The 70,701-nt window shown below is 49.0% G+C and overlaps 2 protein-coding genes and 1 long non-coding RNA gene across 7 annotated transcripts in view; 1 reads left to right on the plus strand and 2 right to left on the minus strand.

Moving 5' to 3' along the window:
- The window catches only part of LOC120383899 (butyrophilin subfamily 1 member A1-like), a 17,280-nt gene extending 5,781 nt beyond the window's left edge, over positions 1-11,499 (minus strand). Inside the window, exons 1-6 of the mRNA XM_039502219.1 lie at positions 11,446-11,499; positions 10,405-10,521; positions 8,398-8,745; positions 5,057-5,338; positions 3,441-3,545; positions 2,772-2,792 (exon numbers count right to left, since the gene is read on the minus strand). Of these exons, the coding sequence (XP_039358153.1) occupies positions 2,772-2,792; positions 3,441-3,545; positions 5,057-5,338; positions 8,398-8,745; positions 10,405-10,521; positions 11,446-11,467 (895 nt within the window). The 5' untranslated portion in view covers positions 11,468-11,499. The remainder of the gene's footprint in view (positions 1-2,771; positions 2,793-3,440; positions 3,546-5,056; positions 5,339-8,397; positions 8,746-10,404; positions 10,522-11,445) is intronic.
- Positions 11,500-26,249: 14,750 nt separating this feature from the next.
- On the plus strand, positions 26,250-54,055 carry LOC120383986 (butyrophilin subfamily 1 member A1-like). Its single transcript, XM_039502321.1, has 10 exons — positions 26,250-26,372; positions 26,638-26,892; positions 28,707-28,725; positions 28,943-29,040; positions 31,333-31,680; positions 36,713-36,994; positions 44,221-44,337; positions 50,551-50,571; positions 50,675-50,701; positions 53,108-54,055. The coding sequence occupies exons 3-10, from the start codon at positions 28,718-28,720 to the stop codon at positions 53,665-53,667; spliced, it is 1,461 nt and encodes a 486-aa protein (XP_039358255.1). The 5' UTR covers positions 26,250-26,372; positions 26,638-26,892; positions 28,707-28,717; the 3' UTR covers positions 53,668-54,055.
- On the minus strand, positions 43,522-54,932 carry LOC120383994. 5 transcript variants are annotated; one of them, XR_005588578.1, is made up of 6 exons: positions 50,034-50,397; positions 49,766-49,930; positions 45,868-46,059; positions 45,487-45,584; positions 44,120-44,314; positions 43,522-43,761 (listed from the first exon to the last, which is right to left on the minus strand). It is a non-coding gene; the product is annotated as an uncharacterized LOC120383994 (long non-coding RNA). The 5 variants fall into 5 exon arrangements; XR_005588579.1 differs by lacking the exons at positions 45,487-45,584; positions 50,034-50,397 and adding an exon at positions 54,853-54,932; XR_005588580.1 differs by lacking the exons at positions 45,487-45,584; positions 50,034-50,397 and adding an exon at positions 53,050-53,094.
- Between the last annotated feature and the right edge of the window lie 15,769 nt (positions 54,933-70,701).

Here is a 70,701-nt window from a genome sequence, read left to right on the forward strand (position 1 = left end):
GTGATTGTTTCTATTCAATTTCTTCTTTTCTATTGCTCCCCACCCCAGCATCATTTTGGTGTGACATTTGTCTAATTTAGACTTATCCCAGATTTTATAAAACTAGATGAACACACCCTATCCTCGGGCACAGCCCCATCCCAGTTAGGAAAAGACAAAAACTCCTCTGGGCTCAACTGGCATTAAACAGCTATCCTGCAGGGTCTGCTCCCTCTGCCACACACAAGGGCCTTCAGACCAGGTACAAGCTGGCTGCAGCAGGGAGTGGTTGAAAATAAACCCTGTTCTTGGGTCTAGAATCATAGAATATCAGGATTGGAAGGGACCTCAGGAGGTCATCTAGTCCAACCCCCTGCTCAAAGCAGGAACATCACCAACTAAATCATCCCAGCCAGGGCTTTGTCAAGCCTGACCTTAAAAACCTCTAAGGAAGGAGATTCCACCACCTCCTAGTGAAATAGTGTTTCCTAATATCCAACCTAGACCTCCCCCACTACAACTTGAGACCAGTGCTCCTTGTTCTGTCATTTCCCACCACTGAGAACAGCCGAGCTCCATCCTCTCTGGAACCCCCCTTCAGGTAGTTGAAGGCTGCTATCAAATCCCCCCCTAACTCTTCCCTTCTGCAGACTAAACAAGCCCAGTTTTCTCAGCCTCTCCTCATAAGTCATGTGCTTTGGTCCCCTAATCATTTTTGTTGCTCTCCACTGGACTCTTTCCAATTTGTCCACATCCTTTCTGTAGTAGGGGGCCCAAAACTGGACACAATACTCCAGATGTGGGCTCACCAGTGCCGAATGGAGGGAAATAATCATTTCCTTTGATCTGCTGGCCATGCTCCTACTAATACAGTCCAATATGCTGTTAGTCTTCTTGGCAACAAGGGCACACTACTGACTCATATCCAGATTCTCATCCACTGTAATCCCCAAATCCATTTCTGCAGAACTGCTGCTTAGCCAAGTATCAGAGGGGTAGCCGTGTTAGTCTGGATCTGTAAAAGCAGCAAAGAATCCTGTGGCACCTTATAGACTAACAGACGTTTTGCAGCATGAGCTTTCGTGGGTGAATACCCACTTCTTCAGATGCAAGGGGGTTGCATCTGAAGAAGTGGGTATTCACCCACGAAAGCTCATGCTGCAAAACGTCTGTTAGTCTATAAGGTGCCACAGGATTCTTTGCTGCTGCTTAGACAGTCAGTCCCCAGCTTGTAGCAGTGCCTGGGATTCTTCCTTCCTAAGTGCAGGACTCTGCACTTGTCCTTGTTGAACCTCAGATTTATTTTGGCTCAATCCTCCAATTTGTCTTTAGTCACTTTGGACCCTATTCCTACCCTCCAGCATATCTACCTCTCCCCCCAGCTTAGTGTCATATGTGAACTTGCTGAGGGTGCAGTTCATCCCATCATCCAGATCATTAATAAAGATGTTAAACAAAAATGGGCCCAGGACTGACCCGTGGGGCACTCCGCTTGATACTGGCTGCCAACTAGACATCGAGCCATTGATCACTACCTGTTGAGCCTGACAATCTAGCCAGCTTTCTATCCACCTTATAGTCCATTCATCCAATCCATACTTTTTTAACTTGCTGGCAAGAATACTGTGGGAGACTGTATCAAAAGCTAAAGTCAAGATATATCACATCTACTGCTTTCCCCATATCCACAGAGCCAGTTATTTCATCATAGAAGGCAATCAGGTTGGTCAGGCATGACTTGCCCTTGGTGAATCCATGCTGACTGTTCCTGATCACCTTCCTCTCCTCCAAGTGCTTCAAAATGGTTTCCTTGAGGATCTGCTCCGTGATTTTTCCAGGGACTGAGGTGAGGCTGACTGGTCTGTAGTTCACTGGGTTCTCCTTCTTCCCTTTTTTAAAGATGGGAACTATATTTGCCTTTTTCCAATCATCCCAGACCTCCCCCAGTCACCATGAGTTTTCAAAGATAATGGCTATTCTTTAACTTCTGTCATGGATTCACTTGATCAGTGCTACACTCCCAGATTTGCAACAGTCTCTAGAGACTCTTCAGTCTGCCAGACTCCCTCGGTCTCTCTCTCTCTTCCTCCTGGATAAGCCACATGGCTTCACCACCTCCTTAGACTAGATCTCTCGGCCTTCAGTGCTCCTGCTTTGCACTCTGAGCTCTGTTTGAGTCCAACTGAGATACTGCTGGTAGAGACTTGCACACTCTTCGGGGATAAATGCACCTCACCAAACATTTGCATTGGCATTCAAAGAGCATTTTCAAAACAGTCGGGTGTATTAGTCAACTGGACACAGCATAGGAAGGACGTAGGTTATCATAGAGAAATGGAGGTGAAAGCACAGACCATTCCGGTCAGCCCAGATTCTGTAGTGAACTCCACTGTTCAAGCTCTGGTCAGAATCCTTGGTCAGAAACTGAGGCACACATAGGATTAATAAACATATAACAGAAAATTCCCACTGCACCACACCTTCCTTAACAAGCCAGACCTTTAGAGATTCTTTTGAAAGAATCAGACTGAGGGCTCATCTGCGCTGAAAACTTACACTCCCAAGACACATAGCTATGCTGACCTAACCCCCTAATTCAAAGGACTTTTAAGGGGAAAGAGTCTCTGGAAACATCCAAAAAGACCCTAAAATGGTCCAGCCTATCACACACACCAGCTTCCAACTATCAAACACACGGTAATAAAATAAATCATAGAAACCAAGAAGCCAATACACAGTTGTGTAACTTGGTCAAAATTTGTATTTGTGGAAAAAAAGAATTTGAAACTTACCAACTTCTTTAGTAAGTTTTCCTGAAAAGTACAGAAATAAATATAAATGATTAGCATCTCCTTGCTTCATTAAACAGTGTTAGAAAACTACATCCTACAGGTGCAAAATTGACTAGGAAGGATGAATAGACGTGTCTGATTTATTTGGAAATTGGGCAGATATTCTTTATGGATGAAGTTCACCTGGGCATGGACAGCTGTGTCTGAGTTATGTGACAGTTGATATGATTTTTTTATTTCCTAACTGAGGAACAAATGTGTTTATTAACTGATTCGCCACAGGTGCACTACACTTGATTAGCAAAAAAGAGATCTGAAGTTTGAATCTGAGAGACTAGGCTTTGCTGAACCTTGTCTCAAGTGGAACCAGAGGGGGAGGGGGAGTAGCAGGAGGGGGAGAATTGAGCAGAACACAGACGTGTCTGCTGTGATCAGATTCTCTGGTTCAGTTCTATTGCCCTAGACTCTCCTCCCTCCTATTCTACCCCTCCCCCCCTTCCCACCTCTGCCTCCACCCTTTATCAATAAATTCACATGCATTCTTCTTCTTTATATAGGACAAGGTCAGCAGATCACACGGTCTTTTAATATTTAAATTCCAAAATTGCTCTTATTTATTTATTAGAATAAACACTTTATGTACAATATATTTCTCCTTCTGATATTTACCTTTCATTTTAAAGAGATTAACAGTGAGGCCAATAAAACCAATCAAAACCACCAGGATCACACTCAGCGCCACCATCCAAGGATTCACCCGTGGGAAAAATGGATCTGAAAAACAAAAACACCCAGAAATTGCCTTTGTTTGGAAGCAGTGACTAAAATCAGATGTTTTTATTCCATACAAATACATAAATAGTATCCAGCAGAATTTCTGGGTGATAAAGAGTGAAAGAATGGCCACGTCTACACTACACAAAATACCAGAAACTGATTTTAAAAATGGCTCCAATCAACACTGATTTAATCCTGGACAAAACAGGCCTGATTTGATGCATTGCTATTCAGAGGCCAGAGAGTCCAGGGGCAAATTCTCTGCTCATAAAACCACACTGACTTCAATAGAGTTACACCAGCAAATAATTTAATCCTTAGTGTTCAGCAACATTCAGAAACTGTCAGATTAATTAGAATATTTTTGAAAAAAATCCACTATTGCCCCCTCAATATTTGAAGGAATCATAATCCTAATTTCTCCAAACAATTCTGTAGCAAACTAATTAATCTTCATTTACTGTTCTTGTGTTCACAGTGATTCAGACATCCACCCAGGATGGAATTTTGGAAATGTACCTAAAGCTTTCTCTGCTCAGGGTTTGTGCTCTGATACAGTGAAACTGGGGTAACTCTCTTATATGACCATTCTTAAATTGGTTCAAGAGTTGACAACATATGAGGGTTGCACCAACATGAATAAATTGATCCACAAAACCTTAGGGCACAATTAAGCTGATTTATGATTTATCTCCATTTAGCTGAAGTTGGTAAGGAATTGACTGGAGCTAAATCTATATAGCTCACTCTGAAACTTATACAAGAGTGTTCACATGAGCAGGTGGCATCGATTAATTAAATAGTCAATCAGTGCAACTTTTGTGTGTAGACAAGTGTAAAATAAGTCCCTTTGTGGATTCGGATCAAAGTGTCTTAAGGAGCACAAGTCCCACTGAATGTCAGTAAAAACAACATCACAAGACTTAGGTGACATTTCACACAAGTAATGAAGACAGAGTTGGTGAAACAAACAGATCACTAGAGCCCTGCACGGATACAAAATATGTATCCGCATCCAATTTGCGATCTCCTAAAATGATCTGCAGATATCCGTATCTGTGGGATGAGGATATCTACAGATATAAAGTGGATATCTGCAGATTTGCAGGGCTCTACAGATCACAGCCAACCCAGAGTACAAAATTTACCACATTAAAAAAAATCATTAAAGTGAATTTAAAGTTACAGGAACATACTGTGTCAGTGGATTGAGTGAATTTTTTTCTAAAAAATGTTGCAAGTTTTTGTGTGCATATGTGTGTGTGTGTGTGTGTGTGTGTGTGTGTGTGTGTGTGTGTGTGTGTGTGCACACGCTAGAATATCAGGAAAGTCAGACTTAATATTAAATTTACATGAAATCCAAAAAACTTGGATAGTCTGAATACTCCCATCTTCTTTGTTTGTGAATTATGAAATATCCACCACAGATGTTTCAGTTCTTTTCTTCCTATGTTTTGTTTTGTTTCTGGTGGTGGTGAGTTCAGTGTGGGATTTGGATGGTAACTGACCTGCTATATAAACTGCTGATTCCTTTTCTTGATTGAGAATGGTGTTCCTGATGCAACAGGACAAGTTTTGGTTAGAATATTTTTTCACAACGATAGCAGTTTCTATTTCAAACAGGTTGTTATCCCCTTGGGATATTGTTTCAGAGAGTGATGGTAAACGTCGCCCATTGAAATCTTTCCACAGCACCTCAGGCTCTGGGTACCAACCAGTAGATCGACAAACCACCCGGATCCCTCCATCCTGGTGACCTTCAACAGAGATGAGAGGAGCAGAGCCCAGACCTAAGGGGAAAATACATAAAGGTGTTAATTCCATAAGTTAAATTAATAAAGCAGAAGGGATAAAGGAGAGTTTGTGGATCCCTTACTCACATGAGAAGGCACTAATTCATGTGAGTAGTCAGTGGAAGGGATAAATGAACACTGGACTTTCTGAACTCCCAATGATCATGGACACACAAAAATGTGAATCAGTATTTACAATAATTTCACTGAGACAGTGGGAGATATTGTCATCTCAAGACATGAGCAACTGAGCGCTGAGCACCTTTGGTGATAGGACAATGCAGATACCTGAACAGGATCTGAACTTTTGAAAATCTGATCATTAGTGCATTAGAAAGGCATATTTATTTTAAAAAAATTAATTGGCTACATGGTTGCAGTGTCAAAGCAGCAGGGGAGAAATGCTCAGTCTCATCTAAGAGTGGTAAATACAGTAACTCCTCACTTAACGTTGTAGTTATGTTCCTGAAAAATGCGACTTTAAGCGAAATGATGTTAAGCGAATCCAATTTCCTCATAAGAATTAATGTAAATGAGGGGGTTAGGTTCCAGGAATTTTTTTTCCACCAGACAAAAAAAAGACTATATACACACACACATACACTACAAGTTTTAAACAATTTAATACTGGTACACAGCGATGATGATTGTGAAGCTTGGTTGAGGTGGAGGAGTCAGAGGATGGGATATTTCCCAGGGAATGCCTTAGTGCTGAATGATGAACTAGCAATTGGCTGAGCCCTCAAGGGTTACCTCTCACACACTCTACAAGGCAGCAGGAATGGAGAGAGGACAGACAGAGACACACACACTCTGTGTGTGTGTGTGTGTGTGTGTGTGTGTGTGCGTGTGCGTGTGCGTGTGCATTTCCCCTTTAAGTATGCTGACCCCACTCTTAAGTACGCTGCCTTGTTAATTAGATCAGCTTGCTGAGACCATCTGCTGCCAGCAAGCTCCCTCCGTCCTGAGCCCTGTCGTGTGTCCCCCCTGCTCTATGGAAAATGGAGTAAGCAAGGTGCAGGGGGACACCCTGACATTAGCCCCCCCCTTCCTCCTCTCCCCCTCGCACAGCAAGCAGAAGGCTCCCGGGAGCAGCTCCAAGGCAGAGGGCAGGAGCAGCACATGGCAGTGTGGGGAGGGACAGCTGAACTCTGGGCAACTGATAGCCTGCTGGGCAGCTGCTGCACAGGGAACTTATGGGAGCGGGGAGCTGATAGGGGGGCTGCCGGTCCACCCTGGTTCCAAACCCCTATCAGCTACCTGCAATGGGCTGCTCTTCCTGCAACCAGTGGACAAAGCAGGCAGCTGCCAAATGACGTTAGAAGGGAGCATTGCACAACTTTAAACGAGCATTTTCCCTAGTTGATCAGCAACGTAACAACGAAACCACGTTAACCAAGAGGAATTACTGTACATAATTTCCCCTCCCCACTGTGACACTCTGCACTCCACATTCACCATAGTAATATGATTGGGTATGATTATGATATAATTAAGTTGCATTTTATACATGTAAGGTGTCAATGGAAATGTTATGATTTGCTGAGTATGGTTATCCTGTTTGTATGTATGAATCATTTTTGTATCTGGAGTCATGAATATTGACTATGCATCTGTAGTTGAAATGTGCTTGCCCTGAGTAACACCCACAACTAGCCTTTCAGGTACAACAGTGAAGAAGCTAGACAATGCTAATGGCCCATCAGTGAAAACAATGGGCCATGGAAAAGCCTTGTCCTCACCGGAGGACACTTCAGACAGAGTATGGATAACGGCTGCCATGACTCAAACATGCAGGGGCATCTGACTAGATCACACGATTCTGATCTCCATTTTGGTACCTGTATTTTTCCACAAACTGGGCTGGGAACCTGGTTTGAGACAAAGGGGTTCCCGCCATAGGGAAGAAACTATAAAAAGGGGAAGTGACATCACCAATAAGCCTCACTTTCCTCACAACTCAGCATCTGGATACATCTCTGGAAGAGCACAGGTTTTGAACTGGGGATGTGCTGGTCCCAAGAAGGAAACCCTGTCTGTGTATGAAACATCTACAAACAGCTTGTACTATCTAACACTGTTCAATTCAAATTCTGGGTAGTATATTAGGCTTAGATTGCGTTTTTATTAATTTGCTAGGTAATCTACTTTGATCTGTTTGCTATCACTTAAAATCTATCTTTCTGTAGTCAATAAATCTATTTTATATATATATTTTTTTTACCTAAAACAATGTGGTTTGAGTGATGTGTTTGCAAAAAATCTCAACTCAGTTAACAAAGGTTTTGTGCATATTCCTCTCCACATCGAGGGAGGGCCGAACTTGGTAATTGGAATAATCTTTACTGGTCAGACTTTTGATAAGAGCAGGATGGTACAGCTCCAGCATCCTAGCTTGGGGTGCTGTGGGAGGGGTGTGTGTTTTGGCTGAAGCCTCGCTATTGTTGGTTCATGAATGCTTGGTCAGATGCATTCATGAACACAGCTGGGTGTGGTCCCTGCCTGCAGATGTTGGTGTGAGTGGCTTTGCAGCTTGTCACAATGTCACAGTGCAAGAGGGAATCCAGATTGGGGAGACAGAGGGCTCAGCTATAACCCAGTTCCAGGTGGCACCCCAGGGAGAACCCGTCACACTCACCATGACCATCACCTTTATGCAGTCTCAGCAAATAAGAATGTTGCATTTGATTTTAACTACACCCCTAAGTAACAACCAACAGTGAACCAATAATAAGGTCATAAACATCTGGCAGTCCCACCTTAGCCCACATCCTAGAAATGCAACCAGAAGGCCATATACATCCAGAAGTCCGTTCCCTCTTAACTAAAGGCCCCTTTGGGGGTTAATCAAGATTGGGCAAGAAAGTACCTTGGCCATCCTGAAAATGTTTTTAATACATGTTGGGAAAGTTTCCAGCATATTTTCCCTAGTATGAAAGTCGCTGTTAGCTGAAATTTAGATACACTGTATCACAAGCAGGGAGTCACAGTTACTGTAATAGCAAAGAACAAAGCCAGCAAATCACACAATGCTAAAACTGACACAAGCTACTGACCTGCTACTCGCAGTTCCAATATGGTTTCTTCATAAAAAGTATCGTCTTGAACAAAGCAGTGGTATTTTCCTTCATCAGAGCCTCTGATATTGAGAATCCTCAAGGGAACGTTTCCATCTTTAAGTCCGGCTTTCAAAAGCTCTGTTCTTCCCTGATACTCTGGCAACTGCCCATCATACTGATCCTTCCCACCACGATACAGGTGCACAAAGGATGCCAACTGAGATCGGAACCATATCACCACCATGTTTGCAGCGCTCATCGGGGGGGACAGGTGACAGGGTAAAACAGTTTCCTGACCCAGGATGGCAGTGGCAGGGTCATGGGGTCCGATCACTGTGAACTTTGCTGGAAAATGCACCAGGACAACAACAAGAAAAGCAGCTCAGAGGAAAGTGGGAATTTGATATGAAGGACACATCCAACCGTTTCCATTTCAGACAAACTTTCCAAAAAGTTCAGCCAGAGGCAGACACCCACCATGGAAAATTTCAGCCTGAATGTTTAAGAGAGAGCAGTGCTCATGAGCAGCAGGACTGTGTTATAAGAACACAGCCTCTGTATATGGCACATGCACACAGCACTGAGATGGGGCATGGAGCTGATAACAGGCAAGTTTGGTGCATGGCCCGGCACAGAGAATGGGACAGAATGGGGAGGTGAGAATTGGTAGGTTCAGCGCATGGCACAGGCACACAGTGCTGACACAGGGTGGGAAGCTGACGATGGGGGTGTTCAGTCCATGGCAAAGTCACACATCAAGGAAACTGAGGCAGAGAGCTGGGAATGGACGTGCTCAGTGTATAGTTGAGACAAATTTACTATTCAACAGCCATTTTTCTAAGTGCTCTCAAACTGACACGTTTACTGACATTGCCATGATATTTGCTGGGCCTCACCAGGAATAAGGGTAGAATTGGTGGCCCATATTTGGTGTTCTTTCACCAAGGTTCTCTTGAGACAGCCCTATTGCTAGAGCCAATTGTTGGACTATTATAGTTAAATACATCATATGATCAAGAGACCAAATAACCAAATGTAAGGAAAATTATTGCCTAAAGACAGAACAATGCACTACGAAAAAGAAACATTCGTATCCTCCTCCTGGGAAACAATTCCTACCATGCACCGTGCTCACCTTATACAGAAGGTGTGCTTGAAAAATACACCTCAAACCCACTTATACCATAGTGGTTTACAAGTGAAAAAGCACTTTATACATCCCCTAAGATCCAACCCACCAGTTCCTTAACTTGTTGTTCGGTACCTTCCTTAACCCTGTTTTGGATACCACATTCGAAACCAGGTGGGTGTAGAGATACATCCCAACCAGTGCTAGGACACACATTTCATGGCTTTGATACATTTCCTATTTTCTATTGTGAACGCTGACATCAGATTTGTAAAGTGTTGTGGGATATTAGATATTGGTGAACAGAATTGGGGGAAGAGCATAATACATTCAGTTAACATCCCAACTCTCTCTCTCTCTCATGTATATTAGAGGACTACCATGCACATAATGCCTAATAATATGGTGTATACTACACCTAACAAACATGTATTAGCTAACAGGCCCAATTTAAAAAGTCACATGACATCAATATATTCTGGTTCTTTTTATGTTTTTGTGCAGATTAGTCTCAGATGATGGCTCTGATCTTTTTCACAGCTGAAACCCACTAAGTTGTTTGATTTTATTATTTATTATTGTTATTATTAAACTCTTCAATAAGTGTCCACCCAATGCTTTGGGCATCTTTGACAATCTTTTAAAAATACTTGTGTGAAGAAACAGGCCTGGGAACTATCCCAGGAGCAAATAAACTGACCCAGCAGCAGCAACGCAATCAGGGCAAAAATTGAATAATGAAAGTGCTGCTCTTGCTGTGTGGGTAAGTTTACACATCGTGAGTTCCATTGATTTTGAGCAAAGCATTTTGTTAAGACACTTCAGGGGCCTAAATAATTTCTCTGAGAAACAGCAAACACAGGGCGGATTCCTACCTGATTCAATCTTGTGAACATAATAAATAAGGAAGAAAACAATAAACCCAGGGAGAGGGGAGCTGGCTCTGGAGCTGTGGCAGAATGACAGAACCTCCGTCTTCACTGTAACTTGATCTAGACAACAGGAAGGAGGAGCAAAAAATCTTATCAGAGTGAGCATAACACTGACCAACATTAAATCATTAAAGTCACACATTAAAGAGGACACATTAAATAAAAAAGAGTAAATACATTGTTAAGTGAACTCTTTCATATTATGGAATTAGAACAGCCATTCAATTAAAGTTCAAAATGTGTTTTCTTTATGAGTCTGATTTTGTCCTATCCCTGCAAAACCACATTACCAATAAAAAAAAAAAAGAAAAAAAAAAGAGAGTCAGATCAGTGTAAAAGTTGGTAGGAATTCTACCAATGGAAAAAAAAATTAAGGAATGAGAAACAGCATGTGTGTGTGTGAGAGAGACAGAGAAAGATTCTTGGGGGGATTTTTTACCCACTTCTTTTCTTTCAACACATCAAAGGCAAAATGAGTCAGGCTCATAAACAGAGTAAAAGGGACCACAGAGAAAGACTCTTCCCATAAGCTTGAATTTGCAAGAGTTTGTAGCTTACTTTACAAAACAGAAATATACTGTGACGGTGCACCCCATAAGGCTTTATGGAAATATGCTTATGAATGTATATATGACATAATTGGAATATGTTTTATGCTACATATGCCATGTAACATATCTCTGCAAAGGTTCTGATCTGCTGAATGTATTAATCCTGTTTGCGTGCATGTATCATTTTTGTAATCAAAGTTATGAATATTGGCTGTGTACTTGCTTGATTTTTAAGTAGCCTTAGTAAAGCATTTGGTCAGCTTCTTGAAAAAGGAATGTGCAAATTAAGTGCCCAATCAAGAAACACTTAACGAACAATGGATCTTGGAAGACTCCAATCCACATAAGAAGTCTTTCTGGAGACATTCAAGATAGCATGTGGGCAATGGCTGCTGCCTGTAAAAACTGAGTCATGCATGGACAGGTGTCTTACCCAGGTGACTCCAAAACTCCATCTTGGAGCTGGACTTTGCATAGGAGCGAGGAGGGAATCTCCACTCACAAGAGAAAGTCTATTTAAACCCCTGGAAGACCCCTCCATTTTGTCTTCAGCTGGCTCAAGAGAGAGCATCTCCACCCGCAAGGATACCTGAAAGAAATTGGAACAAAGGACAGTAACTGTAGGGGGTGTGAGTTACTACAGAACCCATACTAGGAGACTAGTCTGTAAAAGGAAGTTTATTGGAATACCTCTGAGGATGAGGTTTTATCTGTATTCAGTTTTCTTACTGTATTAGGTTTAGACTTCTGTTTTGCTTTATTTTGCTTAGTGATTCACTTTGTTCTGTCTGCTGTTACCTGGGACCACTTAAATCCTACTTTCTGTATTTAATAAAATCACTTTTTACTTATTAATTAACCCAGAGTATGTATTAATACCAGGGGGGAGGGGCAAACAGCTGTGCTATCAGTGTTATCGAGGGCAAACAATTGAGTAGTTTACCTAAACACATTTATTTGGGGTTTGGACCAAATTGAGAGTTGGGCAACTGAGTGTTAAAGACAGGAACACTTCTTAAGCTGCTTTCAATTAAGCCTACAGCTGTTAGTGGACGTGCAGACCTGGGTCTGGGTTTGCAGCAGGCTAGTGGGTCTGGCTCAAACCAGGCAGGGCACTGAAGTCCCAAGCTGCCAGGGCAGGAAAGCAGGGGGCAGAAGTAGTTTTGGCACATCAGTTGGCAACCCCAAGGGGGTTTCTATGATCCAACCTGTCACATATACAATAAATTAATTCATAGCAAATCTCCCTTTGAATGCACGGAGAGCAGGATCAAGTCCAGTTTTCTTGAATAAAACATAAGAGCAAAGAAATAAACTCTTAAATCAAATAACCGGAATAGTCTGGTGTTAAATTACAATGAAAGGAGAGGAAAAATAGATCACAGATAATTATGAATATATAGTTCAAACGCAAAGTTTATATTCAGCGTCAGACACATTTATCTGCTGAGTCCAGGGACATATAAAGGGTCAGCTTGGGAGTGCTGATTAACCTGGTCCTCTGACGCACTATGTGAAAGTGTGTGTGTGTGTGTCTGTGTGTGTGTGTCTGTGTGTGTGTGTCTGTGTGTGTGTGTGTGTCTGTCCATCTGTATAAAAACAAAAGCGGTACATTGATAGAAATACAGAACCCCCCGCCAGAATAGTAACCCTAATAAATGAACGTACCCCAAAGTAATGGGGAAAGCTGGTAAGAGACTGTTACTTATCACCTTATTTTCTTTAGATATTTGCAAATTGATTGGTTAATTATTTGCTCCATTATCTTTCCGAGTACAGAAGTTAAGCTGACTGGTCTGTAATTCCCTGGGTTTTCCTTATTTCCCTTTGTATAGATTGGCACTATAATTGTCCTTTTCCAGTCTTCTGGAATCTTTCCTGCCTTCCATGACTCTTCAAAGATAATGGCTAATGGCTCAGATATCAACTCAGTCAGGTCCTTGAGTATTCTAGGACACATTTCATCAGACCCTAGTGACCTGAAGACATCGGATTTGTCTAAGTAATTTTTAACTTGTTCTTTTCCTATTTTTGCCTCTAATACTACCTCATTTTCACCAGCATTCACTATGTTGGACGTCCAGTCACCACCAACCTTCTCAGTGAAAACCGAAATAAAGAAGTCACTAAGCACCTCTGCCATTTTGACATTTTCTGTTATTGTTCCCCCCCCACCCACTGAGTAAGGGGCATACCCTGTCCTTGGTCTTCCTCTTGCTTCTAATGTATTTGTAAAATGTTTTCTTGTTACCTTTTATGTCTCTACCTAGTTTGATCTCGTTTTGTGCCTTGGTCTTTCTAACTTTGTCCCTACACACTTGTGTTATTTCTTTATATTCATCCTCTGTAATTTGACCTAGTTTCCACTTTTTGTAGGACTCTTTCTTGACTTTTAGATCATTGAAGATCTCCTAGTTAAGCCAGGGTGGCCTCTTGCCAGACTTCCTATCCTTCCTATGCAGTGGGATAGTTTGCTCTTGTGCCCTTTATAATGTCTCTTTGAAAAATTGCCAGTTGTCTTCAGTTGCTTTCCCCCTTAGACTTGCTTCCCATGGGATCTCTCCTACCAACTCCCTGAGTTGGCTAAAGTCTGCCTTCTTCAAATCCATTGGCTTTATTGTGCTGTTCTCCCTCCTACCATTCCTTAGAATCACAAACTCTATCATTTCATGATCACTTCCACCAAAGCTGCCTTCCACTTTCAAATTCTCATCCTGTCCCTATTTGTCAAAAATCAAATCTAGAACAGCCTCTCCCCTGGTAGCTTTCTCCACCTTCTGAAATAAAAAATTGTCTCCAATACATTCCAAGAACTTGTTGTATAATCTGCGCCCTGCTGTGTTATTTTCCCAACAGATGTCTGGGTAGCTGAAGTCCCATATCACCACCAAGAACATAAGGTGGTTCTTATTTGCTAATTTGTCCTAATTTTGTAAAAACTACTACATTATATAGCAAAAAGAAGAGGAGCACTTGTGGCACCTTAGAGACTAACAAATTTATTTCAGCATGAGCTTTCGTGAGCTACAGCTCACTTCTTCGGATGCATATATTATATAGCTAATTCCTACAGAGAGCAGTTTCTTACACTATTGGCTGTGTGAAACTGCTATCTGTAGGAATGTGCTACCTGTAGCAGTGCTATCTGATGTAGCTAATTCCTACAGATAGCAGTTTCACACAGCCTATGGTGTGAGAAACTGCCATCCCTAGGAATTTTCTACCTGTAGCAGGGAGAGATAGTGAATTGTTATCATTAGCAGTTACTGATACATATGGTTGTTCTTATGTCCTGATTTGTCCTAATTTGCTAGAACTTGACAGTGGTGTGGGATGGAAGCATAAAGTGTTCAGCTTCCAAACGACGCTGCCTGGATTCATGTTAGTGGGATGCGGGACATATGGAGGATAATTTAAACTCCTAATTTCCTTAGGGTTCACCTTCAACATACTTCTATGCTGATGCAGTCTCTGACCATTACAGTTCATCAACTCAGCAGGGAGGCACAGGCAGCAATGCACTTGTCCTGTTGCCCTGACTGAGAAAGGTTTCTGAATGCACAGAGAGAGAGAGTGCTTCACTTTTTCAACTGCTGAGTCTGTCACTGTTGCACTGCATGCTTCTAACCAGTCAGCTGAGTTTATTGCAGAAAGATAGTGAACGTTCGCTGATCTTGGTTGGAACCAGTGTCCAACTTCTGGATTAACAAATGACAATGCACTTAACACTGGCCCCTGGTTTGTAGCGTGTGGTATCTCTTGTTTAAAGAGAAACTATGATGTGACAGCCATGTTTGTTCACAGAAACTGTGTCTCCAGCATTCATTCTTAACAGCCTCATTAAATACTTCTAAAATTGGCTGTGACAATGACTGGCTTATAAGGCTTTCTGCAGGTTGATGCAGTCCAGCAGATTGGTGTTTTGCAGCCTTTTCACATAGTTTGTCAGCATTGGCTTTGCTGATCAGTCTGGCAAATCAAGCTCCTCCATAGAATGCTCACATCTTGAATACTGCGTGCAAGTCCTGATCACCCCATCTCAAAAAAGATACATTGGAGTTGGAAAAGGTACAGAGAAGGGCAACTAAAATGATTAGGGGTATAGAACAGCTTCCATATGAAGAGAGATTAAAAAGACTGGAGGACTTTCCGGCTTGGGCAAGAGACTACTAATGGGGGGATAGGATAGAGGTCTATAAAATCTTGACTGGTGTGGAGAAAGTGAAAAGCTCTCTCACATAACACAAGAACTAGGGGTCACCCAGTGGCATTAATAGGCAGCAGGTTTTTTTTTTTTTTGGTTTTTTTTAAAAGGAACAAAGTACTTCTTCACACAACATACAGTCAACCTGTGGAACTTTTTGCTGGGGCTGTTGTGAAGGCCAAAACTAGAACAGGAGCCAAAAAAGAACTAGATAAGTTCATGGAGGGTATGTCCATCTGTGGCTATTAGCCAGAATGGTCAGGGATGCAACACCATGCTCAGAGAGCCCCTCTTTGCCCGAAGCTGGGAGTGGACGACAGGGGAAGGATCACTCAATAATTTCCCTGTTCTGTTAATTCCCTTTGCAGCACCTCACATTGGCCACTGTTGGAAGAGAGAGTACTGGGCTAGATGGACTACTGGTCTGACCCAATATGGACATTCTTATGTACTTATTTAAAAATCAATTATACTAAAAATGTTTAGTACAGAAACTCCCCACACTGGCCAAAATTGATCACTTGGACAATACAGCTTTGTCTGATGGCAAAGGCAGAGTAGGTGAGTTCATGTAAATACAATCTGGTTCTGAAGCCTTCCCCGACTCATCATTAGCTGTCAGGGGGAGCTCATTCAGAACTTGCTCACAAATGATAATTTTAAATTAGAAGGTTGGCCAACATTGCCAAAACCAATGTACCGACATTGTCAGAAAAAACAATAGCTGTGTGAGTAAGCTCATCTTTGGTCATACTTTTCAGGTACAAGTATTTTATCACACACGGCATATGCTTTTAAAGTATGTATTAATGTTCCAATTTCAACTCAAATTTCCAACCGGTGACAAAATTGGCAACACTGTTGTAACCAGCTGATCACTGGGGAGTATTTGGGAAATTCAGGGGGAGTGTACAGCCCCCTGGGGGGGTGTAAGAAAGGCCTGGTTTCACTGAATTAAGTCTCCTGCTGCACCACCCCAGTGGGTTACATCAAAGAGGAGCTGCAGTGACTAGGCATTGGGGTGCCTGTGCCTTTAAGAACCCAGCCTTGGGAAGCCCATGCTGAGAGGTGCTGTCTGTGGGAGGGGAAATAAGAGTCCCTCTGCTCCCCCCCACATAGGCGTGCACACGGGGTGTGCCCAGGCACACCCTAATGCCCGTGGACCGGATCCAGCCCCTCAGGGCTTTGGATCCGGTCCTCGAGATTTGCCCCCTGTGATGCCACAGGCCCCGCGCCACTCTCAGAAGTGGCTGGCACGGCACCATGTCCCTGGGGTCCGGGGGGGGGAGGGGGTCTGGCAGAGGGCTCCGTGCGTTGCTCCAAGCACCACTCTCCACAGCTCCCATTGGCCGGGAATGGCAAGGGTAGCGCACAGAGCCCTGTGAGCCCCCACAGGGACGTGGTGAGGGGCGTGGTGTGGGGTCAGGGCAGGCAGCACGTGCGCCGCTGCAGGTAATGGTGCCAGGCCGGAGCCCAAACCCCTCCTACACCCCACCCCCTAACTCCCTGCCCTGAGCCCCCTGCCTGCACCTCGTACCCCTCCTGCACCCCAACTCCCTGTCCTGAGCCCCCTGCTGCACCCTGCATCCCAACTCCCTGCCCTAATCCCCTGCCTACACCTTGCACCCCTCCTACACCCCAACACCCTGCCCTGAGCCCCCTGCTGCACCCTGCACCCCCATACACTCAGTCCCGTTGCACCCCGCAACCCTCCAGTACCCCAACCCCTTGCCCTAAGCCTCCTGTCTGCACCTTGCACTCCAACCCCCTGCTGCACCTCAACTCCCTGCCCTGAGCCCCCTGCTGCACTCTGCACCCCAATGCCCCTCATACACCCCACACTCCTCCTCTGCCCCAATCCCTTGTCCTGAGCCTAGGGTGATCGATGAGATGAAGAAAATATCAGGCCCCGGGGTGCAAACAACAACAACACAGATCGGTCTGGAGGTGGGACAAACAGCTAAAAATCAGGACGGTCCCGATTTTATCGGGACATCTGGTCACCCTACCTGAGTCCCTTCCTGCACACCGCACCCCTTCCCACACCCCCTCCTGCACCCCAACCTTTATGATGTTCGCTTTTTAAAAACAACTTCCCTGGGTGCACACCCCCGAATGACATGTGCTGTGCACGCCTATGCCCCCCACCCTATTTTTTGCCAAACACTGGTGGGGTCTCAGGCCACCGGGGTAACGGTTCCCCCCCTGCCCTGCCTGGGCCAGGTTTTACCCTCTCTCACCCTCTGCCGGGGCTTAACTCCAGCTCCTCCCCCCATCCCGGATGTTGCCCTCCAGCTGCTTGACCCCCCCCCCCGGTCAGTGTTCGCCCCCTGCCCACGTCACTCACCGAGGCGCGGGGTCACGGGGCCGGAGGGTTTGGGACCCGACGCTTCATGGAGCGTTTTGTGCCATTTGTAGCTGAATTGAGGGGGCCGCGCCCCCCGCCTGGGCCTTCCGCGCGCTTCAAACTGAAAGTACCAAAGTAGCGGAAAATTCCCGTAAGGATCTGAGGGGGCGGAGCAAAGTCCTGTGGACGTAGCACCCCCCCCCCCCGCAGGGAGCTGGGGGATGGGCCGGGCAGGGGCAGTTTGCTGGGTGAGCCAGTGTACTCAGTTCCCCCCCCCCCGCCCTGCTGTTCCTGCCCCCCAGGGATCGCTGGGTTCCCAGTAATTCCCCAGCCCAGACCGCCCGCCACAGCCCTGCCCGGCTGGGGACATAACGCAGCAGCAGCAAAAAGCATCAGCCAGTTCCCCCCCCCCTCCTGCCCTGCCCTGAGTGGAGGCAGAAGGAGGAAGGGGGGGGGGGGGGAATGCTGCGTGTGGGGTGAAATCCAGAGTCACTGAGTAGGGGATGGGGCGGGAAGCAACAGCTGATCAATCAGGTTTACCGACACATTTCGAAACCCTCCCGTTTTGCAACCAGTTGCAGTTTCTGCCGCACAACGTAACCATCTGGGCTCCTGCTCAGGACTTGCTGCCACCTGATCCATGGGGTTGCAAATCAGGAGGGACAGGGTTTGTGGTCAAAAACACTCACATTCTGCTTCCTCCTGGCTAATGTGCCAAATTGACCTATTGCAGGGGTCTGGGGGGTTCTGCATTTTAATTTAATTTTAAATGAAGCGTTTTAAGCATGTTAAAAAACTTATATACTTTATATACAACAATAGTTTAGTTATATATTATAGCCATAAAAAGAGACCTTCTAAAAATATTAAAATGTATTACTGGCATGCGAAACCTTAAATCAGAGAGACAAAATGAAGACTTGGCACAGCTCTTCTGAAAGGTTGCTGAACCCTGATCTTTTGGATGCTTGAGGCGCGCTCTTCCACTTTTTTATGTGTGAATACGTGAATAGGGAGGTAAGGTTTGTGGGTACAGAGCACTCCCCTGACCCCAAGGTGGTAACCAGAGTGGCCCCATTCATTTTCTCCACTGGCTTCCTCCTTGATTATTTCCAATGACTTGGCTGCCTATGTCCCTGTCACTGTTCCAGGGATGGTTGCAAATTTGGAGGGAAGGGGTTTGTGGTCGAAAACGCTCACGATTTGCTTCCTCCTGGCTAATGTGCAAAATTGACCTATTGGATGATTGAGGTGCGCGCTTCCACTCATTTCTGTGTGAATACGTGAAAAGGGGAGGTAAGATTTGTGGGTACAGAGCACTCCCCTGACCCCAAGGTAATAACCAGAGTGGCCCCATTCATTTTTTTCAATGGCTTCCTCCTTGATTATTTCCAATGACTTGGCCGCCTACGCACCTGTCACTGGTCCGGGGTTGGCTGTGCCCCTGTCACTGGTCCAGGGATGGTTGCAAATCTGGAGGGATGGGGTTTGTGGTCGAAACGCTCACAATTTGCTTCCTCCTGGCTAATGTGCAAGATTGACCTATTGGATGAGTGAGGCGCATGCTTTCACTGTTTTGTGTGTGAATACGTGAAAAGGGAGGTAAGGTTTGGGGGTACAGCGCACTCCCCTGACCCCAAGGTGGTAACCAGAGTGGCCCCATTCATTTTCTCCACTGGCTTCCTCCTTGATTATTTCCAATGACTTGGCTGCCTATGTCCCTGTCACTGGTCCAGGGATGGTTGCAAATCTGGAGGGATGGGGTTTGTGGTTGAAAACGCTCATGATTTGCTTCCTCCTGGCTAATGTGCCAAATTGACCTATTGGATGAGTGAGGTGCATGCTTTCACTGTTTTGTGTGTGAATACGTGAAAAGGGAGGTAAGGTTTGGGGGTACAGAGGACGCCCCTGACCCCAAGGTGATAACCAGAATGGCCTCTTTCATTTTTTCCACTGGCTTCCTCCTTGATTATTTCCAGTGACTTGGCTGCCTATGCACCTGTCACTGGTCCAGGGATGGTTGCAAATCTGGAGGGATGAGGTTTGTGGTCGAAAACGCTCACGATTTGCTTCCTCCTGGCTAATATGCCAAATTGACCTATTGGATGAGTGAGGCGCACTCTTTCACTCGTTTGTGTGTGTGTGACATTATTGATATAAACTGGGACCATGTAGAACATGGTTTGCAACCAAGGTCCTGTAGTGGCACCAAATCTTAGGTAAAGGTGGTCATATACGGTGGCTAAGACCAGGTTATGGGTTGGTGGTTATGATTATGCTGTCTGTATCATTTTGTAGTTGAAGTTATAAGTATTGGCTCTGTACTGTCTGTATTTTGTATTTGTGCTCTGTTTCTGGGTGACACCGCAGATAAGTTGGTGTTAGCTCTGATAAGTTCGCTTGATGGCCTATTAAGGACCATCAGCTACACAATCGACCCATGCAGAGAAGGCTGATACGCCTTGTAACTGAGCAAAGTATGCAGGGACTTGCCCATGTGACTCTAGACTCCATTTTGCTGTAATGTTCCACAGTAAGGACAAAGAGGTTCTTACACCTGGAAAAGCCTATATAAGGCTAATGCCTCATCTCCATCTTGTCTTCAGTCCTGCTTCTTACCTCTGGAGGGATTTTGCTAGGAAATGAAGCTCTACACAAGGGACTAGTGACCCATCCCAGCGGGGGATGTTCTCCAGAGACTTGATTTGAACCTGCAGTTTACTCCATCACTGTTACAAGCCTGAACTAAGAACTTTGTCATTACTCTATGTAATTGATTCCATTTAACCAATTCTAGCTCTCATCTCTACCTTTTCCCCTTTATGAATAAACCTTTAGATTTTATATTCTAAAGGATTGGCAACAGCGTGATTTGTGGGTAAGATCAGATGTGTATATTGACCTGGGGCTGGGGCTTGGTCCTTTGGGATCGAGAGAACCGTTTTCTTTTATTGGGGTGTTGGTTTTCATAACCATTCATCCCCAGGACGAGTGGGTCTGGTGGTGATACTGGGAGACTGAAGTGTCTAAGGACATTGTTTGTGTGACTTGTGTTACCCAGTGCGGTGAAACCAAAGTCCTTTTTGTCTGGCTGGTTTGGGTTGCCTTAGAGGTGGAAAACCCCCAGCTGAGGGCTGTAACTGCCCTGTTTGAGCAATTTGTCCTGAACTGGCACTCTCACTTTGGTACCGCCAGAACTGCCTCGTCACAGTGTGAATAAGTGAAAAGGGAGGTAAGGTTTTGGGGTACAGAGGACGCCCCTGACCCCAAGGTGGTAACCAGAGTGGCCCCATTCATTTTCTCCACTGGCTTCCTCCTTGATTATTTCCAATGACTTGGCTCCCTATGCACCTGTCACTGGTCCAGGGATGGTTGTGCCCCTGTCACTGTTACGGGGATGGTTGTGCCCCTGTCACTGGTCCGGGGATGGTTGCAAATCTGGAGGGATGGGCTTTGCGGTCAAAAACACTCACGATCTGCTTCCTCCTGGCTAATGTGCCAAATTGACCTATTGGATGAGTGAGGCACGCTCTTTCACTTGTTTGTGTGTGAGTACGTGAAAAGGGAGGTAAGGTTTGGGGGTATACCTAAATGCACTCCCCTTCCCCACTCCCAGCCCTATGCATGCTGGCTTGGGAATATCACTACTGTAGTGTCAGCTTTTAAGAGAGCTTCACATGCAGAGCCATAACTAGGGATTTTTGGCACACAAGGCAAGGAACAGAGGCAGCATGTCTGGCTCTTCCCTATTGGAGGGAAGGATCCACCAACGAATTTCTGCAAAAGAGCCGTATGCGCCGCCCCTCTCCATTGAAGACGACCAGCAGCACTTCGGCAACGAGTACCACAGTCCCTCTCAGAGGGAAGGACTTGCTGCCGAATTGCCGCTGAAGGAGAGACGTTCTGAGCCCCTCACTTTCCATGCCCGAGGCAAGTGCCTCGCTCTCCTTGCCCTCGTTACGGCAATAGTCACATGCACCACTTCTAGTATTACAGTAAGTTAAAACAAGCTACAGTACATTGGGACATTAATGCTCTATTACAGTGTTTGCAGTAGCATATTAAAAGCTATAACACTGAACAGACTAGTTAGGGCTGGCTTTAGGAAGTTTGGGGCCCACCCAATTCAAACATTTTCGGCGGGGCCCCAGCAGGGATGACTTTAAAAAAAAGGAAAAAAAGGTGGGAAAAAAAAGCCTTTCCTTTCTTAGCAACCGGTTCCCTATAAAAAGTTCTGATTTAAGGGATGTGCCAGAATATGTATTTCTGGTACCAATAGGGTTACTATATTTCCAGATTTAAAAATTCCTCCCGGACAGCAATTTAAGAACCAAAAAGTCTGACATGTCTGGGAAAATATGGCTGTATGTTAACACTACCTACAGTTCTTTTTTAAAAAGATGGGACTGAACTAGAAATGAACTCCGCTTCACATGTGTGGGTCCCCACCACTCCCTGGGAGTGTGCTAGGGTGACCAGATGTCCCGATTTTATAGAGACAGTCCCAATCTTGGGGTCTTTTTCTTATATAGGATCCTATTAACCTCCACCCCATCCTGATTTTTCACACTTGATGTCTGGTCACCCTAGGGTGTGCACATGGGTACCAGCTGCTCTCTTCTCCCATCATTGAAGCAGGTGTGCAGGGTTACTGCCCAGGGAATTGCATGGCACCAGTGGACATGGGGCTGGCTGCAGGCAGGGCAAGGGGTGCAGCAATGGCTGGAGGCAGGGGTGGGTGGGGTGGGGTGGGCTGGCTGGCTTCAAGCAGGGCCATAGGGGGGTGTGGCATAGATTGGCAGTGCTGAAGACAGAGGAGTGCAGGAATGGCTGGCTTCAGGCAGGGGGGGTGCAGCAGGGGTTGGCTGGAGACAGGGCATGGGGTGCAGGTACAGGGGGTACAGACCACCCGGTATGGTAAGTGCTCCCTCCTCCTCCTCCCTCCCCCACCAGAGTAACAGCAGCCACCTGGGGCTCCCCTGCTTCCACAGCCCTGGCCATGTACACAGCTGCCGGAGCCCTGGGGAAGTGGCGGGGCTCCAGTGGCTATTTAAAGGGCTGGGGCGATAGAAGCAACGGGAGCCACAGACTTTTTAAGTAGCCCACAGATCCCCACAGCCCTACCCCAGGGCTCCAGCAGTGTGGCAGTGGTGGCAATTTAAAGGGCCCCCAGGACCTTTAAATTGTCCCCTGGAGAAGCTGGGCCACCCCGGTACAGTGCACTGACTCTTGCCAATACACCGAACCGGGGCTTGGGCACGGGACCCTCTTAGGGGCAGGGCCCGATTCAGGGGAATTGGTTGAATTAGCCTAAAGCTGGCCCTGCCAGTATATCCAGGACATTAGTAGCACACTTTTCCCCCACCAATACCTAGTAGTTGCACTGTCATCTCCCATAGCTACTTAGGTTGCAGCTTTATTGTTAAACCTAAACTGGGAAGAAAGATGACTGATTCAGAACTTCTTTAATGGTTACTTTATCGCTAAAGGGTGTAGTGGGGTGTAGACTTGGAGAGAGCAAGGTTTCTATGATGTAGGCAAGATCAAGTATTTTATCCAAAACCAGAATACGAATGGCGCTGGTCTTCTGGGTGTCTGATCTTGAGCTATTGTCAAAAGTTTGAGGGTGACTCGTCTCCTTCCTCATATTTTGGTTGAGGATTCCATTGATAAAGGGATTGGCCTCAAATACCTGGTTGTAGGACTCTGCCACGGTGTAGTTTTCATCTTGGGTTGCCTGGTCCTAATTATAGTAAAGCATGTACTTTAGTCTTTGTAATTATCTGTTATAACAATGTGGAACTAGCTGTTTTACGGGATGTCTTGATTTCATTCCTGTAGTAACATAACTGGTGATAGGAAAGCAGGGAGAGAGAGAGGTGTGTGCTCTGCAAGGCTGCTGGCCACGGGACCAATGGGTGTGGGTGGGCTGGGTAGGATCGCGGGAGTCACGTCTCAGGGATCTGCCCCACTACCCAGCACTGCTCCAGCTCTGAGCTGTCTCCACTGCCTGGGACCTGTGGGGCCCCACCTGCCTCCCTGGGGGAAGAGCCACCTGGGACTGGTGCAGAGGCTGGGCCAGTCTCAGCCACTCACAGGGAACAGTCGGGGAGGGGGGAGGCTCAGCTGGGTCCTGAGAGAGCCTGGCCCGGGTAGGCTCTGCTCCTGCTCCAGCCTGGCTGCTTCCACCACTCCCAAGAGGCCAGAGTTATCCTGCCCCAGGACCAGTTCTGGCTGTGCTGCCATCTCAGCCTCGCAGCCACAGTCACCTCCCATCAGGGCTAGCTACTGTGGCTGGGGGTTAGGGTGTGGGAGAGTAGGTCTCTAGGGGGTCTGGGTAGGTGCTGGGCACTGGGGGTGGGAGATCTCTGGGTGGGGGGCTGTCAGTGGGCGAGATCTGTGTGTGTGTGGGCACTGGGAAATGTGGGGTCTGTGCGGGTCACTGCAGTTGTGGTGGTGGGGGCACTGGACAGTGAGGGGATCTGTAGGGGCTCTGGGTGGGAAGGTGTGAGGCACTGTGCCATTGTGGGAGGGCTGTGGGGGTCTTCAGCTGGGGCACTGGTCAGTGAGAGGATCTGTAGGGGGGTTCTGAGTGGGTGGGGGAGTGATCTGGGAGTGCACTGGGCAGGGGGGTTTGTGGGGGTCTCTGGATGGTGCAGCACTGGGCGAAGGGAGTCAGAGGGGTGCTGGGCAGGGGGTTTGTGGGGGTCTCTGGGGGATGCGGCACTGGGCATAGGGAGTCGGAGAGGTGCTGGGCAGGGGGTTTGTGGGGGTCTCTGGGTGGTGTGGCACTGCGCGTAGGGAGCCAGAGGGGTGCTGGGCAGGGGGTAGCATGGTGCAGCATGGGCCCACCCCCAAGGGGAAGAAGCACAATGGCAGTGCAGGGCTGGGCTGGACAGCATGGGTCTGGCAGCTCCTGGTTTGTAAACAGTGCCCTTGTACTGGGCTGGGTGGAGTGGGGCTGTCCCTGCCGTACCATGACTCATATCCCATTGCCCCAAGTCAGCGCCTCGCTCTGAGGACTCTGCCCCCATGCCTCATGTCCCCATTTCCCCCATGGGGACCCACAAATATGTTTAGCACCGGGCCCACAACAGGTTAATCCAGCCCTGTTTGGGGTGCAGGCTCTGGGATGGAGTTGGGGGTGCAGGAGGGTTGCAGGCTATGGGGAGTTTGAGTGACGGGTGCAGGCTCTGACCTGGGGCAGGGGATTCGGGTACAGGAGGGGGTACAGACATGTGGGCTCTGGGAGGGAGTTACCAAATCAGCACGTTGTATAAGAGAAAGGAGCTGCAGTGATTTCATATGGACATAGAAAATGATAGAAGACACTTTTACATAGTCAAAATGTGAGAGGCAGAGTGTGAGGGAGGGAGGGGGCGTCTGTACAATATTTCCCCGCATTCAGTCTCCTGGCTGGAGCAGTAACAGCCCCGCAGCACTTGTATAGGATAGAGAGGAGCTGCGGTGTCTGAGCTTTGACAGTCTAGGAATTGGGCTGCCTGTGCCTTTAAGACCCAGCCCCAGGAACCCGCCCCCCTGCTCATGGGCTGACACGGGGCACAACTGAAAACAGCCTCTGCCCCCCCCCCCACAGCTCCGACCCCCCCAGATCTGCGAGCCCAGCAGGTGGCTCATCCCGAGGGGCCACTGTCCCCCCCACCCACCCCCTCCCTAAACGGGGGTTTTGTCCCCGCACAGGGTCTGGCAGCGTCTCCCCTGGGCTTAACCCCGGCTACCACCCCACCCCGATTTTTCCCCTTCAGCCTCGCTCCTGCCGCTGTCTACAGCAGCTTGACCCCGGCCAGTAAATTTCTGTCCCCCGCTCAGACCCTGGCAGCCCCCCCGCTGCGATTTGCCCCCTTGAGCCTTTTAAACGCCCCCAAAGAGCAGGCAGCAAATCGTGAGTAGAAGTGAGGGCAGAGAGAGGGCAGTGGCGACAGCGGAGGTTACTGGGCATGCTCAGTGCAGCCAAAGTAGCGAATCGGGAGCGGTTCGTGTTTCTGTCGGTACACCTGTGGCGGGCGGTGCTGGGCAGGGGAATTACTGGGAACCAGGGGCGGCTCTAGGCACCAGCAAAACAAGCTGGTGCCTAGGGCGGCCAAATCTAGGGGGCGGCAGGCTGCGCCGGCGGACCTGCCGCAGTCATGCCTGCGGGAGGTCCACCGGAGCCCCGGGACGACCGGACCTGCCGCAGGCATGACTGCGGAGGGGGCGCTCGTCCCGCGGCTCGGCTGGACCTCCCGCAGGCATGACTGCGGCAGCTCAAGCGGAGCCACGGGATCCGCGAACCATCCGCAGCCGCGGGGGATCCAGCCGGGCCACGCGGGACCAGCGGACCCTCTGCAGTCATGCCCGCGGGAGGTCCGCTGCTCCCGCGGCTCCGGGGCGCCTCCCGCGCATGACTGCTTGGGGCGGCCAAAACTGTAGAGCCGCCCCTGCTGGGAACCCAGCGATCCCTGGGGGGCAGGAACAGCAGCTGGGGGGGCATTGACACCCCTACACTGGCTCACCCTGCAAACTGCCCCTACGAGGCCCATCCACCCTTTCCCCCGCCAGCTCAGTGCATTGTGGGAGGGGCTGTTACTTTCACAGGACTTTGCTCTGACTCAACCAGCCCCGGACACAGACACGTGACTTCAACTTCCCGCTACTTTGGTACTTTCACTTTTGAAGCGTGCAGAAAGCCCAGGCAGGGGGGCTCGGTCCCATCAATTCAGCTACAAATGTCACACAAGTAACGATGACGGGTCGGGTCTCAAACCCTCCGGCTCCGTGACCCGTGTGTGGAACTGCGTCTGCAGCCTCGGTAAGTGACATGGGGACCAGGGCTGGATTTAGGGGCACGTAACCGAGGTGACTGCCTGGGTGCCAGGCTGGGGGGGGCACCAGACTCGGGAGCTGTGTTTGTTGTTAACGATAAAAGAAAAATCTAATGTTTGAAGTGAAATGTTTCAGGTTTTCCTTCTGTGGCTCGTTTGTCACTAACCTCCTAGGATGTTCTATTGCTTTGTAGAATTTTGTGGAACCTTTTCTGATTCAAAGCTTCAACGCTTCTTTCTGTGATTCAGCAGGGAGGGGAGCTCCAGGCTCCGGATCCCCAACTGCACGGCTCTGTCTGAGATCTCCGGACACATGGCACTGAGGTCCCTTCAGATGGGCTGTTAGCACCAATGGGCCTCACTGAAGGGACTCTCGGGAGAAACTGGCACCTCCTGACTCTGAATGTCAACCTGGCTGTGGGAATGTCCCTGCAAACTCAGAGATTTCTCTGTTCGTCTGAACACAGACTGGGACGCTGGCACAGAGCTGGGCTCCCTTTGTGACAGGTGTGTGTGTGTGTGTGTGTTTGTGTTTCTCTCCTCCCCCGCCCCGCCTTTGTTATTATCACTAAACTGAAGTTCCAGAGGGAGGGGGTGAAAGACTAGAAAGCCCTTGGTCCAGATTCAGTTAATCCCTCCCAGCCCCACCCGAGTCTGCAAGGCCATTGCCGCGAGAGAAGGAAGGTGCTGTTACCACTGTCACCCCTCCCCCGCCCGCCCATGGGTGCCTGCCAGGGCAGGGGGTGCTTCACCTCCCCCTAGAGCTCTGTCAGTGGGAGGAGGCCACAAGTCTGTGACCTGGAGCCCTGGTCAGGTTTCCTTCCGGGCCAACGCTGGCCGCTCTGTGGGCAACACTGGCCCTGGTGGTTGTCCCAGTGTATGGGAAGTTACAGGCACAGCCTGGTTCCTGGGAGGATTTTACGCCACCGCACAGCCTGGCGGGAGTCGCATGGCTGGGTGCAGCGTGAGTCTAAAGCTCTCTGTCTCTAAGGATACATCTGCACTGCAGCTGGGCGGTGCAATTACCCCTCTAAACAGACAGACACGTGCTCGAGACAGGTTTCAGGGGAGTAGCCATGTTAGTCGGTATCAGCAAAAAGAACGACGAGTATTTGTGGCACCTTAGATACTAACAAATTTATTTGTGCATAAGCTTTCGTGGGCTAAAGCCCACTTCCTCAGATGCATGCAGTGGATGCATGCATGCTTCCTACTGTATTTTCCACTGCATGCATCTGAGGAAGTGGGCTTTAGTCCATGAAAGCTTATGCTCAAATAAATGTGTTAGTCTCTAAAGTGCCACAAATACTCCTGTTCTTTGTGCTCAAGATAGAGCAATAAAAACAGCAATGTAGCGTGGGTAGCCGCTCGAGCTAGCTGCCCAAGTACATCCCCACCGTGATCCTGGCAGGTAACCTGAGCTGATGCCTGGGCTACCAAAGCTACACGGCTGCGTTTAGCATGCTAGTTCCAGCAGAGCTAGCATGTCTGTCTGCCCCATAGGGAAGCTTGCAGTGGAGACGTATCCTTAGAGCGGTTTAAATGTTGCAGATCCCAGGGGCACAGAGACGTGGTGAGCCTGCTTAGAATTCAATCCTGACATTGCACCAATGCTGGAGGCAATGAGGGTGGGTCACTCACATGCAAAATCATCAGGGCCAGGGACTGAACTGCTCCTTGGGAAATCCCCAGAGGTCCTTCACCTGAGGGGAGGGATAGCTCAGTGGTTTGAGCATTGGCCTGCTAAACCCAGGGTTAAGAGTTCAATCCTTGAGGGGGCCATTTAGGGAAGTGGGGATTGGTCCTGCTTTGAGCAGGGGGTTGGACTAGATGATCTCCTGAGGTCCCTTCCAACCCTAATAATCTGTGATTCTGTGGGACAGGTGTGGTTGGGAGATGGAGACACTTTTTCCCACAGCAATTCATACTGCATTCAGTGGCCTTGCCTGCACTGGCTTGTTTTCCTTAATATGTCCCATTCTATGGGAGTATCTAAATGCCCCAATCAAGATGGGGATCCCATTGTGCCGGGCACCGTACAGACTAGTAGTGAGGGACCGTCCCTGCTCTCGAGAGTGTATTAAATCTAAATAAGACCAGACAGCTCCACGGGTGCCAGCCATGGTGTGAAGATGGTATGAGCTGGCTGCTGGCACAGTGACATCTGACCCTGCTCAGAACCAGGGCAGATGAGGACTGTGGGGGAAATCCCTTCCCTTCTGGTGTATGTTAGGCTTGTTACCTCCTCCCCACTGTCCCGTAGTACTGTCACTGCATCCCACTCATTCGCCGTCTAGTTTGTTATCTCCCCTGTTCCCGAGACCCAGCTACGATGATGAGGAAGCAACAAAGAATCCTGTGGCACCTTATAGACTAACAGACGTTCTGCAGCATGAGCTTTCGTGGGTGAATACCCACTTCTTCAGATGCAAGTGGGTATTCACCCACGAAAGCTCATGCTGCAGAACGTCTGTTAGTCTATAAGGTGCCACAGGATTCTTTGTTGCTTTTACAGATCCAGACTAACACGGCTACCCCTCTGATACTTGATGATGAGGAAGGTTCCCTCGTTCTCCCCCGGCTTCACAGTGAGCTCCGCTCTGCCCGGCTACATCGCTCTCTGCCTCGCTCTACAGGTTCACAGGCTGACGTCAGGTAGGAGCTCCGGCCTCCTCGCTGGGTTTGCTGCTGTTACTGGTCATCACCGACCATCTCACATCACTGCTTTGTCTTGTAAACCACGTCTGCTCAACCTGCCCACAACCAGCAACGTGGAGAAACCCCAGGGCACTGCTGGGTCCCCAGTAGCCATGTTTGCTACCTATAGGCAATCTTGTCAGGCCTAGCTACACACACACTGCTGCTCTGACTGGCGGCTTCTAAGACATAGAACATGGTGAGCATCGTTATGGGGCTCCCAAACTATTTAAAGGGACACTACCCAATTCCTTTACACTGCACTGCCGGACTGTATCAGTCACTGATCAGACTCTTCAGCCCCAAAGAGTCATGACTCCCCAACTCTCTGGTTATGAGTGGAAAACACACAAGCCGTTCATACTGCACTAGGTACATCTGACTAGGGCTGAGAGCTAAACCTCATGTCTCAGTGAGGATGTGAGGATATTTGCTGTCTTCTTTATTCTATGCCATTGGTGAAGGCCTTATAGTGACCCACTCCACCCCTGGGGCTGCCTGCACAGCTACTCCGGCATTTTGGTTCCCTCCTGCTGTGGTTTCCATCCTGCTTATTGAACCTGCTCTCTCTGTCTCTCCTGATGCTGAGTCTCTGCCCTGAGACCCCCCTTTCTGTGCAGTTCCACAACGGCTGGTTCTCTGCCCAATGCTCTTTTCTATCTGCCTCCTCCCCTCTCTCTGTTATCTGAGCTCTAACTTTCCCTGCATAGTGAGGAGCTATTTTCACATCTTTACACCTTGCAGACCCTTGCACCATCCCTACACTAGTTGCAGAGGCCCCGGCACTTCAGCAGCATGAAAGGTCCTTGTGTATCAGTGAACCAGACCCCCAATATCCATTATACCCAAGGTGCCTATGAGACGTCAGAGCCCTAGTCAGAGAAAATATGGACAGTGTATAACACTCACACGGGTACTCTATGTGACAGTTATTGCAACCACACATGGTATTTTGGGGACTATGAATATTCTGTGTGTCTTTGTGTCCCCTTTATAAATAGTATCTTATGTGCTATATCAGCAATTCTCAAACTGTGGGTCACGACCCTGTTTTAATGGGGTCGCCAGGGCTGGCATTAGAGTTGCTGAGGGCCAAAGCCAAGCCCAAGCCTCACCAATCAGAGCCAGACCCTGAGCCCCACTGCCCGGGTCCAAAGCTGAAGCCCGAGGCCCACTGCCTGGGCTAAAGCCAAAGCCCAATGGCTCCAGCCCTGGGTGGTGGGGCTCAGGTTACAGGCCTCCCTGACTGGAGCTGAAGCCCTTGGGCTTTCGCTTTGCCCCCTAAAGCCAGGGTGGTGGGGCTTGGGCTCGGAATTTGGTTCCCCCGTCCTGGGGTCGTGTAGCAATTTTTGTTGTCAGAAGGGGATCATGGTGCAATGAAGTTTGAGAACCCCTGTGCTATATGTGCCTTTGTGGGCTCAGGATTGTAAACTACTCCAAGGGGGAGGGTTACCCCACCTCCTCCAGTATCTACGAACCATGGCGGGTAGTTACTGCTGGGACAGATAACAGCTCCAGAGAAGTACCACCCCCGGGGGAAATTACTTAAACTAGTTCAGGGCAGGTCTCAGAAGCCCAAGAGAACAAAGATTTTTGGTATAAACCCTCGATTTAAACTGGTCGGAGGCCTGGGATCTTGGGCTACAAACTGATGTGACTTGTTAACTAAAAGAACAAACCCTGAGAGAAAGTTTTGAAAGACTTTGGACCCTACCAGTGAGTCCCATGTGCCAAATGAGAATCCTTTGGTATAACAGGTTCAGATCTTTGATTGGTTTATGCTACGTTTTCTGTCAGGCTTTTATCCTTCAATGTTCTCTGCTTTGGAAGAGCTGTTTCATTACTGGTAGCCGCTGGCACACACTGTTCATAGCCCTGGGAGTGACAGCAAAACGCAGGTGCTGGTCTTTGGTCAGGCCTGCTGGGAAAACCAGTTAATTGAAGGGGGCTGCAAGCCTAAAACCCCCGTGCAGAGGGAGAGGGATGTGGGTTACTGCCCATGGAGAAGTGATAGCTGGAGGCCTGAGACCTAAGGGGACATTCCTTGAGCAGACCACAGAGGGGGCCAGAGGTGCAGTTACCCCAAGCCTGTGACTCTCTGCACTCATAGACATATCTAGGGCACTGCCTGGGTATGGAGTGTTCACTTCTAACACAAGGCACTCTCTTACTGTGTATTTTACTGCTCAGTTAATGCCACCCCCAGCCCCTCGCCAATTTAACTTCAATTTTTCATTGTACATTTCACAGCAGAGTTCACAGTGACTGGACCTGACCGTCCAATTACTGCCTCCCTAGGTGGTGAGGCCATCCTGCCCTGCCACCTCTCCCCCAGGATGAGCGCTGAGAACATGGAACTGAGATGGTTCCGATCCGAGTTCTCTGCAGTCGTGCACCTGTACCGTGATGGGCAGGATCAGTATGGAGATCAGATGCCGGAATATCGAGGAAGAACTGAGCTCTTGAAAGACGACATCAAGAATGGGAGTGTTTCCCTGAGAATACGCGATATCCAACCCTCCGACAATGGACAATACAAATGTTTTTTTCAGTCCAGTGCCTCTTATAAGGATGCTTTTTTGGAACTGCAGGTGGCAGGTCAGTGACTTGTTCTGATACTTTGACATCTTCAACAGGGTAATAAGTGGAGTCAGAGGGTTCATTGTGAGATGACACCTGATTTTTCTCATTATGGTGGGGGTAGCTCTGCTCTGGTTAAGGTTGATTCTAATTTACTGTTTAGGGCTATTTTTTCTGTGGGTTCTAAAATCCACACACATACTCAGATTGTCTTGAAAATTTCTGTGACTCTGGGGTGAGGTTAGTGAGCAAAATTTGAGGTCATTAGAGCAAGAAGTTAATGAGATACACAAACACCCCTGAAAGGGCAGCTGATATTAACATGTTGTGGTTATTACAACTTTTTTGTGCACACCTGGCGCCAAACAATGGCTGATCCTCCCCGCACTGATGCCACCAGCTGGGATTGATCTTGGCTGGTGTCTGGCACCCACAGGGTAACAGTGCTTGATGCACAGGGTCCAGTAGCCCTGTGCCTTGTCTAAGAGTGGGAGAGTTGAGGAATTCCCCCCAGGACAGGTGAAGGCAAGTGGCCTGATGCCTAAAGGTGCTGCCAGACAGACCAGAAGGGAACAGATGCAGCTAGTTCTGTAACCATGACATGAAGTTTAGGTCAGGTGCATGGGCGCCGACTTATATGGGCTCCTGGGGCTTTAGCCCCAGGAATATTTACAGTCAGGGGCTCTGCTCCACCAATAGTTGGAGCTAGGTTTCGCCCCTTTTAAATCCCAGCCGCGGCCGGGAATCAGAGGGCTCTGCACTGCCCGCAGCCGCGGGAAGCCCAGAGCCCTTTAAATCCCAGCCGCGGCCGGGAGTCAGAGGGCTCTGGGCTGCCTGCAAGAGCGGGGAGCCCAGAGCCCTTTAAATCCCAGCCGCGGCCGGGAGTCAGAGGGCTCTGGGCTGCCTGCAAGAGCGGGGAGCCCAGAGCCTTTTAAATCCCAGCCGCGGCCGGGAATCAGAGGGCTCTGGGCTGCCTGCAAGCGCGGGGAGCCCAGAGCCCTTTAAATCCCAGCCGCGGCCGGGAATCAGAGGGCTCTGGGCTGCCTGCAAGAGCGGGGAGCCCAGAGCCCTTTAAATCCCAGCCGCCGCCGGGAATCAGAGGGCTCTGGGCTGCCTGCAAGAGCGGGGAGCCCAGAGCCTTTTAAATCCCAGCCGCGGCTGGGAATCAGAGGGCTCTGCGCTGCCCGCTGCGGCGGGGAGCCCAGAGCCCTTTAAATCCCAGCCGCGGCCGGGAGTCAGAGGGCTCTGGGCTGCCTGCAAGAGCGGGGAGCCCAGAGCCTTTTAAATCCCAGCCGCGGCAGGGAATCAGAGGGCTCTGGGCTGCCTGCAAGCGCGGGGAGCCCTGAGCCCTTTAAATCCCAGCCACGGCCGGGAGTCAGAGGGCTCTGGGCTCCCCGCTCTTGCAGGGGCAGGGAGCCCAGAGGCATTTGATTCCCAGCGGGGGCGGGGGCTGGGATTTATAGGGCTCCGGGCTCCCCGCAGCTGCCAGCAGCCCAGAGCCCATTGAATCCCAGCCCCGGGCCGCTGATTGCCCCCTCCCCAGACCCTTGCCCCAACTGCTCCCCAGGACCCCCACCCCCTATCTAAGCACCACTGGTCCTTATCCCCGATTACCCTCCTGAGACCCCTGCCCCTAACTGCCCCTTGGGATCCCAGCCCCTATTTAAGCCTCCCTTCTCCTTGTCCCCAACTGCCCTCCTGAGACCCCACCCAACTTCCCCCAGAACCCTCTACCTGTCCCCTGATAAACCTTCTGGACTCCCATGCCTATCCAATTGCTGCCTGTCCCCTGACTGCCCCTCCGTACCTCTGCCCCATCCAACCCCTGCTCCTTGTCCCTTGACTGCCCCCCGGAACTCCCTACCCCTTCTCCAACCCCCAAACCGCTTACTGTGCCACTCAGACCAGCGTATCTGGCTCTGTGCAGCTCCAGACAGTTGCTGCCATGCTCCCCCATGGAGCCCACAGCCCTCTCCCACCCCCAGCACCTGCCTTCCAGATTTGAACACCTCAAAATTCAGGAGTGCTCAAGCTCGGTTTGGGCAGCTTTTACTTCATTTCTCCCAAATCAGTTTCCCCTGCGAGGTGCCAACTGAAGGTGTTGGAGAACAGAGAGATCGGGTGGCCTCCTAATGCCTGGAAAAGAGACAAAGGCCGGAGGAGGGAGTGTCAGTGCCTGTGCGGACTTCTGGGAAGTGCACGGTGTGGAAGGGGATGCTGTGATGCTTTGGAACAACTCCATACAAAGTCAGTCAGGACTCTGGGGGAGCCTCCTCTCTCGGAGCAAACTGTCTCCAGGGCAAGAAGCTTACACCTTCCTGGGTCTGACCTCGGACCATTCAGCATGCCCTTCCACATCATGCACTTTCCACAGTGAGTCTGCCCAGGCTGGTCCTGGGGCAACCAGAGGTCCCTGCACCCCAACTCTGCAGTCAGATGTGACTCTCAGCCAGACAGTAAAACAGAAGATTTATTAGATGACGGGAACACAGTTTAAACAGAGCTTGTAGGTACAGAAAACAGAACCCCTCTGTCAGGTCCATCTTGGGGGGTGGGGAGCCCAGAACCAAATTCTGGGTCTCTCCCCATTTCCCCAGCCAGCTCCAAACTGACACTCCCTCCTCTGGCCTCTGTGTCTCTTCCGGACAAGGAGGCCACCTGATCTTTGTCCCCAACACCTTCAGTTGGCATCTTGCAGGGGAAACTGAGGCACCCACTCAGTATTCAGAGAAAATATTAAGGACATTCCCACTTCATCACAACAGGTGCAACAAAATATAATACTGTATATTGAAGTAGGCAAGTCCTGCTTCTGACTTTCCACTTTTAATTGACCCTTGTAATCTTGTGGCACTGATGCATTGTAGCTTCATTTTATATCGGCTTACAGGGCGGGAGCCAGGGCCGGCTCCAGACCCCAGCGCGCCAAGCAGGCGCATGGGGCGGCATTGTCCTGGCAGGGCGGCATTTGGCTCCGGCGGACCTTCCGCAGTCATGCCTGCAGGAGGTCCACAGGAGCCCCGGGAGGAGCGGACCTGCCGCAGGCATGACTGCGACGGGTGCGCTGGTCCTGTGGCTCGGACAGAGCTCCCGCAGGCATGCCTGCGGATGCTCCACCGGAGCCGCGGGACCACAGGACCGTCTGCAGGCACTTCTGCCCCGGCCGCGGGACCGGGGAAGGGCGGCGCAAGCGGCGCGGCGCGCCACCCTGCTTGGGGTGGTGGAATTTCTAGAGCCGCCCCTGGCGGGAGCGGGGGACACCACCATTTTGGGCCCCACCAAAAATTATACAAACCTGCCGCCTATGGTCAGGTGCAGCAAACACCAGACGGCTGACAATCCCCATGGGAATAAGACACCTCTGTGCACTACAGACCTCAGCACTGAAATGAGGCAAATGTGATCCCTCTCCTCATACCACAGTGACAGCTCTGCCAGCCTGCTCGAATGAATCCCTCCACCAGTCACTACAGTGACTCCAAACACGGGGAAGGCAGTGGGAGTGAGGGCAGAGAGATGCTGGAAAACAAATCCAAGAAACACAACACCAGCAATGGCACCTTCTCACAGCCCTTCCTCATGCCTGTGTATTACGGCACCACCCTCACTGAACCGTGCCCAGTGCCTGTTGCCAGCCCAGGAGGCAGAGTTAAGGTGGCAGGGCTGGGGCATAGTGAGCCGTTACTTTGTATCTTTTGGGTTTCAGATGTTTAAGTTTAGCCACTCTCTGCATTTTGGGAAGGCACAAGGCCCTGCCGGGCAACCATCATTCTGCATTGACGAGTATTTGTTAGGAACTAATATGTAACTATAGAGCCCCTGTGGCCGAGATGGAGTCTGCTCTGCAGAGCGGCTCCGGCCCGGAACAAGCAACAGAGTCCTGTGGCACCTTATAGACTAACAGACGTATTGGAGCATTATTGCAATAGGGTGTCCAGTTTGCATTATGCTCCAATACATCTGTTAGTCTATAAGGTGCCACAGGACTACTTGTTGCTTTTTACAGATCCAGACTAACATGGCTACCCCTCTTATACTTGCCAGGAACAGGCGCGCTCTGGAGCACAGCAGGGTAATTCCCTTCCACCCCAGGCCGCAAGTGATGTGTCAGGGAGCATGCGGGGTCACATGCTCCCCGAGATTTGCTGCCTGGGTTGTACTGAACATGCTTAATAATACTGCTGAAGGCAGCTGCCCTCACTCTGTGCTCTCCCACTGCCGGCAGGCATGAGTCATCCCTGTCCCAGGGGCACCTCTTCGAAATCCTCTGGGATAAACGCACACACACCGGAATAGCACAACGAATATAGGAAGGGGAAATATTTATTTACAGAGGGATGAAGATAGAAAAACAACGGGGAATATGGGGGTTGAGGATAAAACAGGCTGAGATCCAGCACGAGGCCCCAGTGGTACCACAACATAAAAGGGTAGATGCCAAGCACTGCGTCTGCCCAGGACTCCTGAACTCTGAGTCGAGTTCCAGCTCAGCAATGAGTCTTGGGTATCCTGGTCATCTTTGGTATCCTGGTCGTCTTTAGTGCCAGTGAACTCTCCCCAACAAACCCCTCTGGTGCCCTATTCTGCCACTCTCTGCAAAGCCACACAGAGCGACCACCTCCCCACTTACCTGGCTGCAGCCTCCCTCTTTATTCCCAATGCAAGATCACAGGCCCCAGTACTCAGGGCCCCATACAGCTCTGGGTGACAGGGATACTGGTTCCGGTTCCGGTTTGTGCTCAGGTGATTCCTTCCCGTCACAATGCTTCTCCTGGCTCCTGTCCTGGGTGTCCCCAGTCAGCTACTCTGTCCCTCCCGGGCTTCGGACAGGTTCTCAGCTGCTTCTCTTGTTAGGAGCTACAGACACACACACCCTGTTTCTCTCCCTCTCTCCATACATGCCTACTCCATGGGTGCTCCAGCCGCACTCATGGACTCACATTTGATTATTAATTTAATGGGAAATGGGTTTTGATAATGGTGTAATAAAATGTTTGGCTCATTACTGGGCACTGAAGGATTGTCACAAGTTCATTTATTTCTTCTGTAGGTTTGGGCTCTGCTCCTGCCATCTCTGTGGAGGGACATCAGGACGGAGGGATCCGGGTGGTGTGTCGATCAGCTGGATGGTACCCAGAGCCCAAGGCTCAGTGGAGAGACCTCCAGGGGAAGATTTTACAATCAGTCTCTGAAAAAATATCCCCAGAGGCCAATGGCCTGTTTCAAGCAGAGATTGCCATTGTTCTAACAGAAGAGTCCAACCAGAAAGTGTCCTGCTGTGTCAGGACCCTCCTTCTCAACCAGGAGAGAGAGTCAGTGATTTCCATAGCAGGTCAGTGCCCGTCCCAGCCGCACATGGATAGACTGGGATGCTGCAGACATGGGCAGAGAGTATTTGTCATTGTGTCTCCTGTTTATTGGCCTGAACCTTCAAGGTGCTGCACTTCTTGGAAAGTCCCGAGCAACCTCAGTTCTCTTTGAACGTGTCTGCACTGCAATTCAAAACCTGCAGTTGGCCCGTGCCAGCTCACTCGGGCTAAGGTGCTGTTAAACTGTGGTGTAGACGTTTGGGCTTGGGCTGGAGACGAGGCTCTAGGTCACTGCAAGGTGAGAAGGTCCCAGAGCCTGAGCTTCAGCTTGAGCCAGAAAGTTTCCACTGCAATTAAACAGCCCCTTAGCCCGAGCCCAGAGAGGCTGAGTCTGTTGGCAGGGGCCAGCTGCAGGTCCTAATTACAGTGTAGATGTACCCGTCGACTCCAGTAGGAGCTGAGGGTGTTTAGCACCTTGCAGGCTGGGACGCCATTGGCCAGATTTTCATAACAGCTCAGGACTCAGCAATCATCATTCTTCTTATTGGGGCTGGGAGAGGGAACGCTCCTTTGTGGTAGTGGTATAGTGAGGACTGTGTTGGAATTGCAACTATCACTTTAAGAGTGGGGTGTTTCCAGATCCTGTTTGCAGGCTAGAGGGCTCTGTAGGAAAGCATGTGAGCAGAATCAGGGCTTGTCGACAGGGACAGGGACAGAGCTGGGGTGTAAATCTGCCTGTGCACTAACTGTCTGTGTGAGCCCTACTACATGCACTAACAATTCCATAGTGTGCTTTGATCTACCCCACTTGGAAATGGGAACAGATCAATGTGCACAAGGGAACTTTTAGTGCCTGGCTGCAGAGTGCACACAGCCAGTTAGCGCACAGCAGGCTAGTGCAAGGTGGATTTACACCCCAGCCTGCCACGCACTAACTGTTCCTATATAGACAAGGCAACGTAAAGCAAGGTGGGATAATTTCTGCTCACTGCCTTAGGGAGCAGCCCTCCCCTGCACCCCACCCCATCTCTGTTGTGGGTTCTTGCGTCTTAAGGTTCTGGATTCAGAGATAAAGTTGTGTAACGCTGCAACCTTCCAGCAAGAGTATATATGTTTGTGTCTAACTTCTGTGTGTGCTGTGACCATCACAGTTCTCAGTGGGGGTGGGGAGGGAATTCTCCTTTGCTCTCAGTGAGACCTGTGGGTGCCGAGTATTTATGAAAATCAGGCTAATTAAGTCATTTTTCCTGACTAGCACAAGAGAGCCTTGGCTATGGTCTGAGCATCGCTACTCAGATTACATCTGAAACTATCCCATCCGTGTAACAGCTGCACTATGGGCCCCCTCCTGCACTTCAGACTCTGGCAAAACTTCCATTGCCCAAGTCAGAACTGAGGATCAGGCTGTAACTTGTATTCAGTTGCAGAAAAGTCCATCAGCACAGAGCTCCACAGCGAGGGTGACCCCGCTCGCCCTGTGAATGTATCTTGTGGGTTTTCATTTCACAGTCACACAGTGGGCCTCATCCTTCCTTCCCTGCATAACCACAGGGCCGCCCAGAGGATCTTCGGCAGCGGGGGGGCCCTGCCATTCCAGGACCCACCGCTGAAGTGCCCCGAAGACCCGCGGCGGGGGCCCCTCACCTCTGAATTACCGCCAAAGCGGGACCCGCCTCCGAAGTGCAGCCGGGTCTTCGGTGGTAATTCGGTGGCGGGGAGCCCTCGCCGCGGGTCTTTGGGGCACTTCGGTGGCGGGTCCCGGAACGGAAGGGCCCCCCGTTGCCAAATTACTGCCAAAGACCCATCTGTGCTTCAGCGCTAATTCGCCGGCGGGGGGTCCTTCTACCCCGGAGCGGAAGGACCCTCCGCCGGCGAAGACCGGGAGCGGAAGAAACTCCGGGACCCACGAGAGTTTTCCGGGGCCCCCAGAGCAAGAGTAGGACCCCGCTCCAGGGGCCCCAAAAAACTCTCGTGGGGGCCCCTGCGGGGCTCAGGGCCTGGGGCAAATTGCCCCTCTTGCCCTCTCTTCTGGGCAGCCCTGCATAACCAAGTCAACGGGAGCTTTGGGAGTGCTGGCAATAAAGGATCAGGCCCAAAATATTCAGAAGCAAAATCTGACCTAAGAGCAGCTCAAAAATATATAAAATCTGAAGTTTTTCTAAAAATTGGCAAATAACTTTGTTAATACTGAATGACTATTTCATCTATATAATAATAATAAGATGGTTGTGTTTGTAAAGCCCTGTTCATCTCAGATCTCAAAGTGCTGCACTGCTGACTAGCTTATGGGGGAGAACTGAGGACCTGGATTACCTAAGGCCTGGTCTACACTAGGCGTTTAAATCGGTTTTAGGAGCGTAAAACCGATTTAACGCCACAACCGTCCACACTAGGAGGCACCTTATATCGATTTTAATGGCTCTTTAAATCGGTTTCTGTACTCCTGCCCAACGAGAGGAGTAGCGCTAATATCGGTATTAACATATCGGAATAGGGTTAGTGTGGCCGCAATCGACGGTATTGGCCTCCGGGAGCTATCCCACAGTGCACCACTGACCGCTCTGGACAGCATTCTCAACTCGGATGCACTGGCCAGGTAGACAGGAAAAGCCCCGCGAACTTTTGAAATTCACTTCCTGCTTCGACAGCGTGGAGAGCTCATCATCACAGGTGACCACGCACAGCTCATCAGCACAGTTAACAATGCAGTCTCCTGAGAATCGAAAAAGAGCCCCAGCATGGACCGCTCGGGAGGTACTGGATCTGATCGCTATATGGGGAGAGGATTCAGTGCTAACAGAACTGCGTTCCAAAAGACGAAATGAAAAAGTATTTGAAAGAATTTCTAAGGCTATGACTGCTAAAGGCCACAGCAGGGACTCCGTGCAGTGCAGAGTGAAAGTTAAGGAGCTCAGACAAGCCTACCAGAAAACCAAAGAAGCAAATGGAAGGTCCGGGGCAGGTCGAAAAACATGCCGCTTCTATGATGAGCTGCATGCAATTTTAGGGGGCTGCGCCACAAGTACCCCACCCCTGACCGTGGATTCCGAGGTGGGGGTTGTAATCTCTGCCATGTCTGAGGATTATGCAGACGGGGAAGATGAAGAGGAAGAAGAAGAGGAAGACCTCGCAGAGAGCACACAGCACTCCGTGACCCCCAGCAGCCAGGAGCTTTTTATCACCCTGACGGAATTACCCTGCTCCCAGCCCTCACAAGCAACTATTGCAGAGAATGACGCCCTGGAAGGGAGCTCTGGTGAGTGTACCTTTGCAAATAGCAAACAGTGTTTTTTAAGCAAGCCTTTTTTAATGATTGATTTGCCCTGAGGACTTGGGATGCATTCGCAGACAGTATAGTTACTTAGAAAAGTTTGTTAACATGTCCGGGATTGAGAGGAAATCCTCCAGGGACATCTCGATGAAGCGCTCCTGTAGGTACTCCAGAAGCCTTTGCAGAAGGTTTCTGGGCAAGGCATCCTTGTTCCGCCCACCATGGTAGGACACTTTACCATGCCATGCATGTAGCAAGTAATCAGGTATCATTGCGTGGCAAAGCATAGCGGCGTATGGTCCCGGTGACTGCTGGCATTCAAGAAGCATCCGCTCTTTATCTTGTTCTGTTATCCTCAGCAAAGTGATATCGTTCAGGATAACCTGGTTAAAAATCAGGAATTTAAGTAAGGGGGGTGGCCATTTTTCTACTGGGTTCGTGGAATGCAGCAGCTTAAAAAAAACACTTTGGGGGAGGGGAGGGGTGAAATGCCGATGATCTTTTCTGTTTGGTCACCGGCGAGGCGATCTTCCCCAAGCTACCGGACAAGCAGTGGGTGGGGAGGGGAAGGTTGTTGATTAGCAGGAGCTAGTGTGGTATTAGCCATGCGTTGGGGAGGGGTAAATCACTGAGACAGTGGCTTACCATGGCCGCATGCAAGCTGAATCCTGATGCCTGGACCTGTGTCTGTGAGATCTGTAACCCCAGAGATGCAAGCAGTCACTATTAAGATGAAAAATGCGACCTTGTAGGGAAATCACATGTGCTATGTAAGGTGAATAGTGCTTTTCACTGTGAAAGAGTATAACCATTGTTCTGTAAAATGTATCTTTCTAAATATTTATCTCCCTCATGCAGCTGCAAATTTTTCAAGCGTCCCTCCTCCATCCCAAAGGCTAGCACAGATAAGGCGGAGGAAAAAGAAGACGCGAGATGAGATGTTCTCGGATATTATGGAAGTTACACGCAATGAAAGAGCTCATCTGAATGAGTGGAAGGACGTGGTTTCAAATTACAGGAAAGAGGCCAGTGAACGTGAGGACAGGAGGGATGAACGTGAGGACAGGAGGACAACCGAGATGAGAGGTGGCGGCAGGAAGACCGGCAGGAAAATCAGCGGTGGCGGCAGGAAGATCAGCGGTGGCGGGATGCAACTCTGGGGCTGCTGCGTGATCAAACTGACATGCTCCGGCGTCTTGTGGAGCTTCAGGAACGGCAGCAGGATCACAGAGTGCCGCTGCAGCCCTGTATAACCACCCTCCCCCCTCACCATGTTCCTTAGCCTCCTCATCCAGACGTGTAAGAACGCGTGGGGGGAGGCTCCGTGCACCCGCCCACTCCACCCCCGTGGACAGCCCAACCAGAAGGATGCCGTTACTCTGAATTTTTTTTTAATGGCCTTCTCCATCCCTCCTTTCCTCCTCCCAAAGCACACCCTTACTTCTCTCCCTCTTTTTATAATGAATAAATAAAGAATGCATGCTTTTAAATGAGAGTGACTTTATTTGCATAAGTAAGCTGTACTCGAAGGGGGAGGGGGAGTTGCTTACAGGGACTGAGTCAATCAAGGGAGTTGGGTGTTCATCAACAAACACAGCAGTCACACTGTACCCTGGCCATTGATGAAGCTCGTTTTCAAAGCTTCTCTGATGCGCACCGCTTCCTGGTGTGCTCTTCTAATCTCCCTGGTGTCTGGCTGCGCGTAATCAGCGGCCAGGTGATTTGCCTCAGCCTCCCACCCCGCCATAAAGGTCTCCCCTTACTCTCACAGAGATTGTGGAGAATACAGCAAGCAGCAATAACATAGGGGACATTGGTTTGGCTGAGGTCTGAGCGAGTCAGTAATGTGCGCCAGCGAGCCTTTAAACGGCCAAATGCACATTCCACCACCATTCTGCACTTGCTCAGCCTGTAATTGAACAGATCCTGACCACTGTCCAGGCTGCCTGTGTATGGCTTCATGAGCCATGGCATCAAGGGGTAGGCTGGGTCCCCAGGATAACGACAGGCATTTCAACATCCCCAACTGTTATTTTCTGGTCTGGGAAGTAAGTCCCTTGCTGCAGCCGTTTAAACAGAGTAGTGCTTCTGAATACGCGGCGTCATGAACCCTCCTGGCCATCCCACGTGGATGTTTGTGAAACGTCCTTGTGATCCACCAGTGCTTGCAGCACCATTGAAAAGTACCCCTTCCGGTTTACGTACTGGGTGCCCTGGTGCTGCGGTGCCAAGATAGGGATATGGGTTCCATCTATCGCCCCCCCACAGTTAGGGAATCCCATTGCAGCAAAGCCATCCACTATGGCCTGCACGTTTCCCAGAGTCACAACCTTTCGTGGCAGCAGCTTAGTGATTGCTTTGGCTACTTGCATCACAGCAGCCCCCACAGTAGATTTTCCAACTCCAAATTGATTCCCGACTGACCGGTAGCTGTCTGGCGTTGCAAGCTTCCACAGGGCTATCGCCACTCGCTTCTCTACTGTGAGGGCTGCTCTCATCTTGGTATTATGGCGTTTCAGGGCAGGGGCAAGCAAGTCACAAAGTTCCATGAAAGTGCCCTTACGCATGCGAAAGTTTCGCAGCCACTGGGAATCGTCCCACACCTGCAACACAATGCGGTCCCACCAGTCAGTGCTTGTTTCCCGGGCCCAAAATCGGCGTTCAATGGATAGAATCTGCCCCATTACCATCAGGATCTCCAAAGCGCCGGGGCCCGCGGTTTGAGATAATTCTGTGTCCACGTCCTCATCACTGTCATCGCCGCGCTGCCGTATCCGCCTCTTACTCGCCTCGGTTTGAAGGTCCTGGTTCAGCATATACTGCACGAGAGTGCGCGAGGTGTTTAAAACATCCACGATTGCGGTATGGAGCTGAGCAGGGTCCATGCTTGCTGTGCTATGGCGTCTGCACAGTTCACCAATCAAAAAGGGCGCGAACGGTTGTCTGCCGCTGTCAGGGAGGGAGGGAGGGTGAGGCTGTACCCAGAACCACCCGCGAAAATGATTTTTGCCCCATCAGGCACTGGGATCTCAACCCGGAAATGCCAAGGGGCGGGGGAGGCTGCGGGAACTATGGGATAGCTACGGGATAGCTACCCACAGTGCAACGCTCCAGAAATCGACGCTAGCCTCGGACCATGGACGCACACCACCGATTTAATGTGTTTAGTGTGGCCGCGCGCACTCGATTTTATAAAATCTGTTTTACAAAACCGGTTTATGCAAATTCGGAATAGTCCCGTAGTGTAGACGTACCCTCACTCCCCACCCTTAAATAGGATTTGCGTAAGGTGGGAGTCCTTTGTTTCCTAGTTTGACCCCCACCCCAGCATCTCATGGAAAAGTGCAGAATTCAAGCTGGGTTCCGGTATCAGGTGACATGGTCACATGCCTCTGTAGGGCCCCTGTAGCCATTCTTCACAGGCTGACCCACAGGTTCATGGGAAGACTAAGCTCTTTTACCGTCCATTGTCTCTTGCTGATGGGCCATCCGCCCTGTCTGGCTTTTCCATTGTTGTACCTGAAGTGTTAGCAGGGGTGTCACCCAAAGTAGCATAGTCGAAATACAGATACATAGTTAATATTCCTAACTTCAGATACAGACATGATACAGGCATACAAATTGGATCATCACATTCAGTAAATCAGAACCTTTCCAATCATATCTCACATGAGCCATCTTGCATTAAGTATATCTCAGTTATGTTTTCATAAAGAATATGGAATGACACATCCCAGGTGTAGCATAGTAGATCTGCACCCTACCCCCTCCTTACCCACAACAGCCCCCATCCCGTTCATTAACCATGCTCAGTAACCAGGCTAAAACTTGGACTTTCATTAGCTGAATAATAAAGCACAAAGGAGCCACATCTCACCTTGAGATTCTTTTAACTAGTCACAGAGTCACCATTGTCACAGGGTCCTGCCTTCATTCTGCGCGTGTTTGCTCCCAAGTCAATGGCACTTTCTCTTGCAGAGCTGTTTTTCCCACGAGTCAATCCTGGGCTGGTGGCTCTGGGTGTGATCCTGGCTGTCCTGGCTGTTCTCATTCTCCTGGCCAGTTACTGCATCTGGAGACAGCACAGAGCAAAAGGTAAATTAACAAGAGGGAGGAATTTGATGTGTGATAGAGTGACAGTGAAAATCAAAACCAAAAGTAGAGAGACCGGGATTAAGGGCCTTTGATTCAGTGTTCCTCAGGAGAGTGCCAGGCAGTGATCACAAAAGGCAGAAATGGTCCTTCAGTGATCTGTGTGTTTATAGGGAGCTGGGCTTTTCAGAGCTGCCTAAGGGGTCTGAATGCCCAATTTTTATTTACAGTAATGGGCACCGAATGTGCAAACCCCCAAGGTAGCTGTGAAAGTCCCACCTGGAGGGTTTTCTCACCTGAAGTGCTGTGAACTGTAGGTAGAAATGTACCAGTGTCAGAAGAATTGGGAAGGGGAAATGTCTGTTATAGGGATTTCCCAGTGGGGATGGAAGCAGGTAGTTCAGAGAAGCAGAGAGGAGCTGTGCTGTTTTCTTGTGCTTTGTACTTGTGAAAGTTGGAACTGGATGTTGCACCTTAGAACTGTCACCTACACACTCTGTCAGCACCAGGTGTGAACTGGTTTAGTTCACAGCTTTATGTGGGCTGAGTCCACAGGATTGCTGTCAAGGCTGATTCCCCACTCTGGCACTTTGAGTGCAGCAGGTGGGGGCCCACAAGGACTCTAAAAATTAATACTGGCCACTCCAGGCTTGTATTAAACTCCCAAGGTTACAGCCTCTCTCTGACCTTGGATGGTAGATGCTGCCACCACCCAAATGCAAAAACCCTTGTAACCCAGGAAGGTGCACATGGGGAATTCCTTCTTGTGGGGCACCCTCAAGCCCTTTCATCCCCCCCACCCCCGGGGAAGAGCTGAGAAAGGAAAATAAAGAAATCAGCTGTTGCCACCAGCTAATGAAAAAATCCTGTACATAAACCTCTTAAGACATAAAAATCCAAATCCTGTTCTTAAAAAAGGTAAATTTTATTAAAAACAAAAAGAAAGAAAATACATCTGAAAACTCAGATTATTGCTAGATTTTAAAAGAGCAATTCCAAAAATTAAGCACCAAAAATAATTTTCTGGGTGTTCAGTTTAAAGGTTACAAGCAACAAAAGCATCTGGGGTTAGCACAGAGGAGTCCACAAGCCATAAGAAATAAACAAAATAAAGCTAGTTGCATCTTCCTACACATTTTCTGATCTACTTACTTATCTGGGTTCCAAATAAGCAATTCTTAAGTATGATTCTGATGATTTTCATCCCTGGCCTTCAGCTTCTCACAGCATCACTGCTGCCCTGTTCCCCTCTTCTCCGGAGAACAACAGACAGACAGACAAAGGGAAATTTTTTCCCAATTTTAAAAAGTTCTAGCCCTCCCATTGGCTCTTTTGGCCAGGTGCCCACTCACTTCCCTTTACCTATGCGTGCAGTGAGACATTTTAACCCTTTACAGGTAAAGCAAGTAGAGAACAGCTACCAAGAGGGATTCTATAGCTAACTGGCTGGCTGGGTGTACACTAAAGGGACCCCCCCCCTCATTTAACATAATTGTCAACCCCAAATGTTCAAAAATCATGAATCAGGCTCACCAACAATCAGGAGATTGGCTTTAAAATCACGGGATGATGTAAAAATAGTCGATGGGGGGTTCTTTTAATTTGCCTTCTGCTTTTTGAGCCTTTAGGGTGCACTGGAGTCACATTTTGAAACAAGGGCTAGAAACATACTTTTTCTCTAAGAAGGAAGGCTGAAATCATCACATCTCCACTAGATTCCAGGAGCTGGGGGTTTAAGGAAAACAATAATTATCATGAGACTCAGGACAAAATCATGAGATTTGGCAGCACTGATTAGGTGACAGGGATTAACTCATTTTGAGTGGTGTATAGAATTTGTCTATGGGCCTAGAGAGAACTCTGTTGGGCTCATTTCCAAACACAAAACCATCAGAACAATCAACTGTCACTGTCTTGTTCCCTGGGCCTTTCAGAGAATTCTCCACACCAGCTGCCCTGGTGAGCTGGGGCTAGGATGCTGTAATAACACAAACACACTCAGGATTTGCACGGCTGGTCTGACACGCTGCTCACACTAGGACACAAGATACTCTCACTCAGGCTGTGCTCAAAAGTGACTGGCAGACATGTTGCAACCTCCATTTCCAGCAGTGTTGGTACCCCAGGGCTGACGCACCACAGGGTCGAGCTCCCAGTGGGAAAGAGCTGAACTTAGAGGTGATGCATGTAGGGGCCCATCCACACACCCCTCCCTGGCTCACGCTGACCTGAGCACCCAGCTAAAGAAAGGCCTCTCACCCCATTCTTAGCTGGGGCACCTCCCACTGACCCTGGCCGTACAGGGAGCTGTTCCCTTGTAACGTTAGGACCAGGAGGCAGGCACCATTCCCAAGATTGGAAGTTGGCCTGGGATGGGAGTGCAGGGACCTCCACAGACAGACCCATCTGTGTCTCTCCCTTTGTTCCTCTATTTCATAGCTACAGCAGAGCTGCATTAAACAATAGGAACTTCACCATAAACATGATGGAATGAAATCTCACCTCTCCCCCTTTTCTCCCCCTAGAGACGCTGCGATCTGGTCTGGAGAGTGAGAAAGGTCAGTGTCTGGGCTAGTTACATTACCTGATGTAAGGGTTATTCCCAGAAATATGACAGGGGAATCTCACCTCTCCCCCTTTTCTCCCCCTAGAGATGCTGCGATCTGATCTGGAGAGTGAGAAAGGTCAGTGTCTGGGGCCAGTGGGGTAGGTTAAAGGTTGTACGAGAATGTTACCCCAAAATGTGGCAGATGTAAAGATCGTCACAGTTGGGGATTCCCCCCTCACCTCTGGGGACCCAGCTGTGCATGGAGGGCCCATAGGACGTGATGGCTCAGGCTGTGGCTACGGAGCTGCATGGGCTACAGCAGCTGCAGCGGGGACATGGCAGAGCAATGGGGAGCAGTGACGGGTGGGAAATCAGCAGAGCCCCTCCCTTCAGCAGGCGTTGTGGGGGAAGGTATTTGCACAGAGACAATTCCAGTGGGGAGGGAGGGGAGAGGGAGAGTAAGTGTGTGTGCTGGAGAAATTGCAAAACACCCGTGGGATGGAACAATTACAAATAACCTGCTGGTGTTTGAAGGGGTGATGGGCAGTGTCTCCGTATTGGCACCAGAGCCAAGCAGTGAGCTCAGGGCTGCTCGCGCCGACACAGATGGGCTCTGAAGGGGAAGGGGCCATTTGTCCTAAAACCCCTTGGAAATTACAGACACAGCACCCTGAGGCCAGGCCTGAGTCACCCTAGCCTGGCCGGGCCGGAGACCAGGGTCATTGATGGGGACTGAGACTTGTCCAGTATTTAACACAATTCCTCACAGGGGATCCCCCCGTGTTCTGGCCTTTCCACGGCCATGTAATGAGGGAAGGGGCAGGATTTTACCCTCAGTGACTCTGTGTGTGTGTGTGTGTTCTGGTATCCAGGACCATGAGGCATTTCATACTTGGAGGAAGGGAGGGAGAATGTATCTCCTCTCCCTATTTTAGCCGGCACAGAGCTCACACTGTATTTGGATGGAGGAGGGAGGGGCCTGTATTCACTGTTCCTCACCACAGCAACCTTTGATGACAGGTAGCTGCCCCAGTGCCCTCTGCCATTGCCCCACTGCCGCCCTCCCCAGTACCCGTCCTCATCCAGCTGTGAGGGAGAAGCAAAGAAGTTGGATGTTTCTGCTAAAATGATCAGTAGTGAGATAATTGCAAATGGTGATAATTAAATTGTCATTGATCAGGCCTTAGTGTCAGCTTCCCAGTCCCACTGTGCTGAGTGTGAACAGCAAACAGCGCTGCCTGCAGACTCAGGCAGATCTCAGTGGGCTGGAGCACTGCTTACACCGAGATCACTTGCTCAATTATGCCTTCATACCCATAAAAGCTGGGCACATTTTAATAAATGGAGGGTGAGATTTTCACCCACACTTCAAACCCTTTATGGTCAGTAAAAGGACCAGAGCAGCATTAAAGGGCTCCAGAAGGCCTGGATCCAGGTGCGGGAGGATTCCTCCAGTGCAGACACTGCAGTGAACAGCTACAGGCTGCCCTCTGAGGACTCACTCACAAGCCCTATTGTAAGGTGTGTGGGAGATGGGCCTGGGAACAAGAGGGTGGTGTCAGGAAAGGGGCCCAGGGCCCAGTGCTGCAGAGATCCTGGGCTGTGCTGCTGCCCTTCACCTAGGGAAAGGCTGCTGTAATTTAAAGGCACAAGATAAGCCAGAAAAACTCACTCCCATTACGGGATAACAGCGCTGACATGGGGTGTTATACCCGTGTAACAAGAGCAGTTTAATTCCCACCTTACCATGTATTGGTGTAACCTTCCTATGCAGACAAGCCCTGAGTTACAGCGGGGGCTGCTTTGACATCCAGAGCACCCAGGATCAGGGGGATGCAATGTGGGCTTAGCCCTCCTGTGCCCCTGGGCTCCGGGTTCTGAGCACAGAATCTCACCCTGAGAGTTTAGATCACGGAGCACAATGATGTGGCAATTCTGTAACTAGAGGGTTGCTTACTTCATTGCTTACATAGGCCCAGGGCTGCATCCAGCTGGGCTCACCCCAGCCCCCCAACCTTCAAATGGGTCCCTTCCCTCCCACACACACTGTAGCTGTAACCCTACTGATTTTTGAGAAAAGCAGAAAACTGGAAAAAACTAATTTCCACTAAAATCAGGCTTTTCCGATTACCCCCCATATCCGTAAGGTTCTGAGCAGGGTGGGGAGGGGAGGGGCCACGCTGGAATAGGGGGGTAAGGAGTCCAGCTGGCAGGGGCTGGTTGAAGGGGAGGCGAGAAGCCCAACGGGAGAGAGGGTGACTGGAGTGGAATGAGGAGCCTGTTAACCCTAACTCTGACCTCACCCTCACCTGAAACCCTTAGCCCACCTTAATTGCTCACTCTCGTTATAGCTGTATAGCAGCACCCATTTTTTCATGTTCTCTGTGTGTATATATATATCTTCCTACTGTATTTTCCATGGCATGCATCTGATGAAGTGGGGTCTAGCCAACGAAAGCTTATGCCCAAATAAATTTGTTAGTCTCTAAGGTGCCACAAGGACTCCTCATTTTTGTTTTTGTTTTCCCCTCACCCTGTATCTCGAGGGAATCAGGCTGTTACAAAATTCCAGTTTTCATGAAAATCAGGAGGGTTCCACCCACTGATGCCTAGAACATTCCCTGAAACGCCGGAGCTGATGGGACGTGGGTTTCAAAAGTTCCCCCATTACAGACAGACAGAAACACCACCGACTTCAGTCTGGGGCCTCCCTTCACTCGGCCAGAAGGGAAAGGAGACGGCCATTTACTCAGTGTTTTACCTGCACTTGGCCTTGTGTCCCCAGTATAACGTGGGCAGTGGGAATAGCTAGAGGCAGAGCCCCTGTGTGTGTTCTGCTTTCTACCAGCAGAAAAATGACTCCTATGAGTTTGCAATACTTACAGATAAATCTTCTGCCTTGTAACCCACCTCTCCTGTTATTCACTTCCAGCGGCGCATCGTGCAGAGAAAGGTGAGGTCCCTTTGTTCATTTCACTGGGGATGGGAGGGGGAATCTCAGACTTTACAACAAGGTTCGTAGCCCCTCTGGGCAGCTCTCAGAGCTCACTTGGAACAGAAAGTCAGTCTGGTTTGTGCGGTGCACAGAGAAGCTCGGCCCCTCAGCCTTCACACTCAGGACACGGAGCGAACAGACCCAAACCCCACTCACTGAATTCCCACAGGTTTGTTGCTCCCACACAGCCGGGGGCGGGAGCAGGTTTGGGGTCACTCTGCCTGTAGCCAGCGCTGTGCCCAGGCTGTGCCCTGGCTGTTGTAGTTCACCTCCTCTGTGTCCAGAGGGACATAGTGGTTGATGATGTCATCATGCTACTTGTGACAGTGTCACTCTGCCTGTCTTCTCTCCTGTGCTGATTGGCTGACAGCTCCAACCCCCTCTCACCCGGTCCTGTCACCCCAACCTCACTCCACCCCCTGCTCCCCCTCTCTCCCGCACAGCACAGTGTGACTGTTAAATGGTGGCACTGATGTGGCATTTGCACTATCGGTCTGCTCACTCTGCTTGTGTGTTCTGCCCCTTCCCCTGCCCTGTGCCTGTCTTGTCCGGTTAGACTGTGAGCTCTTCAGGGGAGGGATTGGCGACTCCTCTGTGCTTAAAGTCTTTTTGACTCGCTTCTCTTCTGCAAGATAATGTGACACTGACTCATTTCTCCTTGTTTTATTTTTAGATAAACTCCAGGCTGAGTTCAGTAAGTTCCATTCCCCCCAGTATCACCCTGTGTGACATTGTCTCCTGCTCAGCGTGTCGGTGTTCAGGGGCGTTCTCACCCCTCTGTCTGTGTTTGGTTGCAGGGTGGAGAAGCGCCCAGCTCTACGCAGGTACTGTACATACCACTGATGTTTTATCCATGGTGAGACCCCACCTCCCCCTGGGAGCTCTCTGCTCCTTTCCTTGCACAGAGCATTTTCCTCTGACATTCAATGGGCTGAAAACAGCAGTGTCACTGGGGGTGGATGGAAAGGGGCAGACAAAACCCAGGTTTATTGCAGAGCAGGGAGCTGCCCCCTTTGGGAAAGGGCTGATTGGTGAGGAAATGCTGCCCCCTGGTGTCACCTTTCCAGGGTGGTACCTGGGCTCTGCCGGATGGACATTCTTATCTGGCCATAATTGAACTGAACTTCCAAGCTCTCTCTTCCCAGCAGCAGAGTTTCTATGCTCAGACTGGGCTTTAGCCACAATTTCCTTCTAGCGTAACAGGCCCAGACAGGAGCTGTTCAGTGTCCCCCTGGATCTGGGGGGAGGAAGGCCCTGTCCCCACTGCAAGGGCAGACAGGTTTTTATAACCAGCTTGTGATGCTCCCCTGACCCAGTTACAACAAATTGTGCCCACGCAGCAGCTTTTCAGCCTGACAGCCGTGGCTGAGGGGTGTGTGTGCATAGGTGCTGACTTTTGGTTTTGCTGGTGGGTGCCCCATCCTGGTTCCGCCCCCTTCCCCAAGGTCCTGCCCTCACTCTACCCCACTCCATCTCTTCCTGCCCCCACTCTGCCCCCTCCCCTTAGGTCCTCTCCCCTGAGCATCTCCTGCCCACTGCTCACTCCTTTCTGCTCCCTCCTGCCTTGAAGGCGAGGTCTGTGTGTTGGGCGGGGGAGGGGTTCAGCCTCCCCCAAAACTGACAATTTTCAGCATATTTATACACTTCCTTCATATTCTTTCATTGAATGTGTGTCTATCACTGGTATCACAGCAATGTCATTATTCAAATAGTAACGAACTACAGCATTACATTACCATGAATTACAGTCTGTTAAAATCGTTACACTCAGCTACAAGCTGCCTTCACTGACATTCCTGTGTAAAGACACTGTGTTCACTCTGTGCCTCACCCCGGCTTAGGGCCTGTTTGGGAGCTGAGGGCCAGGGACGGCTGTGGGAAGAAGGTGGATGGGACTCACAAGCAGTGGGGAGTCTTTCCCCGCTCCTTTCTTCTGTTCTCCACTTCCTTCCTATCGCTCTCCCGGCCCCTTTCCCTCCCTCTTGTTTCTTCTCTAAGTCCTTGCTCCCCTTCCTGATGTTTCCCCCTTCTTGCTTCCAACCTATGTCCCTTTATCCATCTCGCTGTTCCCCACCTCCTGGGGGCTCTGTCTAGTGCCCGCTCCCACCCACACACTCAAAGCAGCAGAGGAGGTTCCCCCTCCTCGAGTAGGGAGGGTGGCCCAGTGGTTAAGGCACAGGCCTGGGGCTCAGGTGTCCTGGGTTTGGTTCTCTGCGCTGCCACTGACTCCCTGCTTAGCCTTGGGAAAGTCACTTCACCTCTGGGTGCCCTAGATCCCACCTGCCACATGGGGCTAATCCTGACCCTGCCTCCGAGGCTGAATCCCTTCATGGCTGTGTGGTGAGGGGGGAACTGGAGATACCAAGGTGGGTACATTTGGCTGAATTTCTCCATAGCCGGAGAGTGAAAGCCAGCCCTGCACAGGGGGCACGGGAGAGAGAGGGGCTCAGGCCAGCTCCGCACAGAGTGGGGTCGGGGCTCCAGCCCTGCAGCTTCTGCCGCTAGGGTGGCTGGGGCTCCCGACCCAGAGACTTCAGCCCCACATGTTCTGCCAGAGTCCAGGGCTTCTCCTCCCCCCAACCCTCCCACCGTGGCTTCTGCCCCACCCACCCTCTGCTCCCTGGTGCTGCCCCTCCTCTGCCGTTCCTCTCCTCACCCCACTCTATCCCGACATCAGCCCCTCCCCTCTCTCTGTTCTGCCCTCCAGTGACCACCCCTGCCCTAGCCAGCTCCTCTCCCGCAGGTTCCTGCCTCACTCTGTCCCCCTGGCACCTGCCCATTCCCTTCCCACCCCCCATGCTCCTGGTACCTGCCCCACTCCTCATCCCCCCACTGGCACCTGTCCCTCCTCTTGACTCTGATCTGCCCCTCTGGAGTCCACCCCTCTTCTCATTTCCCCTGCCCCTTGGGCCCCCCCTTCCCTTACACCCCTTTGCCCCCTGCTACCCCCGCTTCCTTTGCTTCCCTGTGCTCCCTGGGGTCTGTCCCCTTCTTCTTGATGCCCATCCCTCCCCTCACCCCTGGAATCTGCCCTCCCCTTCGCCATCCCTCTGCTCCCCACCTTCCTGTCGTTCCCCTCAAGTTTTCTCTCATGGGCAGACAGGGCCCCAACTCTCCTTAAAGGGCAAGACTCCCCCACCACAGCAATTAATGGGGATGCAGATTAATTTACCTTTGATCCCAGTGACCAGCCCCTGCCTCCGGCCCTGACTCTGTGTCTCTCTCCCCAGTGGACGTGACTCTGGATCCAGACACGGCAAATCCCCAGCTCGTCCTGTCTGAGGATCGGAAACGTGTGAGATGTGGAGGCAGACGCCACGATCTGCCCAACAACCCTGAGAGATTTGATCCTTGTCCCTCCGTCCTGGGTGCTGAGGGGTTTGCGGGCGGGAGGCATTACTGGGAGGTGGAGGTGGGAGACAAGACAAGATGGGATCTGGGGGTTTGTAGGGAATCTGTGAGCAGGAAGGGATGGGTCACACTCACACCTGAGGATGGATTCTGGGTCGTGTGGCTGAGGGAGGAGGAATACAAGGCCCTCACCTCCCCCTTGACCCTCCTCCCCGTGAGCGTCAGGCCCAGCCGGGTGGGGATTTTCCTGGACTATGAGGCGGGCGAGGTCTCGTTTTACAATGTGACTGACAGGTCCCATCTCTTCACTTTCACTGGCACCTTCTCCGGGACGCTCCGCCCTTATTTCTATCCTGGTGTCAACACCTGGGGTACAAATGCGACTCCCCTGAAAATCTGCCCGGTCCCAGCTCAGACCAAAGGGAATCTCTGTCCCTGACTGTGACACCCACGGCACAGACTGGCTCCTCCCAGCCCTGCTGCTCTTCTCACCCTCCCCTCTGCCAGTGGTGGGGGCCAGTTACTGCAGCAACTGGACTTTCTGTGCTGACCGGACGCTGCCAGTTTCCCTTTTCAACTGGAGCCTCCAATCAAAAACCAGATACCTGGGAACGCCCAGCCCCCACCTTTCCCGTCCCCTGCCTCAAGGGTAGCAGATGGTGGGGGATGGGGTCAGAATTTTCTACCCCTGAGCAGAGTCTGAGGGAAGGCACATCACATGGCATTGCTAGGACTCCTTTTTGTTTTAACCATGATGTGTTATGAACGTTTTCAATGTCATAATTCAGTTTTGAAGATTTATTCACAATATGCCATTCATGCCATGTGCCCTAAACTTACCTTGATTATTTGAAAATAAATACCCTAAAATTATCTTTTGATGGATTCATTTGTGGTTTTTATCTAGTCTGCTTGTGTCTAGGTGGCATGGGCTGCTGAAACTATTTTTCCTAGATAATTTCCCCCTAAACTTTCTTTCAGAAATATCTGTGTTCCTTTCCCTATTTCTCACTGACTTATGTGTAATTACTGTGGTTTCTTATCCAGTCTTATTGTGTTATTACATGGGAAAAAATGTTGGCAAATAGGTTAATATACAACATGGTTTTTACTATCTGGCAAGACACAAAAATGTGTTGTCACTCACAATTTGCAGCATGAAGTGTCATGAAGAGATTGCAGGCAATGTTCAATTTTGAATTTCTAACTCTGAATGGGCTCCCCCATCAGTTCCTGCAACCCCTGGCTGGCAGACCTCTGTGTGAATTAAACATCATGCAGTCTGCCAGGGAACTTCCACTGTGTCTCTTTATGGTGCATCACAACATAGCAGCAGTTACAAGGAGCCCCATCCTGCTCCCTGATTCAGACTTTTATACTGCTGCTTTCTGCTCAGCACTGAGCTAGTGACCTCATCAGGCTCCCTACAGGTGCAAGTGATCCCCTCTGCCCTTCCAAACCCAAACTGCTCAGTCCTTCCTCCTCTAACTGCACCCGGTGCTCTCAGTGACCCGGGTGCTGGCTTCCAAAGGGCTCAGTTTGTAGCTGCTCACAGCCCCTGTCACGCGGCCATGAGTGTGTCATTGACCATAGAGTGGAAATAACACCAGATGGAAACTGTTACCTCATTATTCAATTCAGGACCTAGATCTGCCAGTGTCTGCTCTGCACAGCCATGGTGATATTGTGATGGGCAAGGCCAGATGGCTACAATAAAGTAGTGAGGAACAGGTGTGTTAGCTCCAAGCTAAACAAATCCCTGGTAACATGGTAACCAAATGGCAGTTGCTCCAGGTTAATCAAGACACCTGGGGCCAATGAAGATCCTTCTAGAAGGCAGTGGAGATAGCTACATTGATTGGGACACCTGAAGCCAACCAAGGGCTGGCTGGAACTAGTTAAAAGCCTCCCAGTTACTTAGTGAGGGGGTAGGTACTAGAAGTGAGTTATGCTGTTGGATGAATGAAATACTACAAAGCCATATCAGGTGCAAGGAAGGAGGCTCTGAGGTAATGGTGAAGGAGCTATTGAGTGGAGGCTGCTGTGAGGAAGTGGCCTAGGGAATTGTACATGTCCTATTTCCAAAAGGTCAGCTACCATAGCTGCTAATTTTTAGGATCCCTGGGTTGGAGCCCAGAGTAAAGGGTGGGCCTGGGCTCTCCCATCTCCTCCCAGATTAATCACTGAGACTGGGAGACAACAGAGACTGTGTGAGGGAGGGTTGCTTCTCCTCACCTCTCTTGTTGGTTTATGATGAAAATGGCTCAGTAAGCTGTGACCCTTGCCCGCAGAGAGAGAAGGGCTATGTGGAGGGTCACAGTGAGCCTCTGAGGCTAGCAAAATCTGCCAGGAAATGCAGGACCCACAAAGTCAAGGACAGAACTTTGTCATAATGTATAATTTTACATGTCTTCTTCTTGACCTCATGTGCTGTCAGAGTTCTAAGTGGAAATTCTTCTACCTATTTTGAAAAATCATCTGTACCTGTCAGTACAAACTGGTATCACTTCTCTGGTACTGGATAGAGCCTGATTAAATCTGCTTTCAGCAATTTCCAGGGATTAACAACCTATGTGCAAGGACACAGGCTAGAGTTCTCATTTGGATCTTTCCTGTGACACTTTTATTATAATCCCAAATATAGTAAGGAAAGTAAACATGATAATGTGGTTGTGACATTTCCCTCTAGTGTTGTCTGGACCAATGATCTGCTAGGTCACTCCAATCCTTGACTCTGGGGCAGGGCCTGCTCTAACATTTTTGCTGCCCCAAGCAAAAAAAAAAAAGTGCTGCCTAAGTCCCTGCCCCGAGTGCCGTGTGGGGCTGCCCAAAAACAAACTCTGATCGCCGCCCCCTCCCAAGGTGCCGCCCCAAGTACGTGCTTGGTAGGCTGGTGCCTGGAGCCAGCTCTGCTCTGGGAGCCAGCCTTACCCTGCTCTGCTGTGAGAAGCCCTGCTCCTGGGCTGTTCACACACAGCCTCTGGCATGGAAGCTGCTCCTTGGCTTGTGCAACCAAATGACACTAGCCAATATCTCCAATCCCAGATGCAATCCTAGGAACCTCCATCTTGCAGTGTCCAGGTATTCCTGATGTATGCTGCAAGCTTATATGAGTTCATCAATTTAACAAAGCAATTGATATGTGCCAGGCTTGTTATCCCAAGGGGAGTCTCTGACATGCTTCAAACCAAATGCACAGGTTCAGGTACAACAAACAAACAGATGTATTAACTACAAAGATAGATTTTAAGTGATTGCAAATCAAACATAAGTTGGAGTTGGTCAAATGAAATAAAAGTAAAATGCATTCTAAGCTGATTTTAATACTTTCAATGCCCTTACAAACTTTGATGCTTTTCACCACAGGCTGGCTGGTTGCCCGTCAGCCAGGCTCTCCCCTTTGATCAGTGCTTCAGTCACTTGGTGGTGATGTCTGTGGATGGAGGTGGAAGAGCCTGGCAAATATCTCTCCTTTTTATCATGTTCTTTCTTCCCTCTTGGCTTTGTCCCCCACCTCAGGATCAGGTGAGCATTACCTCATCGCCGTCCCAAACTGACCAAATGAAGGGGGGTGATTCAATCCAGAGTCCAACAGATCCTTTGTTATTGCCTAGGCCAGTGTCCTTTGTTCCTGTGAGGCTAGGCTGGGTTGGGTTGGTCTCATACATGTCCTGATGAGGTGTGAACTGCCCCTCTGCTTTGGGGGAGTTTTTGCCTGGGCTTGCTTTAAGCCATGAGGGCACATTTTCAGCCTCATAATTATATATACATGAAATTACAACCCGTAACATTACCATAACAACAATGCTCAGTATACCATGAGCTTGTCAAAGACACCCGACATGACAAACTGTTCATTAGATACCCCACAATCATATTATAAGGATGAACATGGGGATGTAGGGTGTTCCCACGAGGTACAGAACGTTGCAGTGGGTTCTATAATAGTTGTCTCCACACAGTCAGAATCTAACTTTTGGTGTTTTCAGAAGTAAATAAATACAGGGCAAACTTCTGCAGCTGAAAACTTGCATAAATACACTGTTGAGTAGGTTATTAAATTAGCCTTTGGTGCATATTTTTTATTCTTTCACTTAATGGCCATGATTTTGTTTTATTTATATAGCTATTTTCAGTATGCCATATTTCGGTGTGTTTACTTGCTTGAGCTGTTAGAAAGGATGATAAAATACATGTACTCCAAGGGCAGTGTTAATCTTGTTATTTGATTTCATATTAAATAACCATCTTAAGCTGGGCACCTTAATTTTCCCTTGTTTTAATCTTCTTCTTCCATACCTATGAACTGTTTAAAAGTATATATTATATCTAGGTTTTTTATTTGTAGTGGTGGCGCACATCACCTCAATATTGGTTATGTGCACATAACAAAATTCATTCTGCACATGGGTGGAAAATATTAGCGGGAACATTGCTGGGAACCTTCTTTTATATTGTCATTTTGACTAGACCTAACCCTCTATGCATGCGCATGAAGGTTTCACTCCTCCTTTTCCTTATCTGTATTTCCATACCCCATAAATATTGGAGGGCCCCATTTTTCCTATGTTGTGTGCAGTTCCTCTTATTTTCATTAGCATCGATGCATAACATGTACGCTGGAGCCAGGACATCTGTTATAAACAATGTTACAATAAGGTATCTCATGATCTTGAACAGTACATTGTGTTCCATTTTCTGCAACATCACCTGTTGGCACATCTTTCTAGTAGTCTTCTGACCTTACTGGCATAGGGTCATTCTTTGGTCACTCGCTTACGTCCGGCATTCTTAAGCCTATGGCCTCATATAGCTAAGCTGAAATCTTACTGGCCTCGGCCTAGGCCTTGCGTTTCCGTTGTGCTTTACTTATATCCGTAATGCATACTGATCACTCCTGAATATTTATCAATCTTGTACTTCTATTATCCTACAACTGAAATCTATTTAGCGTATATTCATTATATGTAACATAGTATATGAGTTAATCATAACATCACACAGCTCAACAATAGATAATAAAATGAACTAATTGGCTACAGAAGCCAGAAGGAACCATGCGGACTATCTAGTCTGACCTGTATAACAGATTAGAGAATTTCCCCTCATAATTCCTGCACTGAGCCCATACATTCTTGTTGAGCCACAGCAAATCTTTTTAGAGAGACTCCGCTCCTTATCTAAACACTTTAGACTTACAGACTTTAAGGCCAAAAGGGACCATCATGATCATCTAGTCTGCACATTGCAGGTCACAGAACTATACCCACTCACTCCTAATACACCCAGACCTCTGCTGAGGTACTGAGGTCCTCAAATCATGATTTAAAGACTTCAACTGATAGAGAATCCACCATTTACACTAGTCCAGCAGTTCTCAAACTGTGTGTCATGACCCCAAAGTTGGTAGTGGCCCCCCTTTGAATGGGGTCGCCAGGTCTGGCTTAGACTTGCTGGGGCCTGGGGCTGAAGCCCAAACCCCACTGCTCAGGGCTGTAGCCAAAACCTGAGGGATTCAGCCCTGGGCAGCAGGACTCAGGTTGCAACCCCCCCCCCACCTGCGGCTGAGGCCTCTGAGCTTCAGCTTTGCCCCCCCCCCTTGCCCAGAGCAGTGGGACTTGGGCTTTGCCCCTCCCCACACACACACACACCCAGGGCAGTGGGGCTTGAGCTGGGTCAGGCTTCAGTCCCCCCCTCCTGAGGTCATGAAGTAATTTTTGTTGTCAGCAGGGGGTTGCAGTGCAATGAAGTGTGAGAATCCCTGCACCAGTCTAAAGCTGAAAGTGATCCATGCCCCAAGCTGCAGAGGAAGTTGGAAAACCTCCCAATCTGACCCAGGGGACAATTCCTTCCTGTACCCAAATATGGTGATCACTTACACCTTGAGCAAGACCCACCAGCCAGACACCTGGGAAAAAATTCTCCGTAGTAACTCGGAGCCCTCCCCATCTAGTGTCCCATCACCAGCCATTGGAGATACTTGCTGCTAGCACTTACAGATTGGATACACGCCATTTTAGGCAATCACATTATACCATCCATACACTTCTCAAACTCAGTCTTGAAGCCATTTAGGTTTTTTGCCCCCACTGTTCTCCTTGGAAGGCTCTTCCGGAACTTCACTCCTCTGATGGTTAGAAACCTTCCAAGCCTAAACTTATTGATGGACATTTCTTCTTGTGTCCACATGTGCACTTAACTTAAATAACTCCTCTCTCTCCCTGGTAATTACCCTCTGATATATTTATAGAGAGCAAACATATCTCCCCTCAGCCTTCTTTTGGTTAGGCTAAACAAGCCAAGCTCTTTGAGTCTCCTCTCATAAGGTAGGTTTTCCATTTCTCTGATCATTCTAGCAGCCTCTCTCTGCACCTGTTCCAGTTTGAGGTCATCTTTCTTAAACATGGGAGACCAAAATTGCACACAGTATTCCAGACGAGGTCTCACCAGGACCTTATATAACAGGACTAAGACTTCTCTGTCGGAAATACCTCACTTGCTATATCCTAGAAGTGCATTGGCCTTTTTCAGAGCTGCATCACAGAGCTGCACCACTCATAGTTATCCTGGATATAGTTATCCACAATATATAGATGCTTTGAATTACATTAAAAAAAAATTCAGCAGCCTCAGTAGAAGCTGATGCTGCATCACTGACCACCAAGTTCAATGGATGAGAACTGCATGGGATTAAAAAAAAGCTTGCGGGTTTAACTCTCGGATCCATGTCTGCACTCTTCTGTTCTTTCCTCTCATGTTGGCACCATTATCATAGCCCTGACCTCTCATGTCAGCTATCACAATTCCCATATCTTCCGGCTTTTTAGGAAGCACATTTGTCATACCAGCTCCTGTAGTATCATCAATGTTAATAAATTCTAGAAAATGCTTTCTGACAGTCACCATTGCAGGGACATTTTCACTAGGTTCTGTTGTTGTTACAAAATGCACCATTAAAGTCATTTGTTCCGTATGGCTGATGTCAGGTGTGCAGTCCAGAATAACAGAATAATATCTGGCTGACTTCAGATCGGCCACAATCTTCTGTTTGACTTTTGTTGCCAGTAACTGTATCATTTCATTTTGAATTGTTTTTCCAAGGTAGTGGTGTGTACATTTCTTGGGTGGTGACTCTTCTTAGATGCTCCTGGAGTACAGCATCAAACTCAGCCATCAGCTCCACAATTTGAAGGAAGTTTCCATTCTTTGGCACATACAGCTGATCTGAAGTGCTACGCAGGGCTAGGTTTTGGGTAGCAAGCAGGGGTGAGCTGCAGACGGTTCGCAACGGTTCACGCGAACCCTTTGCTAAAATTAGACGCCGGACAGAGAACCGGATGCTAAAGAGCCAGGCAGGCAGGGGTGAGCTGGAGCCGGGTTCGCACTGGTTCCCGCGATCCCGGTTGTTAAATTTAGCAGCCATTTTAGAACTGGTTGTTCCAGGACAACCAGTTCTATAAGGGCTGCTAAATTTAACAAAAGCTCCGGCTGAAGCTCACCTCCCGCTCCTCTCCTGCTCCGCCCCCTTCTCCTCCCCCTCCCCTGCTTCCCGCGAATCAGATGTTCGTGGGAAGCCTGAACAGGAGGGAGGCAGGCAGGCAGGCAAGCAAGCGGGGCGGGCGGGGCTCGGCTCCTGCCCTGGGGTCCGCGGCTGGGTGGGGGGCGCGGGCGGGGCTCGGCTCCTGCCCGGGGGGCCGCGGCGGGGTGGGGGGGGCGGGCGGGGCTCGGCTCCTGCCTCCGGGTCCGCAGCCGGGTCCGGCGACGCAGCGGGGCTCGACTCCTGCCGTGGGGGCGTGGGCGGGGCTCGGCTCCTGCCCGGGCTCCGCGGCCGGGTCCGGGTCCGGCCGGGCGGCGCAGCAGGGCTCCTGTCCCGGTGTCTGCGGCCGGTCCGGCTGGGCGGCGCAGCTCCGGCCCCAGTGTCCGGGTCCCAGCCCCCGCCCCCGCCCCAGCCCAGCTGTGACCCCATCCCCCGGCAGCAAGGTAAGGGGCCCCGGGAGGGTGTTATGGATCGAGGGCTGGGGATTTGGGGGGGGGGGTGGATTAGTGTTGGAGCAGTCAGAGGGCAGGGAACAGGGGATTGAATGGGGTAAGGGTCGGGGAGTCAGAAAGGAGCAGGGGTTAAATGGGGTGGCAAGGGGCAGTCAGGGGACAGGGAAGGGGTGGATAGGGCATGGGTGGGGGCTGTCAAGGAACATGGGGTTGGATGGGACAGGAATGGGGGGGGGGGAGGAGGGAACCGGTTGTTAAAAATTTGGCAGCTCATCACTGGTAGCAAGCAATCTCACAATGGCAATGAGCCTTTTTCAGAACATTTTGCCAGTTAAGAGACTCTGATGCAATCTTCTCTTGATGCTGATCATCTATGGTGGCCTTTAACCTTAGTCTCATCTCAAGCTCTTTCCACCTCTGGAATGCTCTCTGGTGATTTCCTGCCTTCTCATGGCATGCCAGATTTCTAGCCAGATTTTTCCAGTCCTTTGTTCCTGTAGAACCCAATGTGGCTGAAACATTAGACTGGAAGAGTTTGCAACAAAAACAGTATGCAGCATTCTGGGATTTTGAGTACATAAGCCACGGCCTCTCCACTTTGTCACCATTGTGCTAGAGGAGAAATGAAAAGAACAAAAATTGTGAAAAAACAATAGTAAATTACAAAATCCTGGTAAGAACATAGAAACACAGTAAGTGATTGCTTAAATTCTAGCATCAATTACTATTTTCTGTGATTATTTATTATTAGAACCGTACACTAAGCAACACAATGACATCCACGTGCATCATGCTGACCAAGGTGTGCTAAGGAAAACAGGAGTAACCAAAAACCTACTTTTAAAAGTGAATTAAAAATAAATGGAGTGAAATTGCATTTGCAGTGGCTTATAGGAAGCAGAGTTATTTTCAGGCAATCAGAACAGCAGATAAGACCCACATAAAGTGACAATGAATTATTTTATGTAACAAAGACATATATGGTAATGGGCTTTAGCATCACAGCCCTGTGGAGGGGGTGCTGAGATGGGCCAGCAATGAACACAAGCCCCTCTGCCACCCATGTCCTATTTTGGCATCCACTGCAGCAGAGGGCTTGCCCCATTGTGGTAACTTTTATCCCTCTGCCCCTCGTTATCCCAGAGTTTTCCCTCCTCTGCCCCTGTCTGGTGGTGGATCTCCCCCTATCCTAACCCCAGTTCCTGCACCTTCTCCCTAATTCTGTCTACCTACTCCCTCATTCCCCTGCCTCCACCAACTGTTCCACCCACCTCTGGACATGTTTCAGCCCCTGAACAGATTCTGCCTATTTGTCTCCCCCCTCCACACTTCTCAGGGGCTGAGCTTCCTGGGTTACAGGCTGCTGCTGCTTCCACCTCCATTGTGATCTGGGAGCCTGAGCTGAGCAGCTTCTGCTCCCCACTGGGGTCTTTCCAAGCCCCCTCTGTGCCCAGCCTAGGGGGGAACTTTCAGTAGGCACTCCAACGAGCCCCCTGGGGCAGTCCTGGGCTCTGCCGACACCAGCCCCTGAGCCGGAGCCTGCAGGTGAGGAGGGAGACCTGGGGGAAAGGGCTGGGGCAGGGCAGGAAAGTGACTCTGCACCAATGGCCCCCAGGAGCCTTAGATCTCACAGCCCCTGGGAGGCAGCTGACTTGTTAAATCTCCTGCCCTCACTCTGCTGCATGGGCCAAAGCGGAGGGAAGGGCACAGGGGGTGCAGACGGACTACAAAGCGGCCCCAGTGGGGTTTCCCCTTTGTCTCTGGGCAGTGAAGTTGTCAGGGAGTTGAAGGTTGAGAATAAGGAGGCTGTAGCCAGAAGGAAGGAGCTGAGTCAGGAGACATGGTGAAATGTGGCAGAAGTAAACAACTCCGCCCAGTCAGGGCTAGTCTGAACTAGAAGCACTGCGTCTGGTGAAGATGCTCTGTGCCAACGAAGAGAGCTCTCCTGTCCGCAGAACTACTCCACCTCCGCGAGAGGGAGAAGCTGTGTTGACGGGAGAGCACCTCCTGCTTACATGGCTTCTCTGAACAGTGCTTATGTGATAGATGAAGGGATGGGGGGAAGCTCCCTTTTATAGACCCCCAGCCAGCCAGCAGCTATAAAATCCCTCTTAGTGGCTGTTCTCTAATTGCTCTACCTGTAAAGGGTTAAAACGTCTGACTGCATGCATAGGTAAAAGGAAGTGAGTGGGCACCTGGCCAAAAGAGCCAAAGGGGAAGCTAAAACTTTTTAAAATTAAAAGAAGACTCCCCTTTTGCCTGTCTGTTGTTGTTCTTGGGGAAAGGCAGACAGGGAGCAGTGATGCTGTGAGAAGCTTGGACCAGGTATAAAAAATCATCAGTATCATACCTAAAAACTACTCATCTAAAACCCCAGATATGTAAGTAAATCAGGAAATGTCTAGAAAGATGCACTTAGGTTTATCCCTTTTATTTCTTTATGACTTGTGGATTCCTCTGTGCTAACCCCAGGTGCTTCTGTTTTGCTTGTAACCTTTAAGCTGGACCTCAAAAAGTTATTCTTAAATGCTTAATCCTTGTAATTTGTTTTTTTAATCTAACAAAAAGCCTAAATTCCCAGCTTTCTTTTTTCTTCTTTTTTTGTTTATTAATAACATTTACCTTTTTTAAGAACAAAATTGAATTTGTGCATCTTAAAAGGCTTGTGCACATGTTGTTTAATTAGCTGGTGGCAACAGCTAATTTCCTCCCTCCCCGCCCTTTTCTCTCTCAGCTCTTCCCCAGGGTGGTGGTGGGGGGGGGAAGGGCTTGAGGGTATCCCACAGGAAGGAATTCCCAAGTGAGCCTTCCTGGCCTCTCAAAGGGTTTCTGTACTTGGGTGGTGGCAGCATCTACCAATCCAAATTCAGAAAAAGGCTGTAACCTTGGAAGTTTAATACAAGCCTAAAGTGTCCAGTATTAATTTTTAAAGTCCTTGTGGGCCCCCATCTTCTGCACTCAAAGTGCCAGAAAAATCAGCCTTGACAGCTTAGGTCACTGTAACATGTGTTGCTTAGGGGTGTTAGGGATTTTAAGGGGTCCCGCTTGCCCCAAGTTGAATTAGCTGAGCATAATTAACATTAGGCCATTATAGGTCAGCTTGATATTAAGACATAGGATAGCTGGTATGGCATAATCGAAAGGCCAACAGGAGAAAGGGGAACCAACGCCTACTGATAATTGTGAAACATGGCCTAGTATAACAGCATATTAGCAATGGAAAATTAATAAAGAGTCTTGTACAATGTAACCGCACGTAGGTGGGCACACATATAGTTAGGAAAGGGCTTACTGTAGAACTCTATTAGAAACAGTTGTATTAAGCAATTTGGTAAACAATAAAGCGTTATTAACAATTAAGATTTGTAATGTGATAGGGAATTTGCCAGACCACCACCCACAGGGTCAGAAGCAGACTGCATCCTAACCCCTGCCTTTCAGGCCTAGGCCTGTTAGCAAAACCCAATTGCTATATAGGACAAAGGTTAACTTCTGCAATTTGTTTGTCTGTATATAGGGGGCACGAGGGGGGGGGGGTGGTGATGAAGAAACCAGAGAAAGGGGAACTGAGGGAAGCTCAGCTAGAATGCAACAAGAGCCTTATCCAATGCAACCGCAAAGGAGGGGTCTTACAGGCAGGCAGACTATCAACGAAAACTGCCCAGAAACAATAAAAGGAAACACCATATATGGGAGAAAACTGAAGTAGCTTGCAAATGTCACAATTGATACTCCCAAATAAGGGTATTTTAAGTAAATGCTAAGTTGCGGTTTTAACCTTTATAAGCTTGGTAAAATTTGTAACAGGCAGAGGGAAGCTTAACCCTCTCCCTGCATGCATGCTTGTACTATAATAAAGGTGCCTCAGTGTGTCTGACCCAAAATCAAAGGCGTGGTCAATTTTTCCACGACAGGGGGGTGGAGTCATTATACTCCTGAGTGACATAAGTTATATTGACATAAGCAGTAGTTTAGACCTGCCCTTAGGGAAGTAACAGGAGAGAGGAGCAGAGTGGCCAGCACAGAGGAGAGGGGAGAGCAAGAGCGTATTCTCTGATCTAGAAGTTTCCCCACATTACCAGCCCCCTCAGAGATAAGCAGTGGGGTCCACTTCATCAGGTAAATCTCCCCTGTTTCAAAGTGCCGACAGGTGCATTTTTGCTGCAGCAGCTACAGCAGCCCTGAAAGGACATGGACTGGGTGTATTTGTATGAATATTTCCAGACAAACCCTCTTCCTTATAACTAATGTGACACCCCCTTCAATGAGCCCCATGGAGCCCTTGATGTATTTGCTCATCTTAGTGAAAATGCCTATTTCTTACTGGGTGCTCTAACCATATGCACAGAAGAGGGGAGTCTTAGTTGGTTTGGGGGGAAATATAGTGTTTCAAAAAAGTTTATTTAAAAAAAAAATAGCTGTTAGACCCTCCTAGGACTTCCAAACACTTTTTTTAAAAGGATGTTTTGCTAGGGAGAAAAGGACTGTCAAATTTAATCCCCAACAAAGTCAATTGGATTCTCCATCATTGAAATGGCCTTGGCACAAACAGTGGGAGTATGCTAATAAAATTTGCGGATGACACAAAATTGGGAGTTATTTCCAGTATGGAGGACGACCAGAATATCATAAAGAAAATCTGGACAACATTGAAAGCTGGAGTAGTAGAAATTGGATGAAATTTAATAATGCAAAATGCAAGGTCATGCACTTAACAAGAATTTTTGCTATAAGATGGGAATGTATTAGTTGGAAGTGACAGAGGAGAAAGACCTGCATCTATTGGTCGATCACAGGATAACTATGAATGGCTAATGTGATGCAGCTCTGAAAAAGGCCAATGCACTTCTAGGATATAGCAAGTGAGGTATTTCCAACAGAGACAGAGAAATCTTAGTCCTGTTATATAAGGTCCTGGTGAGACCTAGTCTGGAATACTGTGTGCAATTTTGGTCTCCCATGTTTAAGAAAGATGACCTCAAACTGGAACAGGTGCAGAGAAAGGCTGCTAGAATGATCAGAGAAATGGAAAACCTACCTTATGAGAGGAGACTCAAAGAGCTCGGCTTGTTTAGCCTAACCAAAAGAAGGCTGAGGGGAGATATGTTTGCTCTCTATAAATATATCAGAGGGTAATTACCAGGGAGAGAGAGGAGTTATTTAAGTTAAGTGCACATGTGGACACAAGAAGAAATGTCCATCAATAAATTTAGGCTTGGAAGGTTTCTAACCATCAGAGGAGTGAAGTTCCGGAAGAGCCTTCCAAGGAGAGCAGTGGGGGCAAAAAACCTAAATGGCTTCAAGACTGAGTTTGAGAAGTGTATGGATGGTATAATGTGATTGCCTAAAATGGCGTGTATCCAATCTGTAAGCGCTAGCAGCAAGTATCTCCAATAGCTGGTGATGGGACACTAGATGGGGAGGGCTCTGAGTTACTACGGAGAATTTTTTCCCAGGTGTCTGGCTGGTGGGTCTTGCTCAAGGTGTAAGTGATCACCATATTTGGGTACAGGAAGGAATTTTCCCCTGGGTCAGATTGGGAGTTTTTCACCTTCCTGTGCAGCGTGGGGCATGGATCACTTTCAGCGTTAGACTCGTGCAGGGATTCTCCCACTTCATTGCACTGCGACCCCCTGCTGACAACAAAAATTACTTCATGACCTCAGGAGGGGGGGACTGAAGCCTGACCCAGCTCCAGCCCCACTGCCCTGGGTGTGTGTGTGTGGCGGGGGAGGGGGGGGGGAGCAAAGCCCAAGTCCCACTGCTCCGGGCAAGGGGGGGCAAAGCTGAAGCTCAGGGGCCTCAGCCCCAGGCAGGGGGTTTGCAACCTGAGTTCTGTGGCCCAGGGCTGAAGCCCTCAGGCTTTGGCAGTGGGGTTTGGGCTTCAGCCCCAGGCCCCAGCAAGTCTAAGCCAGACCTGGCGACCCCATTCAAAGGAGGTCACTACCAACTTTGGGGTCATGACCCACAGTTTGAGAACTGCTGGACTAGTGTAAATGGTGGATTCTCTATCAGCTGAAGTCTTTAAATCATGATTTGAGGACCTCAGTACCTCAGCAGAGGTCTGGGTGTATTAGGAGTGAGTGGGTATAGTTCTGTGACCTGCAACGTGCAGGAGATCAGACTAGATGATCATGATGGTCCCTTTTGGCCTTAAAGTCTGTAAGTCTAAAGTGTTTAGATAAGGAGCGGAGTCTCTCTAAAAAGATTTGCTGTGGCTCAACAAGAATGTATGGGCTCAGTGCAGGAATTATGAGGGGAAATTCTCTAATCTGTGGTACAGGTCAGACTAGATAGTCCGCATGGTCCCTTCTGGCTTCCGTAGCCAATTAGTTCATTTTATTATCTATTGTTGTGCTGTGTGATGTTATGATTAACTCATATATTATGTTACATATAATGAATATACGCTAAATAGATTTCAGTTGTAGGATAATAGAAGTACAAGATTGATAAATATTCAGGAGTGATCAGTATGCATTAGGGATATAAGTAAAGCACAACGGAAATGCAAGGCCTAGGCCGAGGCCAGTAAGATTTTAACTTAGCTATATGAGGCCATAGGCTTAAGAATGCCAGACGTAAACGAATGACCAAAGAATGACCCTATGCCAGTAAGGTCACAAGACTACTGGAAAGATGTGCCAGCAGGTGATGTTGCAGAAAATGGAACGCAATGTACTGTTCAAGATCATGAGATCCCTTATTGTAACATTGTTTATAACAGATGTCCTGGCTCCAGCGTACATGTTATGCATCGATGCTAATGAAAATAAGAGGAACTGCACACAACATAGGAAAAATGGAGCCCTCCAATATTTATGGGGTGTGGAAATATAGATAAGGAAAAAGAGGAGTGAAACCTTCATGCACATGCATAGAGGGTTAGGTCTAGTCAAAATGATAATATAAAAGAGGGTTCCCAGCAATGTTCCCTCCAATATTTTCCACCAGTCTGCAGAATTAATTTTGTTATGTACAGCACCAATATTGAGGTGATGTGTGCCACCACTACAAATAAAAAAAAACCTAGATATAATATATACTTTTAAACAGTTCATAGGTATGGAAGAAGAAGATTAAAACAAGGGAAAATTAAGGTGCCCAGCTTAAGATGGTTATTTAATATGAAATCAAACAACAAGAAAATGAACACTGCCCTTGGAGTACATGTATTTTATCATTCTTTCTAACAACTCAAGCTAGTAAACACACCAAAATATGGCATACTGAAAATAGCTATGTAAATAAAACAAAATCATGACATTAAAGGAAAGAATACAAAATATGCACCAAAGGCCAATTTAATAACCTATTCAACAGTGTATTTATGCAAGTTTTCAGGTGCAGAAGTTTGCCCTGTATTTATTTACTTCTGAAAAACACCAGAAGTTAGATTCTGACTGTGTGGAGACATCAACTATTATAGAACCCACTGCGACGTTCTGTACCTCGTGGGAACACCCTACATCCCCATGTTCATCCTTATAATATGATTGTGGGGTATCTAATGAACAGTTTGTCATGTCAGGTGTCTTTGGCAAGCTCATGGTATACTGAGCATTGTTGTTATGGTAATGTTACGGGTTGTAATTTCATGTATATATAAATTATGAGGCTGAAAATGTGTCCTCATGGCTTAAAGCAAGCCCAGGCAAAACTCCCCCAAAGCAGAGGGGCAGTTCACACCTCAGCAGGGCATGTATGGGACAAACCCAGCCCAGCCTCACAGGAACAAAGGACACTGGCCTAGGCAGCAACAAAGGATCTGTTGGACTCTGGATTCAGTCACCCCCCTTCATTTTGTCACTTTGGGACTGTGATGAGGTAATGCTCACCTGACCCTGGGAGCGGTGCGGGGGGGGGGGGGGGAAGAGACAAAGCCAAGAGGGAAGAAAGAACATCATAAAAAGGAGAGACATTTGCCAGGCTCCTCCACCTCCATCTACAGACATCACCATCAAGTGACGGAAGCGCTGATCAAAGGGGAGAGCCTGGCTGACAGGCAACCGGCCAGCCTGTGGTGAAAAGCATCTAAGTTTGTAAGGGCATTGAAAGTGTTAAAATCAGCATAAAATGCATTTTGCTTTTATTTCATTTGACCAAATCCAACTTATGTTTGATTTGCAATCACTTAAAATCTATCTTTGTAGTTAATACATCTGTTTGTTTGTTGTACCTGAAGCCATGCATTTGGTTTGAAGCATGTCAGAGACTCCCCTTGGGATAACAAGCCTGGCACATATCAATTGCTTTGTTAAATTGATGAACTCATATAAGCTTGCAGCATCCACCGGGCATACCTGTACACTGCAAGATGGAGGTTCCTAGGTTTGCATCTGGGATTGGAGATATTGGCTAGCGTCATTCGGTTACACAATCCAAGGAGCAGCTTCCATGCTAGGGGCTGTGTGTGTGAACAGCCCAGGAGCAGGGCTTCTCACAGCAGAGCAGGGTAAGGCTGGCTCCCAGAGTCAAGGATTGGAGTGACCTAGTAGATCATTGGTCCAGACAACACTAGAGGGAAACATCACAACCACATTATCACGTTTACTTTGCTTACTATATATGGGATTATAATAAAAATGTCACAGGAAAGATTCAAATGATAATTCTAGCCTGTGTCCATGCACATAGGTTGTTAATCCCTGGAAATTGCTGAAAGCAGATTTAATCAGGCTATATCCAGTACCACAGAAGCGATACCAATTTGTACTGACAGGTACAGATGATTTTTCAAAATAGGTAGAAGAATTTCCACTTAGAACTCTGACAGCACATGAGGTAGAGAAGAAGACATGTAAAATTATATATTATGACAAAGTTCTGTCCTTGACTTTGTGGTCCTGCATTTCCTGGCAGATTTTGCTAGCCTCAAAGGCTCCCTGTGACCCTCCACGTAGCCCTTCTCTCTCTAGAGGCAAGGGTCACAGCTTACTGAGCCATTTTCATCATAAGCCAACAAGAGAGGTGAGGAGAAGCAATCCTCCCTCGCACAGTCTCTGTTGTTTTCCAGTCTCAGTGATTAATCAGGAAGGAGACAGGAGAGCCCAGGCCCACCCTCTACTCTGGGCTCCAGCCCAGGGACCCTAAAAATTAGCAGCTATGGTAGCTGACTTTCTGGAAATAGGACATGTACAATTCCCTGGGCCACTTCTTCACAGCAGCCCCCACTCAATATCTCCTTCACCATTACCTCAGGGCCTTCTTCCTTGCACCTGATATGGATTTGTACTGCTTCATTCCTCCAACAACACAGCTCACTCCTAGCACCCACCCCCTCACTGAATAACTGGGAGGCTTTTAACTAGTTCCAGCCAGCCCTTGGTTGGCTTCAGGTGTCCCAATCAATCTAGCTATCTCCACTGCCTTCTAGAAGGATCTTAATTGGCCCCAGGTGTCTTGATTAACCTGGAGCAACTGCCATTTGGTTACCATGATACCAGGGATTTGTTTAGCCTGGGGCTAGCATACCGGTTCCTCT

The sequence above is a fragment of the Mauremys reevesii genome, linkage group 15 (genome assembly GCF_016161935.1).
Source record: "Mauremys reevesii isolate NIE-2019 linkage group 15, ASM1616193v1, whole genome shotgun sequence".
Taxonomy (NCBI): Eukaryota; Metazoa; Chordata; order Testudines; family Geoemydidae; genus Mauremys; species Mauremys reevesii.

Coding starts and splice junctions, on each gene's coding strand:
- LOC120383986 (XM_039502321.1), top strand. Junction 29,041..31,332: donor GGTTCACAGGCTGACGTCAG/GTAGGAGCTCCG, acceptor TACATTTCACAG/CAGAGTTCACAGTGACTGGA. Junction 36,995..44,220: donor GTCAGTGATTTCCATAGCAG/GTCAGTGCCCGT, acceptor TTTCTCTTGCAG/AGCTGTTTTTCCCACGAGTC.